This window comes from Physcomitrium patens, chromosome 1 (genome assembly GCF_059467195.1).
Source record: "Physcomitrium patens ecotype Gransden chromosome 1, ASM5946719v1, whole genome shotgun sequence".
Taxonomy (NCBI): Eukaryota; Viridiplantae; Streptophyta; class Bryopsida; order Funariales; family Funariaceae; genus Physcomitrium; species Physcomitrium patens.
In genome coordinates this window covers 12,959,027-13,031,115 of record NC_143410.1, presented here as the reverse complement: position 1 = coordinate 13,031,115, position 72,089 = coordinate 12,959,027, and the positions used below count along the sequence as shown (strand labels likewise).

General features: G+C 31.4%; 1 protein-coding gene across 3 annotated transcripts; it reads left to right on the top strand.

Moving 5' to 3' along the window:
• Nucleotides 1-50,643: 50,643 nt before the first annotated feature.
• On the top strand, nucleotides 50,644-55,416 carry LOC112286720 (uncharacterized). Of its 3 annotated transcripts, none has more exons than XM_090250441.1 (8): nucleotides 50,680-51,082; nucleotides 51,404-51,457; nucleotides 51,544-51,720; nucleotides 52,005-52,457; nucleotides 53,062-53,550; nucleotides 53,710-53,776; nucleotides 54,055-54,258; nucleotides 54,720-55,416. In XM_090250441.1, the coding sequence occupies exons 4-7, from the start codon at nucleotides 52,177-52,179 to the stop codon at nucleotides 54,247-54,249; spliced, it is 1,032 nt and encodes a 343-aa protein (XP_090106567.1). In that variant the 5' UTR covers nucleotides 50,680-51,082; nucleotides 51,404-51,457; nucleotides 51,544-51,720; nucleotides 52,005-52,176; the 3' UTR covers nucleotides 54,250-54,258; nucleotides 54,720-55,416. The 3 variants fall into 3 exon arrangements, with proteins under 3 accessions (XP_024384681.1, XP_090106567.1, XP_090106566.1); XM_090250440.1 differs by having other exon boundaries at nucleotides 50,688-51,082; nucleotides 51,317-51,457; XM_024528913.3 differs by lacking the exon at nucleotides 51,404-51,457 and having other exon boundaries at nucleotides 50,644-51,082.
• The last annotated feature ends 16,673 nt before the right edge of the window (nucleotides 55,417-72,089 follow it).

The following is a 72,089-nucleotide window of genomic DNA, read 5'->3' as shown; positions in this document are numbered from 1 at the left end:
TGAACAAGAGGGTCTGAAGACATACTTAACTGGACTTGCTTGAGAAAAGTTAAATCAACAGTCAATGTTGATTTTATTGCTTAAAGATGAAATTGCTCTAGCTTCAAGAGAACTATTCTTTGTTGCTCAAAAGCTGCATCTCTTTCTTTTGGTACAAGATAAGAACGTCTAGACAAGGCATCAGACAAACCTTATTATTTTTCTAGTCGATAAGTGATAATGAACTCGAATCTTGATAAAAACATGCTTCAATGAACTTGACGACAATTTAATATATGTATTGATATGAAATACTCGAGATTCTTGTGATCCGTATATACGGTGATTGGACTGGAAGCGCCTTCTAGATAATGATACCATTCTTGAAAAGAATCCACAATTATAAGAAGATCTTTATCATGGTTCTCATAATTGATTTCTGTCACTGAGAATTTTCTTGAATGAAAGGCTTCTAGATGAAGTTTGTCATCTGTTCCCATTTATGACAAAACTGCACCTAGAGCAAAGTCTGATGCATATGTTTCCATAAAGAATGCTTTGGAAAAATCAACACAATACAAGATTGGTTCAGAGACAAATGTTGTCTTCAAAGATTCAAAAGCAACTTCCGCTTCTTGATTCCATTGGAGTTTGTCTTTACAAGTCAAACGTGTAAGTGGAGCTGCAATTCGAAAAAAGTCTTTGATGAAGATCTGATAGTAGGCAAATCCCAAAAAGCATTGGATATCTCTTACCGTTTTTGGGATCTTTCAATCTATAATAGTTTGAACTTTCTTATGATCCATCATAAGTCCATCATTTGAAATGATGTAACCTAAGAAATCAACTTGAATAATGTAGAATATTCACTTTTCTATCTTGGCATAGAATCTCGCATCTCTTAATTTTTGTAACACACGACAAACATGAAGTTCAGATTCTTTTGGATTCTTAGAATAGATCAAGATATCGTCTAGATAACAAACTACAAAATCGTCCAAAAATTCTCAAAAAACATCATTCATTAGATGTTGAAAAGCTGCTGGTACATTTATAAGTCCAAAAGGCATGACGTTGTATTCAAAATATCCATACCTAGTTCAAAATGTAGTCTTCCATTCATCTCCTTCTTTAATGTTTACTAGATTGTATGCTCTGCGGAGATCTATTTTTGTATAGATCTTAGCTTGATTTAGCTGATCAAGAAGTCCAGATATTAAAAGTAGTGGATACCTATTCTTGATGGTAATTTTATTGAGTCCTCGATAATCAACACATATCTGCAATGATCCATCTTTTTTCTTCACAAATAGAATTGGAGCTCTTGCCTGTGATTTAGAATGGCGTATGAAATTCTTGGCTAGATTTTCTTCAATATACTCCTTGAGTTCAGTCAACTCATTTTGTGATAAACTGTAGATTGGTCCGAATGGTGGTTGTGCTCCTTCTTGAAGGTCAATTGAGCAATGATAGGGATGATGTTCCGGGAGTGTATCTACATTTTTTTTTTCAAATACATCTTAAATTTTTTGATATTGGCTTAGAATGCCACGTGAAGTCTTTACACCATTAGAAATGGATGTAGCATAAATAATATATGGTGATTCTTTCATAGCAGCATGCAAGAAAGATTTTGCATCTATAAATACAGGTTTAATTAAACTAGACTTATGACTCTCTACTTGATTAACTACACTATTAGTTATACTTTTAAAAAAAGTAAGAGTTTGAGAAATCCAATCTATTTGAGGGTTGTATTTTTCTAACCACAATAAATCTAAAATGATTGAATTAGAGGGAGATCTAATGATATTAAATACTACAAAGCTATTATGACCATTGATTATTACTTCTATAGGAAGGATTTCGTGAATAATATCTCCAGAAGACAATGAACGACCATCTATGACTTCTACATGAACAGGTTTAGTTTTTTTTACTAAAGATATGCTATATCTTTTAATAAATTCTTCATCTAAGAAACATGCTAAGGCTCCTAAATCTAACAAGGCAGAGATTTTGTAATGTTTCGGTTCAAAATAACATTTAATGTAAAATAAAGAGAGGGCTTTGAGGAGAGAATAAGACCTTTACTAGATGTTGTGCAAGGTTCCAATCGCACGGTCCCTATTATAGCTGGACAAACTCGGTTTTTGACATATTATCTTCTTTGATAGCCATACTCCTCATTTTATGGTTGTGTCGTTTCTTTGGACAATAATGAGCAGTATATTTTGGATCTCCACAATATAAACATAATCCTTCTTCATGATGACGAGTCTTTTCTTGCTCAGTAAGAGGTTTGAAATGTACTGCATCAATTTGCATATCCTCTACTTTCGAATGGATGTGTTGAAGAGATGTTGATGTTGCCATTGAATTATACTAATGTTGAGGTCCACTTGTATGGTTCTCAGATCGAAATTCAAAAAGGTGATTATCATACTTCATAACAAAGTCAATTGCTTGACTCAATGTTTAAGGATCAAGTAAGTTGAGCATTAATTTTTTTACTTCATATCGTAATCCGTAGAAAAATTGGCTAATAAGTGCAGCATCATCCCACTTCATATCAGTTATAAGTTGTCAAAATTGTGAAACATATAATGTTACTGATCGATTGCCTTATCATAAAATATGGATCTTATTAGTTGCAACACGAATTGCATCATGTTCTCCATACATGAATTGAAACTCTTCTAGAAAAGCATTCAGATTATCTAATATTTGATCTCGTCATTCAAGAAAAGATGAAAATCATGATAGTACTAAACATGAAAGAAGTGTATCAATAAATCTAACTTGTGATCCTAGAGTTGGATAGCTTTGGGATTGAAGTTCAATCACAAGTTGCTCTTGATTGATAAATCCTCGAAACTTAGATATGGTACCATCAAACTTCTCGGGTAGGGCAATTCTTGGTTCTTTAATATTGGAAGGATGTTCCACCATAGAAAAAGGGACATGATTTGGTGCAGATGTTGAAGCAGCTTAAATCATTTCTATATCTTCACTTCCTACCAATCTTGTTACTCTTTGTGGTAGTAAATTGAATTGATGCATCACAAGCATTAACTCCCTCAATTGTTCTTGCATTTGTGCTATTGTACTCTTCATTTCAACAAATTCTGTCATGATAACACTTAGAATAGAGAAGATGTCTAATATCACTCAAGACAAATAGAAACGAGGACTTGAAAACAAAAAAAATACTAAGAACAATATCAGTTTAGAAGAGGGTAATCCATATCTTCTAATATGCTTATATCTTATCAAGAAAAAGAGATAATCCATTCTTAATCAAGATTAGACAAAGCTTTGATATTGTAGGTGTACTCTTGTCAATCTGTCAAGGACAAGAACTTGATGAAAAAGTAATTCAGATAAATGAGCCTTTAGTCAAAAAAAGATAATAAAATATATATAAATAAATATGTATATTGAAAGAGAAACAGGAATAGCTATTGCCAAAAGACAAGAAAACTAAAGACCCTTGAAACTAGACTGGAAGCAAGAAAGGAATTGACAAGAGTGAAAAAGGCTTCACTCTTGTCCCTAAATATACTATCTAACCAGGGGCTACATAGCAACGTTCTTTAAGACCTCCAATAAGTATTGACTTTATAGGACACATGCCTTGACTTACAAGGCAAGTTTTTCTATGTGTGGGCCACATTGTTAGCTTGGTCTTCAAGCTAACAACATGTGTGGCACATGGCCAACTTATTGACCGCATTTCTAATCCCAAAAAGTCAATTAAAAACACCTATAAAGTCAAAGTAGTAAATGAAGCTTCTAGAAAGCTCCCATATCAAATACTATAGAATTAACATACTTTTATCTACTTTTACTTACTTCTTCTTATTTATATATGTATATACTGGCTTACATGAGTATTTTCGTGACAATTAGATTGAAAAAATAAATGATATAAGTATCTTTAGGAAGAAGTTAAGAGTAAATTCTGACAAAAGTTATCTAAAAAAATTAGATATTGATACTTGAAGAGGGCCAGTTATCAACCTGGATCAAAATCAGACCTTGAGACACAAAACTAAGCACCTATGGCAACTTGGGGGTTTTTTTGTAGATCAGAGAAAGAAGTTTGATAGCAAACTAGATAAGGTTTCTATGAGCATTGGTTTTGGATAATTTGAAGTTATTATGATTTTGTAAGAACTTTACAAAGTCAAGTTTGTTTTTGGATGATTTGGATTTTGTAGAACAAAATAGGGTTGATGTTTCTAGTGATTTAAGAGTTTTGTAATAGATCTACAAGTGAAATTTTGTAGGTTAATGGTCATAGTTGTACTTAATATGTGTTGTAAATTTTAGCTCGATCTAATGAGTGAATTGAGGGTTATTGAGGTTTAAGCGGGTCAAGGTCTCAAAAAGTAGAATTTTAGGTCTAGTGAGGGTTTTTAAGATTTCTTACAATCTATTAATTGAATTGAAGTGAGATCTATGTATGAGGATATTAGACTTATTTTTCTATATGTATGAGAATTTTGAAATCAATCAAATAGTGAAATAGAGAGATATTGGCTCTAAGAGATTGGCATTAAGGTCGGAGAAGGAGGCGAGGCAATATCCAAGCATGTTTTTGAAGCTATGATCTATTTGGTAATTTCGATCCTTTTTAAATTTTTTTGTGCTTCTTGTCTGACTGGTACAAAAATTGGAACAACTATGTATTTTAAAAGTCTCATATTATTCTTAATGTCCAGTAGATATCTAACTTCATCAGCTTCATATTAGTAATGCTTATCACAAAAAGTGGTTTTGATGCGCATTTAGCTCTCACGTTTTGGCCATTGTTTTCTTTATCTGTAGTTTATTTTGCACTTTCATTTGCCATGATGTTCTCTCTCTCAAATTCTTAATTGGAACTACTACTCTTGAATATAGAAGAAACACAAGAAATGGCAATCTCAAAAAAAAAAACAACCCAAAACGATACCATAGAATGATCACAATAATTCAATCACTCAGTATTTTAATTATATAATCAATAACTCATAAATCAATCTCTAATTTATTCCACAGACTCATTTCTCAGTATTCAAAAACTATCCATTACTTTTCAACAATAAAGAAACAAAGAAACAAAGAGGTAGCACCAACCTTACCCTAGCTCATGACTATCATAGTCTAGCCCTCAGACTAACTTCTACAACTCCTATATACTTACTCCCTATTCCTAGATTCTAACCGTAATCTTGTAATCAACCATTTTTAATAACTAAGTTAACCATCTGTCTTCCTGAATTGACTATTCTACGGACTATTAGTCTATTTTATAAATATCTTACAGAAATGAACTAATATCTATTCTACATCTATCTTTAAGCTTTACAAAAAAAATGAATTATAAATCTATTATCAAACTTTTCACATCTTTGAAATTCTAGCATGTCCTCTAAACTCTAATCTATAGGCATCCAAAATCTATTTTTATTACGTCTCAAAAATCCAAAATCTAAATACTACAAAATTTTTACATAAAGTTTACTAACATAATTACACACATTTTTAGAAATTTTGAGCCAAAATCTCATCAAATTGCTCAAGCTATAGCTCAAAACACAACCACTGGTGAATCGGGTCACTTACTACCCTTAGATTTGCAAGTGCTGATTTCAACCTCCAATATCTCCTTCATCCTTACTTGGAATCCATCAAATAATATGCCAAAATTGTAGCAAAAAAAGTGTCCTTTTCAACCCTAGTTGCTGATCCTTTGTTGCTTTATGTATGCGTGTGTTATATCCAAAAGCATGACAGTAGGTACAAAATCAACACCGTAACTTTGAGCTTCTATATCTCCTTCATAAAACTCCTATAACCAATAAAAATCCATTAAAATGGCTTTTATTATGTTGTCTAGTATATTATGTATTAAATATATAAATCCATTATTTTCACATAGTAGCCAAACTACAACACAATAGCATAAAGTATAAACTTCATTATTAATTTTTTTTATAGACATTCAATTACAACTTCCATAATTGATGTTTGAAATATGTAAGATTCTAACTATGAGAATATTGATAAGCTTGTGGAGATTTACAATAGTTGTAAATTTATTTTTATTTCTATTAAGAATATCATCCCTAATTTTTTCTTCTATAAACAATTCAAATAAGTTCATAAATCAAATTAAAAGAAAATAATTTGTAACCTCTAATATCAAATAGAAATTCCTATAAAGAAGGATAATTTTCTTTCTTTAAAAAAAATTAGTATTAAAAAAGATTCAAAATTAGTATTATTCAAGATTTAGTGAAGATTGTATTCTATCTTCTTTTATAATTCTTATATATTTATAGTATTAAGAAGATAAAGAATCAATTATTAAAAAATTCAATTTAAGAGATATCATTTGATGAATTACCACATAAGGCATTAAAATTGCCACAACCTTGAAGATGATGTAATAGAAATGAAGGCCATCATAAACAACATGTTTTACTTCAAATAGATGTTAAAATATAATATGTTTGATATTATAATCTTAGAAAAAAATCAATATTTGGTAATATTATTGGAGATAGAAACCACTCCTTATATTATTTTAAATATTTCATTTAAAGAAAGCTACAAAATCCTCTAAAATGATTTGATATTAAGGTGGTTTTTTTGCTATAGTATACAATACTATTGATAGTTGAGAGGACCTATGAACTATGAACTATCTTTAAAGAAAACAAGATATCATAAATATATGTATTTATTCTAATAATTATCTTTATGATTATGTAGAAATATGTAAATATAAATTAATTTTGTAATATCTTTTAGAGAAGCTTTTTCAAAGCTTCATAGAGGTGGTTTTGACTTTAGACATGTTTGTAGTTGATTGATAGGTTAAAAACTTGATCAACAAATTCAGCACATGCCACACATGTTGATAGCTTGTAGAATAAGCTAATTATATAGCACATATATAGATAAATTGTCTTGAAAGTTAAGATATATAGCTAGCAAAGTCAACACGTATTAGAAGTTTTAAAGAATATTGCCATATGATTCTTAGTTAGAGAGTATATATGAGGCAAGACTGTAGCCTTTTTTACTCTTATTGATGCCTTTTTAGTCTTGAATCTTATTTCAATACTTTGTGATCTTCTTATATTTAACAATAGCCATTCTAATTTAATATTATATCATCTTTAAGTGATTCTTTAGTCTTTTTGAGTGACATAAGAGTATATTGATATTTTAGTTTTATAAGATTCATGTTCTTGATAGTTTGGGAAGAGTATTAACTTATTATTTTTATCTTGTTTTAGAAGTAAATAGATTATCTTACTTTTATTTTTATATTTTGAAGGTTATGGACTATTTATTTTTAAATAAAAAATATTATTATCTAAAATTGATTTTTTCCTTAAAGAAAGTGAATTATCCCTCTTTATAGAAATTTTTATTTGATATTAGAGGTTACAAATTACCTTCTTCTATTTGAATTTTTTGAATTTTTTTGAATTGTCTATAAAAAAAAAATATTAGGAATACTACTCCCACCAAAAATAAAAATAGATTTGTAACTATTGCAAATCTTTACGAAGTTTTCAACTCTCTAAGAATAAAAATCTCACATATTTCTAATGTGAATTATAAAAGTACTATTCCTATACCTATGGAAGAAGTTTAGAATCTATATCAAAAAATTGTGTAGTTGAAAGAAGTATATAGATTAACCTCATAATCAAATCCAAGAAGTTTTGTTCTACAAGTATAATAAGAATAAGGATTAATATGCTTGAGAAGTTTAATGGAATAAAATAAAAAATTTAAAGATTTTTGCAATAAGTCAAGTTCCATTTAAGATTGCATCCTTTCTAATAACTTGATGGATTTACAGAAGTTGAGTTCATATATACACTTTTATCTCAAAGTACTCTTTTGTAGTTTGTGCTTTTGATAGAAAAGGATTTATAATTCTTTTATAATTTGAATTCAATCCTAGAAGTGTTTACGGCCATATTTAAAAAAAGTGATTGAGATAGAGTAGTAGAGGCCAAATTCTTATCTTTACAAGAAGGATCACGGTTACCCACTATATATGCTATTGAATTCTAAAACCTCACTAGCAATATAGATTGGAATGGCAAAGCTCTTATCAATCAATTTTAATATAGATTGAAGGACAACATCAGAGATTTATTATTGACAATGTTGAAAGTAAAATCTTTAGAATAATTTATTTCTCAAGCCATTACATGCAATAATTGATTATTTGAAAGATATCAAGAACAAAGATTTGACTCAAGGAGAAAAAATCAAGTAATCATGGTATTTTCTAAATTTTTATAAATTTATTCATCAAGGCCAAAATTAATACAAATTGATATGGTATGCTTTAAATCTCTTATTAAGCAAGAAAAGATTCATTGCTATTAAAAAGTTTTTTATCTATGTTGTAGAAAATCTAAGCATACTGCTCAATATTGATCAAAGAAGTAACACAATCATAAAATGAAGAGTATGGTTGCCAAAGAGGATGATGTGTCAAAAAATAAGTTTCTCCAACTATAATAGAAACCTTACAGTTAGAATCTTATATAACTTATAATAAAGATTCTATTCTCTCTTTAGATCTTTCATCTTATTTTTCAATAAAAGTCTATTTAGGACCAAAAAATTACAAAGTCTTAGTCTTGTTGGATTCATGAGCCTCTATTTGTTTTATAGACAAAGACTTTCTCAAAAAATAAGATATATTTTTAATTAAGAAAATCAAACTTATGCCTGTAAAAGTCATAAATAGTCATATGTTATCTTTTAGAGATGTTTCTTATGATATTTTTCTTTTAAATTTAAAAATTAAAGATCATAATAAGATAGTAATATTTAATATAAATCTTAAAATAAAAGTTCTATTGATCTTCAAGAAAGAATTCAACCACCATTTGGACCAATCTATAGCCTATCACAAAATAAGTTGGTTGCATTCAAGGAGTACATTGATGAGAACTTGACTAAAAATTTTATATGCCATTTTAAATCTTTAGCTAGAGCTTCTATCTTATTTGTGAAGAAAAAAGATAAATCTTTACAAATGTAACTAAACTATTGAGAATTCAACAAAGTCACCATCAAAAATAAATATCCTCTATCTTTGATTTCATAACTTTTTGATCAATTAAATCAAGAAAAATTCCATATAAAAATAGATATACAAGCATATAATTTGATATGCATTAAAAAGAAGATGAATAAAAAACTATGTTTTAAATCAGGTATAGGCATTTCAAATATAATGTCATACCTTTTGGATTTACAAATGCACTAGTTACTTTTTAACATCTAATGAATGATGTTTTTTAAGAGTTTTTTGATGATTTTGTCATTTTTTATTTGAACAATATTCTAATCTATTTTAAGGATACAAAAGATTGTGAAGTTCATGTTCATCATGTTTTACAAAAAATCAGGGATGTAAGATTATATGCTAAGTTAAAAAATACATATATTCTATGCTATTCAGGTTGATTTTTAGTTTATATCATTTCCAATGAAGGATTAATATTGGATCCTAAAAAAATCGAGACTATCATAAATTAGAAGGTTCCATAAATAATTAAAGTTGTGTAATATTTTTTAAGATTTATAAATTATTATTGAATCTTTATCAAGAACTTTTTTTAAGTTATAATTTCTCTTACATGTTTGACATGTAAAGACAAACTTCAATAGAATAAAGAAGCCAAAGCATCATTTGATGCTTCAAAGAAAGAATTTACTTTTGTTTCAATCTTATATTATTTTGATATATCTAAGGTATTTTTTATGGAAAAAAATGTATTAGACTTTGTCTTGAGTGCAATATTATCATAAATGAAAGAAATTCATAAACTCCATCTAATAGCTTTTTATTCTTAGAAATTTTTAATAGCAAAGATTAATTATAAAATCCACAAAAAAGAGCTTTTGAAATTATAGATTCATTTCAAGAATGGCATTATTATCTAGAAAGCACCTCAAGTCCAATCATTATATATATAAATTATAAGAACTTTAAGTACTTCATATTGCTATATATTTTAAATTATTTCTAAGTCCATTGAAGCATGTCTTTATCAAGATTTGATTTTAAAATCACTTACTGTCAAGAACATGAACTAGAAGAAGTTGCATAAACTATGAAAATTTGTGTTAAAAGAAAAGTGGAAAAAAAGTAATAAAGTAGTATATATTTTAAAAGAAGTTGATAAGACTAAAGAAGGCTTCACTCTTGCTTCTATATACACTATCTAACTAGGACCTATGTGGCGATGTTCTATAGAACCTCTAATATGTGTTGACTTTACAAGACACATGTCTTAGCTTACAAGGTAAGTTTTTACGTGCGGGCCATATAATTAGCTTATTCTTCAAGCTACCAATATGTGTGGCACATGACCAACTTGTTAACTACATTTCTAACCTAAAAAGTCCATTAAAGATACCTACAAAATTAAAAGAGTGTCTATGAAGCTTCTAAGAAGTTAATATAGAAGATATTATGGAATTAACCTGTATTTACTTATTTTTATCTAAATCATATAGATAATTATTGATTTACATATATATGTCCATGATATTATCCCCTTTTCTAAAGACAAGTTTCATGAAAAGTAGTCGTCATATGTTGAAGAAATGTCATGGACACAAAATACAGACTTGAAATCTAACAAGAAGTTCAAGAAGAAGTAGCAGAACTAGATCAAACAGATGAGTACAAGAACAACACCAGAAAGGTGAGCTAGAACTCCAAGAGATGTGTTGTCGAGACTGAAGAACTCTTCAGCCTCGATCCCTATATATACTCCTACTTAGGAAGCTTCTCGAGCTACTTCTATTAACTAGAAAGCTTCTAGAAAGTTCCAGAGGCTTCCTTTCTAGAAGCTTCTAGAAACTTCTCTTCTAGAAGGTTCCAGAGACTTCCTTTCTAGAAGCTTCTAGAAACTTTTCTCTAAAAGGTTCCAGAGGCTTCTCTTCTAGAAGGTTCCAAAGGCTTGTTTTCTAGAAGGTTCTAGAAACTTCTCTCTAGAAAGTTCTAAGGAATATGTCCCTAATATCACCCCCTCCTTTAGCTTCAAAGTCTCTGAGAAGCAATGTTGTTGATCAGTACCAATGCAAGAAAATGAAGATCTGTCGCATAACTTCTGCTATGAACTCCAACTGTTGTTCTTGAGGCAAGTGGTTCATCGACCCTTGAAGCCAATGGTAGTGGCCTACGCCTTCGACTTCTGACCAAGCATGAACTTCCGTGTCCTCATTGCGAAATTATCTTGCAAACACGCCTTCTAGCTGACCATCGTAAACAGGCTCGATCTCAAATACGATCACTAGTGATCGGTTACTCGGTATCCTCCGTCGTCGCCGTGGTACATGTAGTTCTTCATCTCGGGGTCGCCTTCGTGAGCTACTCGGTTGCGATACTCTGACTAGCATAGTATCTATCTCTTGGCTATCCATATCAAAAGACCAAACTACGATCTATCTTGGAGAAAATAACTACATCAACTACGAATTTTGTTGGTGCTCTCCCCTTTTCTTATATTGTTGGGAGAACAAGCTTCAGAAAGAAGCTATTGTCGAATTGATTTAGGTTTATCAAGATGTCGTTGATGAAACTCCTGTACCTTTTGTGGCGCATTCGCAAGATTTTCAGCTGGCTTCCACGTTCGCTCATTAATGTCATAGCCGCACCAATGAACAAGATATTCTAACTTTTCCCACCTTCGCCGTGAATCCAATACCTTTTCAACCCCGTATTCTTCATGGTTCTCGATTTCAATATTAGGTGGCGGACATTGCACTCTTCCAGGAAAAGATGACTCTCAATAAGGTTCCAACAGAGAAACATGAAAGACTGGATGTACCTTCATAGAAGCCGGTAACTCCAGCCGGTATGCCACTGGATTAATTTGCTTTTGGATGATAAATGGTCCCAATCTTCGATAGTCCAACTTATCACATGGTCGCTTGGTCTTGATATTTCGTCGAAGAAGTCAGGCTTTGTCTCCAACTTTGAAAGTAGGTGCTTGATTCCGAAATCTATCTGCAGACGTCTTATAGGATTCTTGAGCGGATTGTAATTGAAGCTTCAACATAGTTTGAAGCTCTGATAGTTGCTTCGCAGATCCTTCAGCTGCTGGATTGTTATTTGTTGACGGACTCAATAAATCAAGCTTCGGATGATACCCATAGTTGGAAAAGAATGGTGTTTGTTGAGTCGATGCATGGACGGTGTTGTTATATGCAAATTCGGCTAGTGGTAGATATGCAGTCCAATCGTCTTGCTGATAGTTGATGGTGCATCGTAAGTACTGCTCCAAGACTTGGTTCACCCGTTCCGTTTGGCCATCAGTTTGAGGATGAAAAGCTGAAGAAAGCTTGATATCCACCTTCAATATCCCAAAGAGAGATCTCCAAAACTTTGACACGAACTGGGTACCTCGATTTGATATGATATCATCTGGTAGTCCACGATATCGATACACATTATTGAGAAAGAGTCTTGCTGTGACTTCATTGGACGATGTCTTCTTACAAGGAACAAAGTGTGCCATCTTCGTAAGCCGATCTACCACGACAAAGATGTTGTCAAATGAGTTTGATGATGGCAAGTCCGTGATGAAGTCCATAGAAATTGAAGACCATGGTCGACGTGGAATTGGCAATGGCTGTAGAAGTCCATAAGGGCGATGCCGAGGATTCTTGGATCTTGAACAGATATCACAGGAGAGGACAAAATCTTTCACATCCTTCTACATTTGGGGCCACCAAAAATCTCGGGAAATAAGCTCCAAGGTCTTGTTGAATCCAAAATGTCCCGCAGCTAGAAAATCATGGCGAGATTGAAGAACTCGGAGTCGTGCTCGTCCTTTTGGAATGTACAATCGCTCTTCAAAGTATAAAAGATCTCCCTCCACCTTGAACTTGTTGTCATTGGTACGTTGCTTGATATCAATGGCTACTGAATCTTTAATGGTCATAGCACGTACCTGGTTTAGGAAGTCAGCATCAAATGATACAATAGTAGCACAAAGTTGAAATCTCTCTAGCTTCAATGACGTTGTACATTGTTGATCAAACGCTACTTCTCCAGCCTTTGGTGCAAGATACGATCTCCTTGATAAAGCATCGGATAGTCCTTGCTGCTTTCCAGGTCGATAAGTGATAATAAAATTGAATCTAGATAGCGACAAATTCCACCGAGCTTGACGCCGATTTAAAACTCGAGCCGACATGAAATACTCCAAATTCTTGTGATCCGTATATACGGTGTCGTGTTGTAACACGAGTATACAGTGAAAATAAAAAGAAAGGGGAATTTTATTAATATTCAGTTACCTCGAATATTGGGAGCATCGACCAACTCCAGTGCAAATAGTGAGTGGTCAGGTTCAGTCGCTCCGTTACAGTCAGCCGGGGCATACTGAAATGCTCCATTCGATTCCAATAACGGGAGTCAGCAAGAAGAGAAGGGCCAATTCACACGACAGGTTCGAAGAGCCAATTGGATCCAATTTCGAGAATCCAATCCGGGTCCTCTTATCCAATATGAGACCTGAATTGGCCGATCAACCCAATTATGGGAAATCCAGGTCTTACTACGGGTCTTAGCCAATCCGACGCGAGGACCAATTTGACCCAATTACGGGAACATCCAGGTTACTACTGGATTCTTATCCAATATGAGACCTGAATTGGTCGGGCGACTCAATGTGGTCCCGATTACGGGGTTTCGATTCTGTTTTGGACTATCCTGTTTTCTGTGCCGTTTCAAGGAACGTTGTTTTCGGTAAATGGATCTCTTAAAGGTAAAAACGGAGGAAAAAGCTCTGACGACGAGAGCCAATTTTGGATCCAAGCTTGACGGTGGGAGCCAATTCCGGAACTAAGACGGAAGATTGAAGAAATTCAGAGGATAAGGTTAGGGGGGATATAGTTTTGAAGGGGGGGTTTTTTTTTTGTCTGGGAATCGGGGGGAGCTAGTTTTCAAGCTTTTGCAAGGTTACTAGTTCGGTTTTCATTGGAAGTTTTTGGAGATCAAAGGAATTAAAGAGAGAGGAGCTTCATGCTTCGGGTCGAAAAAGGAAAGACAGAGAATTTGGATTTTTCTTCTTCGTAGAGTTTTGGGAAGACTGAGGCAATCGTTGCTGAAGTCAGTATTGTAATGGTGAATAGGGATTTTTAATGAAGTGGGTTTGAATACTCTTGACTGTTTTGTGAAATCGAGTTACGTCTGTGATTGAAGGATGAAAAGGGTGTCTATAGGATTGAGTATGCGGAGTGAATGAAATTTATTGGGTTAATCTAACAAGACAGTCAGTGGATACAAGATCGTAAGTACAAAGCGGTATTGAAGATTAACAGTTTGGGTTGTTCGGGATTCTCTGTAATGTCTAGAGACCTACCGGCTGGGACAAAAAGGACTTCGATAAGCAGTCGAAGAGCATCCGTATAGATTTACGGTACATTGTTGCAGTCGTTTATATTCCAGCAGTCAAAACAGATAGACTGCTTGACTATCGGCGAATCTCCATACTACCTTCTACAGCCAGACGCCCGGTGCATTCTCGAGTAGGAAAGCACATAATACGATGAAAGTTGTGAACCCGACGTGAAAGCTTGAGGTGGAAGGTATTGGATTTTGGTTGATTTTATCTTTATTTTTATGGAAAACGAAAATAAAAATTTTGAAGGATTTTTGGGAGGAGTTTCTGGTGGGGATTCTTCTAAAGGACAAGGTATGCACATGGATCCGTCTATTGCTAGTTTGTTTCAAGCCTTCTCATTGTCAATGCAGCAATAACAAAGCAATGATCGAAAGGAAGCTTTGGCAACCAAAGTATTGTAAGCAGTGGTCAATAAAATTGATCAATTTGATGGGAGGAATATTTCAAGGTATTTAAGATGTTATGTTCATAAAATGGAATTAAATCGAGTTTCTGAGAAGAAAATGGTTGCACTATTTGGACTTGCCACAATACCAGAGATAAGAGACCACATTACATCGATTACGGATCGTTATGAGAATTCATGGGAGGATTTTTCACATGCATTGAAAGATGAATATTTCTTGGAAGATGCTGATCGCGTTACTAAGAAGCTGTTTCTGGGATGGATTGAACGGCCCAATAAGAATTTACAAGCAACAGAGCTACTAAGGGAATTTGAGAGGCAATACTCTCAATTATCGAAGGTAGAAAAATTGATATTGGAGCCGAACAAAGTTGATCTATTTCTTCAAGCTGCTGATGGAGAATTGCAAGAGAAATTAGAACCCCTTCTTGAAGACAAAGAAGAAGATGATGGATTGACAACAAAGTGGAAGAACGTTGAAGATGCAGTGGGGTTGCTTACAAAAAAAGAAAGGAGGAAGGATAGGAGCAATATTCTGAAAACAGTACAAGCACCCAAAGCTCCAGTATGTACAACACCACCAACAATGCCTACAGTTCAACCTTCAACATCCTTGTCAAAGAAAGCAGATATGGATATGGAAGAAATTATACGAGGAATGCGAGATCTTCAAATCAAATTGGCAAGACTTGAAGAGAATACTTCTATAAACAATTCGAAGAATGTTTCAAAACAAGGATATGTACAAAGATGCATTTGGTGTAATGATGCTTCACACACTAGAAAAGTTTGCAATGAATTTAATAATATGATACGGCAGGGAATTATTTGCTGGAAAGATGGGAAGATAGCATTGAAAGATATGGAGGATCTTCTTCAAACCAATTTTTGGCAAGGGAGGAATGAGAGCATTGGTTCAAGATTACTTAAAGGAGCATGAAACAGTAGCACGAGAAAGTACAAGTTATGGTGCTAGAGTAGATGATGAAATTGGTGCAAATACGGAAACTAGTGAGTTTTGGGCTTCTACCGTTTTTACAATGCAAGAAGGGAAATTACCTCGAGAAGCGTTATTGAGAACTGCAGCTACAATACGAGGAAGAACAGGTTGGGAGGATCCTGTTGAGTCTTTTTTCAGTTCATGCATATATTACTAAGAGCCAACATGAAGTTTTGATGGAAGAAAAAAGACGAGGAAATTTTGATGATACTAGAGAAGGAAATTCTTTTAAGAGGCAAACTCGAGGAGACAAGGCTCGGGAGGCAGCTTCACAAGAATTACCTGTAAAGGATACCTTAGTATCATTGGGAGAAAAAACAAAGGAGACAAAAGATAAGGGCAAATCAATTGCTTATAAGCTACTTTCTGACATTGAAGCGGCAACAAATTTGAAAGGGGTGTTGGAAGAACGTATATTAAACGCTAAGGTGGAATTCACATTGAAAGAAGTCTTGGGAATTACAAAGAAGGAGTTTCATGATGTTATCATTGACAGCATTAAGCAAAAGAGGCAATTAATGGGTGAAACTGGAATGAGTCATGCTATTGATGCAAGAATATGTAGAGATGAAGAAGAGGTTGATATTGGTTACAAGCAACTAACAAATGAAAAGAATGGGTATAATCAGCAAGTACGTTTCGAAGATTCTAGTGACAAGGAAATGGAAACTTTGAGCCATTATACTCGAAAGCATTGGGCAAGGGCAACTATTGAGGTATTAGTGAAGGTAGGAGATATAGAAGAACCAATAGTTGCTTTGGTCGACCATGGTTCTGAAATAAATCTCATGTCTAAAGATCTTTATAAGAAGCAAAAATGGCCAATTGATATGGAACATGGATGGGCAATACGAGCAGCTAATAACACACAGGGCGAATTATATGGAGATTGTTCTGATGTCAAAATTCGGATTGGGGATGTTGCGACGGAGCAATATTTCTTCGTTCAAGATACAATGTCTTATCCGTTGATTTTAGGACAACCTTATATCACGGCAACACGGATGGAAACAAAAGTACTTGACGATGGTTCTGCTTATGCAAGGGTACGGAGCGAAGATGAGAGGAAAGCTGTACAATTTCTAACAGTACCTCCTAACCATGAACGGAATCGAGATAGGTTGAGGGAGAAACCATTGCCAAAGATTGTTGAAGGATTTAAGGATTTTGGGGAGGTACCACTGTAAAGCGAGATTATGGAGGTACAAAAGAGGAGGTACTCTCGCGAGATGAAGGTGCCTTTGATGCGAGTTTTATTGGTATATTGGAGAATGGAAATATTATGTATAAGAAAGTTGATGATTTTAAAAGAAAAGAAAGAAAAAGATTATATAATATTGAAGGACAATTACGCAAGATAGGTACATTGCAAGATGATGAGAGGATTTTGGGTGTTTATGAAGAAAATGGACTGGAAGATTCATTGGAATTGATTACATCTATTGGGTTAGGGGATAATGATAAGATTGTTGAGATTCATTCGAGAGAGGTTTATACCATGCTTGAATCTTTTCAAGCACCAGAAGTCACAGTAGAGACGAGATATAAAACGGCAGATAAGAAGGTAAAGCCTGTTGCCGGACCATTACCAGAGGATTCTAAAGAACAAATGGGAGAAGCATCAAAAGAAGCAAGTTTAAGAGATCCAATGAGTATTGGACATCAGTTTACTGAAGAGACTTTTGAAGAATTGAAGATTGGTTCTGATGGTTCTTTATTGCCGGAGGAAATTACTTGCTTCAAAAAGATGTTGGCTAAACAAGGTAGATCATTTGCCTTCGAATCTCATGAAATTGGGTGTGTGGATCCAAATATTATAACACCTATGGTTATCTTCACTGTACCGCATGTACCTTGGAATCTAAGACCGATTCCAGTACCAAGGGCACATTTACCTAAATTGGTGGAACTATTGAAAGAAAAGATAAAGATGAAAATATTAGAACCTTCATTTGCGCCGTATTCTAGTCGATGGTTTACGGTACCTAAGAAGAATGGATCACTACGGTTTATTCAAGATATGCAGCCGGTGAATGCTGTAACTGTTAGGAATGCAGGAATTGGACCTATTGTGGATGAATTTGCTGAGGCGTTTGCTGGAAGGGCGATCTATTTAATGGGTGATTTGTATTCAGGTTATGATCAATTTCAACTTGCCGAAGGAAGTAGAGATATGACAAAGATGAGGACACCGCTTGGATTGGTTAGAATGTGCACTCTTCCTCAAGGCGCGACCAACTCAGTTGTGCATATGATGAATGGGATGAATAAGGTATTGAGAGATTTTATTCCGGAAAAGACTATGCCTTTTCTGGATGATGTTCCTATAAAAGGGTGCAGAGAAGGAGACAAGGATGAAACTTTAGATACGAGGGGATGTCGCAGATATGTTGTTGATCATATACAAGATTGTGAAAAGATTTTAACTCGGCTTGGAGAAGTTCATCTTACATTATCGGGTATGAAGTCCGTATTTAGAGTACGAGAGGTTGTAATTATTGGACATTTATGTGGACCTTATGGAAGAAAACCAGATCCGACTAAAGTTGATGCAATTGGAAGGATGAAAGAGGATTGTGATTCTTTAACAGAGGTTCGCAGGTTTTTGGGTGCATGTATATTTTATCGAATCTGGATCCCTCATTTTGCTCACATAACGGATCCATTATATGAACTGTTACGCAAGGGTTACCGATTTAAATGGGAAGAAAGGCATATTCAGGCAATGCAAAGATTAAAGAATTTATTAATGTCACCTCCAATATTGAGGAAGGTTGATTATAAGTGCAATAGACCAGTGATTCTTATTGTGGACGCTAGTCCAATTGCCATTGGATGGGCTGTGGGTCAAGATGATTCAAATGGGAGTAGATTTGCAGTTGGATTTGGGGCTAAAGTTTTAAGTATTCGTCAGCGTGCATATTCGCAAGTCAAAAGAAAACTTTGGAGAGTCGTTTTGGCTATGAAAGCTGAAAAGGACTATTTGATTGGGGTAGTAGTAGTAATTGAAACAGATTGCTTGCCATTGCTTGGAATGATTATTAACTGTTCAACGCCAGATATTGCAATGTTGAGATGGATTGCTTATATTAAGTCACTAAATCCAGAATTTAAGCATATCACTGGGAAGGAAAATTTAGTAGCAGACATGCTATCTCGAGCAAGATATGAGAGGGAAGACGAAATGGTTGAAGACATTGATGATGTCGGATTGAAATTCTATTCAATATTAAATCTCAACAGAGAAGACAAGCTATTTCTTGAAGAATCTTATGAAGGAGAATTATTGGATATTGGTCATTATTTGAATACCTTGACTAAATAGGGGAATTGGCCTATAGAAAAATTCAAACAAATAAGAAAAAAAACATATGGATTTTTACTTCGAGATGGGTTCTTATGGAAGAGATCAAAGAAATGGTACTTACTTAGAGTATGCTACCATGGGAAGATGGATTGACAAGAGAAGAACTTCTGGCTATTAGGATTCGACAATTGGAGCAAAGAACGGAAGATGTCCAGATAGCATTGGGAAGGTTAAAAAGAGCAAGGTTATAAAACAAGGCGCGATTCGATAAGCAACATCGATTGAGACCAAAAGCAATCGAGGAAGGTGACTGGGTACTTGTTTATGATAATAGTCTGGATAATCAACATAGTACTTTGCGAAAATTCTCAAAACGTTGGTTTAGACCATATGTGGTAACAACCGTTCATGATAATGCGACTTACTCATTACGGGAGTTAGATGGTACAAAATTGAAAATACCAATTGCAGGGAAGCGAGTAAAAATATTTAAACGAAGACACGCAGAGATGAATATAGAAGACCTTAATGAAGGTATAGAGATTCCGCAGTAAGAAGATGAAAGTGATATGGATAATGAAGGTGACGAAGACGAACTGGACAAAGACGTAGGGGATATATTCTGAATCAAACAGCAATTGGGTAAATTGGTGCATACCGGAGGATGCACAGGTTCAGAGGGGGTGGATGTCGTGTTGTAACACGAGTATACAGTGAAAATAAAAAGAAAGGGGAATTTTATTAATATTCAGTTACCTCGAATATTGGGAGCATCGACCAACTCCAGTGCAAATAGTGAGTGGTCAGGTTCAGTCGCTCCGTTACAGTCAGCCGGGGCATGCTGAAATGCTCCATTCGATTCCAATAACGGGAGTCAGCAAGAAGAGAAGGGCCAATTCACACGACAGGTTCGAAGAGCCAATTGGATCCAATTTCGAGAATCCAATCCGGGTCCTCTTATCCAATATGAGACCTGAATTGGCCGATCAACCCAATTACGGGAAATCCAGGTCTTACTACGGGTCTTAGCCAATCCGACGCAAGGACCAATTTGACCCAATTACGGGAACATCCAGGTTACTACTGGATTCTTATCCAATATGAGACCTGAATTGGTCGGGCGACTCAATGTGGTCCCGATTACGGGGTTTCGATTCTGTTTTGGGCTATCCTGTTTTCTGTGCCGTTTCAAGGAACGTTGTTTTCGGTAAATGGATCTCTTAAAGGTAAAAATGGAGGAAAAAGCTCTGACGACGAGAGCCAATTTTGGATCCAAGCTTGACGGTGGGAGCCAATTCCGGATCTAAGATGGAAGATTGAAGAAATTCAGAGGATAAGGTTAGGGGGGATATAGTTTTGAAGGGGGGGTTTTTTTTTTGTCTGGGAATCGGGGGGAGCTAGTTTTCAAGCTTTTGCAAGGTTACTAGTTCGGTTTTCATTGGAAGTTTTTGGAGATCAAAGGGATTAAAGAGAGAGGAGCTTCATGCTTCGGATCGAGAAAGGAAAGACAGAGAATTTGGATTTTTCTTCTTCGTAGAGTTTTGGGAAGACTGAGGCAATCGTTGCTGAAGTCAGTATTGTAATGGTGAATAGGGATTTTTAATGAAGTGGGTTTGAATACTCTTGACTGTTTTGTGAAATCGAGTTACGTCTGTGATTGAAGGATGAAAAGGGTGTCTATAGGATTGAGTATGCGGAGTGAATGAAATTTATTGGGTTAATCTAACAAGACAGTCAGTGGATACAAGATCGTAAGTACAAAGCGGTATTGAAGATTAACAGTTTGGATTATTCGGGGTTCTCTGTAACGTCTAGAGACCTATCGGCTGGGACAAAAAGGACTTCAACAAGCAGTCGAAGAGCATCCGTATAGATTTACGGTACATTGTTGCAGTCGTTTATATTCCAGCAGTCAAAACAGATAGACTGCTTGACTATCGGCGAATCTCCATACTACCTTCTACAGCCAGACGCCCGATGCGTTCTCGAGCAGGAAAGCACGTAATATGACAACGGTCATTGGATGTGCAGCTCCTTCAAGAAAGTGACGCCATTCTTTGAAAGAATCCACTATAGCAAGAAGTTCCTTTTTGTGGATCTCATAATTGATTTCAGCAGCAGAGAACTTCCGAGAATAGAATGCAACTCGATGGAGTTTCTTGTCTTCACTCATTTGTGAAAGCACAACTCCCAAAGCAAAATCTGAAGCATCAGTCTCTAAATAGAAGGCCTTTGTAAAGTCTGGATGTACCAAAATTGGAGCTGTAGTAAATGCTGTCTTCAAGTCTTGAAATGCCTTCTCCGCCAAAGGTCCTCATTCTAACTTATCCTTGCATGTTAATCGAGTGAGAGGAGCAGCAACTTGAGAATAATTCTTGATGAAGATCCGATAGAAGTTAGCAAAACCAAGAAAGCATTGTACGTCTCTAACCGTCTTTGGAACCTCCCAAGATATGATTGCTTCTACTTTCTTGGGGTCCATCTTCAAACCTTCTGTAGTCGCAATGAACCCCAAAAACTCCATCTCCGTCTGGTGAAATAAACACTTTTCTAATTTGGCATATAGTCCTCGCTTGCGTAGTTTCTCCAAGACCAAACGAACATGCTTCTCATGCTCTTTCTTATTTTTAGAGAATATTAGAATATCGTCCAAGTAGATGACAACAAAATCGTCGAGGTGTTCTCAAAAGATGTCATTCATCATATGTTGGAAAACTGCTGGAGCATTGGTAAGACCAAAAGGCATGACATTATACTCGAAATGACAATACCTTGTACGGAATGTTGTCTTCCATTCATCTCCTTTCTTGATTCGTACGAGATTATAAGCTCCCCTTAGATCAATTTTTGTAAAGATCTTTGCACGTCCAAGTTGTTCTAAGAGACTAGAAATCAAGGGTAATGGATAACGATTTTTCTTTGTTACCTTGTTGACGCCTCGATAGTCCACACACATCCGTAATGATCCATCTTTCTTCTTCACAAATAAGATGGGTGCTCCAGCTGATGATTTTGAATGACGAATGAAGTTCTTGGCTAGATTCTCGTTGATGTACTTTCGCAACTCTGCCAACTCTATTTGTGATAGATTGTAGATTGGGCCAAAAGGTGGTTGTGCTCCTTCTTGCAAGTCTATGGCACAATCATATGGTCGGTGTTCCGGTAGTATGTCGGCGTTCTTCTTTTGAAACACGTCTTCAAAATCCTTATATTGCTCCGGTATACTTGCTGTTGAGATCTTCTCCTCGGTAGTTGGAGCCGCATAAATGACAAATGGAGTGCCTTCCTTAGATGATCTTATAAACGTTCTTGCTCCAATGAATAAGGATTTCTTTTTTCGAGGTTTTTTACTAGGTTTTTTCTTGGATGATTTTGTGGAAAAAGTCATCTTCCGCAACCTCCAATCTATCAATGGATTATGTTTTTCCAACCAAGAAAGACCAAGAATAATAGGATTTGATGGGGTTCTAATAATATTAAAAATAATATGACTACTATGGTCTTTAAACGTTACTTCTGTAGGTTTTGATTCATGGGTGATGCTACCAGATAATAAAGGTCGCCCATATATGACCTCAACATGAACAGGTTTTGATTTTTGTACTAAAGGGATCTTATGACGCTTTGCAAATTCTTCGTCTAAAAAACAAGCAGATGCTCCTGAGTCTAGTAGTGCTAAGATTCTCAGTTTTTGAGGGCCGATAAACAGAGGGATTGTAAAATAAAGTGCAGGTTGGGCAGAAAGAAAGGAGCCTGATTGTTGTTGGGATATTTCATTGTCCAGCCGCATGGTTCCTACTATGGCTGGGCATCCTCGTTTTCCTGAATGAATACTCTTTTAGTCTTGACTATGCCTCGATTTTGCTTTTTGGGGCAGTTTTCGACTTTGTGGCCTTCTCTACCGCAATATAAGCATAAATTTTCCTCCATACGTCGCTTTTTTTCTTCTATAGTAAGAGATTTGACACGTACCGCATCAATTTGTATGTCTTCGACCTCTGAATGCGAATTCACACTACTTGCCGACATAGTTGGAGCATGGCGAATTGTATGTTGTCTTAAGCGTTGGTCTTGGCGAAGTTGGAATAGGCGATTATCGCACTTCACAGCTTGGCTAATGGCTTCATTGAGCGTTCGTGGATCAGGAAGAGTTAACAGCAAATCCTTCACATCATCTCTTAAATCCCAATAGAATTGACTCATCAACGCTTCTTCATCCCAATTGATGTCGCATACTAATTGCCTGAAATCCGAAGCATAGACTGATGTAGAACGCATCCCCTGTCGTAGCGACCAGATCTTTGTTGTAGTCCATCGAACCTTATCGTGTTCACCAAATCCTTCCGCAAATGCTTCCAAAAAGGTTTTGAAGTTATTTAATATGGATGATTGTTTCTCAAACAAAGGAGCAAACGATGATAGGGCTTGTCCCGTAAGCAAGGTTCCAACAAGCCCAACACGTGACTCCTCCGTTGGATATCGTTCGGGCTGTAAAACTATTATCAACCTGATTTGATTGACAAATCCTCGAAACTTAGAACGTGTTCCATCAAACTTATCTGGAAGGCTAACTCGAGGCTCCTTATATTGTAGAACTAGTGGTTCTTGTCGAACCTGAGGTAAAGTTGTTTCTCCAAGTGCAGAAGTTTGAGGCTGGTGTAGTTTAGATTGTGCTATCACAGATACTCCATCATTATGAAGCCTTGCCACCACTCCTTCAATCTCTGCAATTCTTTGTGATAACGTAGCGAGGGCATTCATAATAGCATCTAACTTAGACTCCGAACTTTCTGTCATACTAATGTCTTGACCTGCGACCATTCTAAAAGAAGGACAAAAATGACTCTACAAGAGGCAATATTGGTTTATAGGAGGGTAATCCACAACCTATAAAATGCCTTAAGAATTTCAAGAAGAGGGGTAATCCACTCTCTCCAAGAAGAATAAGACTCCAATATTGTAACAGAAGAAGTATCAGTTTAGAGGAGGGTAATCCGCAACCTCTAAAATGCTAGTATACCTTCAAGTAGAGGGATAACCCACATTCTACTAAGAAAGAACTAGCTTTGATATCTCAAGTTAGTGCAGTCTTGACAAACTGTCACGGACACAAAATACAGACTTGAAATCTAACAAGAAGTTCAAGAAGAAGTGGCAGAACTAGATTAAACAGATGAGTACAAGGACAACACCAGAAAGGTGAGCTAGAACTCCTAGAAATGTGTTGTCGAGACTGAAGAACTCTTCAGCCTCGATCCCTATATATACTCCTACTTAGGAAGCTTCTCGAGCTACTTCTATTAACTAGAAAGCTTCTAGAAAGTTCCAGAGGCTTCCTTTCTAGAAGCTTCTAGAAACTTCTCTTCTAGAAGGTTCCAGAGACTTCCTTTCTAGAAGCTTCTAGAAACTTCTCTCTAAAAGGTTCCAGAGGCTCCTCTTCTAGAAGGTTCCAGAGGCTTGTTTTCTAGAAGGTTCTAGAAACTTCTCTCTAGAAAGTTCTGAGGAATATGTCCCTAACAAGAAATCCAAGATACAATGAATCATATTTGCGACATACTCGAATCTTTGTTGTCTTCAAAGATAGTTGATAGGCCCTCTTAGCCATTAATAGTATTCCATACTATGATAAGAAAATTACCTTGTTATTTGGTCATTGATGAGGCCTTTGTAACTTCCTTCAAATAAAATATTTGGAACACCGTTAGGAGTTGTTCTTATATCTAATAAAATCACCAAACATTGAGATTTTCTTCTAAGGTTGTGATATGAAACATGTTGTCGTATGGCGTGATTTGCTATTTGGAAATACACTACATATCTAGCTATAGAGAGTGTAGCTTAAACCTTTATATGAGTCTTGGCTTAACCTCCCAAAACTCCTTTATTTTGCATAAAACTCAAAATATAACAAAATCCCTTCAACACATATTTTTTCCGCAAAAGATTTTTTTTTTTTGAACTTTAGAAATTCATAACTCTTGATCTAACCATTTAGTTTGTCTACAATTTATAAGTTAGGTATAATTCACTCTTAAGTTTTATCAAAAAAAAAACCAACTACAAATTTACTCCCAATCTTTTGGCATCTAAGAAACCCTATCAGATGCTCTAAACCCTAATTTACAAGCATCCGAGCACTATTTTCTTAATATCTCAAGAATCCAATACTCAAATGTCATAAAAATTATACACAAAGTTTACTAATATGAAATTACACATTTTCTGAAATTTTGAGCCAAAACCTTGTCATATTGCTCAAGATATAGCTCAAGACACAAACACTAGTAAATCGGGTCACTTACTACCTTTAGATTGCATGTGCTGACTTCAAATCCAATAACTCATTCACTTCAACTTGGAATATAGTAAAAAGTATGTGAAAAGTGTAGCCGCAAAAGTGCTCTCTCGAGTCGTGGTTGCCGATCCTCAATTGCTATCCGTATGCATTCGTTATGCCAAAAAGAGTGACAGTAGCTCCCAAATCAACACCTTAACTTTGAGCGCCTATATCTCCTTCATATAAACTCCAAACCATACAAAACTTGTATCAAAACCATAGCCAAAAACCTAAACTTGCTGACCCTAGCCTTCAAAGCTCGAATGCCTCCAAAAACTTAACCCTAATCCCTAATATGACCTCGGGCAGCCTCCTCAAAGCCCATTGGTCATGATTTTTGATCAATAGGAATGGAGATTTTCATCATCCATCTCCATTCTTCTATATTGGTGTCCTAATTACTCTTTTTGTCACCAAAATCCTTCTTCAATCCTTTTTCTTATAAGATATATATAATTTATGCTCTAAACACCAAATAAAAGAAGCAAAATAAGTTTTCAAAAGTCACCAATGTCTAACAAAGGTGACTCTAAATATTTAGAAGTTAATATCAACCAAAACCAAACTTAAAAGCTACTATCAAAAAGAAATTAAAGTTATAAAAATTCTATAGTAATCTTTTTAAACAACCTCTTTTCAAGGTAATAATCAAATTATATTCTTCAATCAACTAAAATCTAATAACCTGGCTCTCACCATTTTACTTAATAAATTATATATTAAGTACATAGTTACATTATTTTCATATAGTAGCCGAACCACAACACGACAACATATTTCATAATCTATTCAAGGAAAGACATGTCATTCTTTAGGATCTTCATGTCAATTTTGTCATCTTGAAGGTTGTGACAATTGCAATGTCTCATTTGATAAGTCTACTATTATACTAAAATTTCTTATAGTAAGTAAAAAAATAATTAAAATATATATTATATTTATAAGTATTGATGTAGATTAGAGTGGTTAATAAGTAAATTTAAAGAGATTTGATATAAAAAAATTTGTTTGGAGGTTTACCTATTTTGATTATAGTATTTATATTATATAAGATTTAGATATTTAGTATAAGGTTTAAGAAGAGATTAGAGCCTAAAGATGAAGATCTAAATTAATAGGAAGCTAATTGGGAGGGATAAAAGTAAGGCATGGTCGGATGAAGGCAAGGGATGGAGAACTTCATCCCTATTGGTCAAAGGCCATATCCAATGGGCTTCAAGGAGCCTGTATGAGGTCTTATTAGAGATTAGGGTTTTTTTTCAGAAGTCATTCGAGCTATGGAGGCTAGGATCAGCAAGTTTAGGTTTTTGGATATGGATTGGATGCAAATTTTGTGTGATTTGGAGTTTTTATGAAGGAATTATTGGTGCTCAAAATTAAGGTGTCAATTTTGTATCTATTGTCACTCTTTGGGGCATAACATATGCTTACGAAGAGCAGCAAAGGATTGGCAACTAAGATTGAAAAGAACACTTCTTTAATTATACTTTTCTTATACTTTTTGATAAATTTGAAGTTTGAATGAAGTTGTTATAGAGAGTTGAAGTGAGTGCATCCAAATCAAAGGTAGTAAGTAAATGATTTTATTCATAGTAATGGTTGGAACCATATCTTGAATTTTTGGACGAATTTTTGGCTCAAACCTTTTAGAAAAGATAGATTATTATATTAAAAAGCTATATATTTAAAAAAAATTGTATTTAAATGTTTATTTTTGTGAGATATGAAGAAAATTCTATGTAAGTATATAAAAACTAGGGTTTGAAGCTACTATTAGGATTTTGGTGATATCTTAAGATTCGCAATGAATTTGTAGTTAAAATTTGTTGTGGTAGTTGTTAGATGTACATCTATACTTCATATAAATTTTGAGTGTGTTTGAATAGTCCGATTAGAAGATATGAGTTGTTAAAATTTGAGAGTAATACCTCAGAAGGATATATAAGGATTTAGAATTTTTTTATATCATATTTTGGATGTTTTTGGAAACCTAAGACTTATATATTTGGTATAATTGCTTCTAAAAGTGTTATATATATATAGATAAAAACTTATTCTTTCTTCTTACAAGACTTGATTGAGTAATTAGTGGCAGCTAGGAGTCTTGTGCTTTCTTGGGGCAAATTTTCTCTATTTTGACACCGCAAATGAAAGCTCTTAAGTTGAATCTATTAATTGTTGGTTCTCCATCTCTTTAGCATCACAAATACATAAAATCTATAAAGAAGGATAGAAAGTAGAATGTAATCTTTTCTGGATCTTTTTCTTTTAAAATAAAGTTTTACTATTCTTCAACTTCATTTAGATGGATGTCATTGATGAAAAGCCTCCACTGTCTTTGCTGCATTTGCAAGATTCTTTACTAGCTCCTATGTACATTCACTAATATCATATCTTTGCCAATGGATAAGATGTTTTAATTTATTTAGGCATCACCTTAAGTTTAGGACTTCTTCCATTTTAAATTCTTCATTATTGTCCACTTCTAAAGGAGGATGTAGAGCTTGTCTTCTTCTTGGTATGTTCATAGTCTTGTATGGTTCAAGAAGAGACATGTTATTGTGTTATGGTTTGGATACCATGTGAAAATAATAGATTTATATATTTAATATAATATATATTAGACAACACGGTAAAAGCCATGTTAATGGATTTTTATTGGTTATAGGATGTAGATAGATTATTACTTCAAAAAGAGGTTGTTTAAAAAGGCTTCTATTAAAATTTATATAACTTTATTTTCTTTTGATAGTGATTTTGAAGTTGATCTTATTAGTAGTAACTTTTAAATATTTAGAATCACCTTTGTTAGATATTGGTGGTCCTTAAAGTCTTATTTTATTTCTTTTATATGATATTTAGGACATATATTGTATAAATCTTATGAAAAAAAGAATTGAAAAGGAATTTTGGTATGAAAAAAGAGAGTTTAGGACATCTATATGGATGAATGGAGATAGATGATAAAAATTTCCATTCCTATTGGCTAAAAAACATGTCCAATGGACTTCAAGGAGGCTGTTTGAGGCCTTATTAGAGATTAGGATTATACTTTTGAACAATTTGAGCTTTCAAAAGCTAAGGTTGATAAGTTCAAATTTTTGGCTATGATTTTGGTGCAAATTTTGAGTAAATTGGAGTTTTATGAAGGAGATATAGGCGCTCAAAGTTATGGTGTTGATTTTATACCTACTATCATACTTTTGGATATAACACATATATATATAAAGCAACAAAGAATCGACAACTAGGATTAAAAAGAACACTTTTTTTGCTACAATTTTAGCATATTATTTGATGGATTCTAAGTAGGGATGAAGAAGATATTAGAGGTTGAAATCAGTACTTATAAATCTAATGATAGTAAGTGATCTGATTCACTAGTGGATTTTTGGATTTGCTTCAAACCATAATGTAAATTTGACAAAAACTGAACAGTTGGATCAAGAAATATGAATTTCTAAAGTTTGGAAAATAGAAAACTTTTGTGGGAAAAATATATTTTGAAAGAATTTTATTATTAATTGAGTATTTTATACAAAGTAAAGGGATGTTTTGAAAGTCAAGTCTTTATATATATGTTTAAGATGGATATATGGACCTATGGTTAAATTTTGATATAAAGATGAATTTTTGAAAGGAGATTATGGATTTTCTTTAGAATTATTAAAAATTTAACTTACCAACAAATGGTTAGTTATGATTTGGTATAACCAAGAATATTAGGAAACTCCTAGATATTTTAAAAAGCCTTATGTATAAACCTTCTTAAATATAAAAGGTTTTATTAGTATAATATCTTTTTGATATTATAGTAATTATTTATCTTCTACTTTAAAGGTTAAATAACTTATTAGAGCTTGGCCAATAAGTTAAATATAAACTCTCTATAACTAGGTACCAAGTATATTCTCAAATAAAAAACCATATAATATACCAACATAGAAGACATGATGGATTTTTATTGCCTCTAGTAGATGTAATTGATAAGCAATTGGATTGATTTGTCCACAAATAGGAAAAGTTCCAAGCTTGTGGTAGTCCAACTTATCACATAGATGAGTAGTCTTGATATCATGATGAAGCAATCATATCTTGTTACTTACATTGAATTGTAGTTGTTCCTTTTGATAGGCATCTGCATTGATCTTTTGTCATTTTTAAGCTTTCTGTAATTGCACCTTCATTGTTGTATATAGCTTTAACAAATGATTTTTCAAACCTTCTACCACATGATTATCAACTTTTGAAAAGTCAAAAGTATCAAGCCATAGATAGTCACCATAATTGAGAAAGAAAGGTGTTTGTTGCATATAAGAATACATTATATTATTATAAGTAAACTTTATCAATGGTAAGAAGGTTCTCCAATCATCTTCTTAATAATTGATGGTATACCTTAAATATTGCTCCAAAACTTGATATATGCACTTTGTTTGTCCATTAATTTGAAGATAAAAGGCTAAAAAAAACTTTATATCGAGCTTTAAAATCTTAAAATGAGTTTTTCAAAATCTTGATACAAATTGAGTCCTCCTATCCAATATAATATCTTTCCACAATCCATGATATCGATAGATATTATTAAAGAAAAGCTTGGAAGTTTCTTCAACTATGATAGATTTTGTATATGGTACAAAATGTGTCATTTTGATAAAATGATCTACTATCATTAATATAGAATCATAAAATCTTGAGACTAGAAGATTCGTAATAAAATCCATAGAAATAGAAGACTATGGTTGTTTTGGAATAGGTAATGATTGAAGAAGTCTATAAAGTTGATGCCAAGGAGTTTTTCACCTTGAACAAATGTCATACAATTGAACAAAGTCTTTTACAGCCTTTCACATTTGCGGCCACCAAAAATCCTTAGATATTAATTCTATAGTCTTGTTGCATCCAAATGTCCTACTATTAAAAAGTCGTGACATGCTTGAAGAACATGTAATCATGTTTTTCTTTCTGATACATATAGGCATCTTTCAAAATAAAGTAGGTTGTTCTTAAACTCAAACTTAGAAGTATTATGAGACTTAAAAGAAGTATTCTTGATATCAAAAAAAAAAGATTAGAGGACATACTTGACTAAATTTTTTTGAAAAAAGTTGGATCAAGTGTCAATGTTGATTTCATTGTTCAAAAATGAAATTATTTTGATTTTAATAAAATTATCCTTTGATGATCAAAAGTTGCATCTCTTTCTTTAGGTACAAAATAAGAATGTTTGAAAAGGGCATCAAACAAAATTTGTTATTCTCTTAGCCAATAAGTGATATTGAACTCAAATCTTCAGAAAGACATGCGTCAATGAGCCTGGCAATGATTCAAAATACAAGCTAACATGAAGTACTTGAGGTTCTTATGATCTCTATACATGGTAATTAGATTGAAAGTGCCTTCTAGATAATGATATTATTTTTAGAAAGAATCTATAATTGTAAGAAATTCTTTGTTGTGGATTTGATAGTTAAACTCGGCTACTAAAACTTTTTTGGAATGAAAAGCTATTAGATGAAGTTTATCATCTATTCCTATTTTTGATAATATAGCACCCAAAGCAAAGTCCAATGTATCTATTTTCATAAAAAATGCCTTAGAGAAGTAAATGCAATACAAGATTGGTACAAAAACAAAGACCATCTTTAAAGCTTCAAATTCTACTTCCGCTTCTTGATTTCATTGAAGTTTGTTTTTACAAGTCAAATGTGTAAGTGGAGTTATAGTTTTAAAAAAGTATTTGATGAAGATTTGATAGTAGTTGGCAAATCTCAAAAAATATTGGATATCTCGAACCATTTTTGGGATCTTCCAATCCATAATAGTTTGAACTTTCTTAGGATTCATCATAAGTCCATCATTTGTAATGATATAACCTAAGAAGTCAACTTAAGTAGTGTGGAATATACACTTTTCTATCTTAGTATAGAGTCCCGTATCTCTTAATTTTTGTAACACACAACAAATATGAAGTTTATGTTCTTCTATATTCTTAAAATAGATCAAGATGTTGTTTAGATAATAGACAATAAAATTGTCTAAAAATTCTTGAAAAACATCATTCATAAAATATTGAAAAGCTGTTGGTACATTTATAAGTCCAAAAGGCATGATATTATATTCAAAATGTTTATACTTGGTTCAAAATTCAGTCTTCCATTTATCTCCTTTTTTGATGCATATGACATTGTATGCTCTTCATAGATCTATTTTTGTGTAGATCTTAGCTTGATTCAACTTAGCAAAAAGTCCAGACATTAAAGGTAGTGGATACCTATTCTTGATGGTGATCTTGTTGACTCTTTAATAATCAATACACATCCACAATGATCCATCTTTTTTCTTCACAAATAGAATTGGAGCTCCTGCTAGAGATTTGAAATGGCGTATGAAGTTCTTAGCTAGATTCTCTTCAATATACTCCTTGAATTTGGCTAACTCATTTTATGATAAATTATAGATTGGTCCAAATAGCGGTTGTGCTCTTTCTTGAAGATCAATTGAGCAGTTATAGAGATAATATTTTCAAAGAGTATCTACATTTTTTTTCTCAAATATATCTTAAAAATTCTAATATTGGCTTGAAATACCACTTGAAGTCTTTGCACCATTAGAAATGGTTATAGCATAAATGACAAACGGTGATCATTTTTTTACAACATGCAAAAAAGCTCTTGCACTTACAAACATAGGTTTAATTGTACTAGACTTGTGATTTTTTACTTGATTAATTACTCTTTTAATTATACTTTTAGAAAAGTCAAAAGTATGAAAAAATCCAATCTATTCAAAGGTTATATTTTTCTAACCACAATAAATCTAAAATAATTAGATTAAAGAAAGATCTAATGATATTAAATACCACAAGGCTATTATGACCATTAGTTATTACTTCTATAGGGAGAATTTTGTGAGTAATATCTCCAAAATACAACGGAAAACCATCTATGACTTCTATGTGAATAAGTATAGTTTTCCTTAATAAAGATATGTTATGTCTTTTAGTAAATTTTTCATCTAAGAAATATACTAAGGCTCCTAAATCTAACAAGGCTTACACTTTGTAATTTATAGGTCCTAAAATAATGTTTAATGTAAAACAAGAAGAGGGTTCTAAGGAGAGAATAGGTCGTTTATTAGATATTATATAAGGTTCCAGTTGCACGGTCCCTATTATAGCTAGATAAACTCATTTTTTGATATATTGTCTTCTTTGACATTCATATTTTTTATTTTATAATTGCGTTATTTTTTTGGACAATGTTGAGTAGTATGCTTAGGTTTTCCATAATATAAGCACAATCCTTTTTGATGGTGATGAGTCTTTTTTTACTCAAAAAGAGGTTTAAAATATAATGTATTAATTTCCATATCCTCTATTTTTAAATGTATGTATTAAGGAGGCATTGGTATTGCCATTGAATTATAGTAACATTGAGGCTCTTTTGTCTGATTCTCAAATTGAAATTCAAAAAGTTGATTGTCACACTTCATAGCAAAGTCAATTACTTGACTTAATATTTGAAGATTAGGTAAGTTGAGCATCAATTTCTTTACTCCATATTATAATTTATAGAAAAATTTCCTAATAAGTGTAGTATCATCTCACTTGATATCAATTACAAGTTGTTATAATTATAAAGCATATAATATTATGGATCAATTGTCTTATCATAAAATATGGATCTTATTAGTTGCAATACAAGTAATATCATGTTTTCTATACATGGATCAAAACTCTACTAAAAAAGCCTTAATAATATCCAATATTGGATCTCATTGTTCAAGAAAAGATGAAAACCACAATAATATTGAACCTAAGAGAAGTATATCAATGAATCTAATTTTTGATCATGGAGTTGGATAGCTTTGGGATTGAAGTTCAATCACAAATTGTACTTGATTGATAAATCCTTGAAACTTCGATCTTATGCCATCAAACTTCTCAAGCTAGAAAACTCTTGATTTTCTAGTACCGGAAGGATGTTCTACTGTAGGAGAAGAAACATGATTGGATGTAAATGATGAAGCAATTCCAATCATATCCATATCATCACTTCTTACCATTCTTATTGTTCTTTAAAGTGGTAAACTGAGTTGATACATCATAAGCATTAACTCTCTATATTATTTTTGTATTTGTACCATTACATTCTTTATTTTAATAAGCTCTCCCATGATAATACTTAAAAAATAAATATCTAATATTACTAAAGATAAGCAGAAGTTGAAACTTGAGAATAAAGAAGATACTAAGAATAATATTAGTTTAGAAGAGGATAATCTATAACTTCTAATATGCTTATATCTTATAAAAAAAAGAGGTAATCTACTTTTAATTAAGAAAAGACAAAGCTCTAATATTATAAGTGTATTCTTCTCAATCTATCAAAGACATGAACTAGAAGAAGATCCATAAACTTGAAAAATCTATATTAAAAGAAAAGTGACAAAATAGCAATAAAGTAGTATATATATTAAAAAAAAACTGAAATGGCTATTTTTAAAAGACAAGGAAACTAAAGACTATTAAATCTAGACTAGAAGCAAGAAAAGAGTTGACAAGAGTGAAGAGGGCTTTACTATTGCTTCTTTATATACTATCTATTTAGGGATTATTTGGCTATATTCTATAGGACCTCTAATATGTGTTGACTTTGTAAGACTTGTATTTTAGCTTATAAGGTAAGTTTTTCACGTATAGGCCACATAATTAGCTTGTTCTTCAAGCTACCAATATATGTGGCACATGGCCAACTTATTGACCACATTTCTAATCTAAAAAGTCAATTAAAGACACCTATAAAATCAAAGCAATATTTATGAAGCTTCTAAGAAGCTTATATAGAAGATATTATGGAATTAATCTACTTTTACCTATTTTTATCTTAATCATATAAGTAATTATTGGTTTACATGTATATGTAAGTGACACTTATAGACTTGAAAAATAACAAGGTTTATTAGGTGTTTTTTAGATATTCCTATCTTGCAACAAAAGAATGAAATGCATTATTTAATCAACAAAGAATGATTTTCTTGAAGTCAAAGTATTTTCATCTTTAAGCAATAAAATCAACATTAATTGTTGATTCAATCTTTATTAAGTAAATTTAATCAAGTATATCTAATGATTTTCTTATTTATGATATCAAGAATAATTCTTCTAAGTCTTATGATACTTCTAAGTATGAATTCAAGAATAATTTATTTTATTTCAAGGAAAACTTATATATTCCAAAAGGTGAGGTATGATTATATGTTTTTCAAGCTTGTCATGACTTTCCAAGAGCTAGAAATTTTGGATACAACAAGACTTTGGAGATAAAATTGTGAGATTTTTAATGGCTTCAAATATGGAAGGCAGTCAAAGATTATATACAATCATGAGTTATTTTTTTAAGATCAAAAATTCCTTGCCATTGATCTTATGGACTTTTTGAACCATTACTTATTTCAAAACAAACATGGTCCTTCGTTTCTATGGATTTTATCATAGATTTTTTAGTTTCAAATTTATATGATTTTATATTAATAATAATAGATCATTTTACCAAGATGGCATATTTTGTACAATGTATAAAATCTATCATAGATAAAGAAATGGCTAAGCTTTTTTTTGACAACATCTATTGCTAATATAGATATTATATTAGATGAGAGGACTCAATTTGTAATAAGATTTTAAAAAATCCTATTCTAGATTTTAAAGATGGATATAAAGCTCTTTTTGGCTTTTTATCTTCAAATTGATGGACAAATAAAATGGATGAATGTAGTTTAGAAGCAATATTTAAGTTTTATTATTAACTACCATCAAGATCATTAGACAACTGTTTTGTCATTTGTAAATTTTATATACAATAATTTGGTATATTCTTCTATTCAACAAATAACTTTCTTTGTCAATTATAGTTATTATTCACAACTTGATATTTTTGACTTTTAAAAAGTTAATAATCTTATAGCAAAAGATTTAATAAATTTTTTGTTGAAGCTACATACAACAATAAAGGTGTAATTAAAGAGAGCTTAAGAATAAAAAAAAGATTAATATAGATGCCTATTACAAGGAATAATCACAATTCAATATAAAAAAGAAGGTATAATTACTTTGTCACAATATCAAGACTATTTATTTTCGTAACATGTTGGAATATATTAGGCTTAAACCTTTTCTTATTTGTAAACAAGCCAATCATGTTGCTTATCAATTACATCTACCAATATCATATGGCATGATTTTCTATTTGTGAATACATCGGATACTTAGTTGTAGAGAGTTTAAATTTAACTTATTAGACAAGTTCCAGTAAGTGATATATTCTTATTATAGATAAAAAATAAATATAATAATATTAAAAGCTATTCTACTAATAGAATCTTTTTATATTTAAAAAGCTTTATACATAAGACTTTCTAAAGCATCTAAAAATATCCTAGCATCTTTTATTATACCAAGTCATAATTAAATTATTTGCCGGTAAGCTTGATTTCTTATAAGCTCAAAGAAAATCCATAATCTCTTTACAAAAATCTATCTTTATATCTTAATTTTTCCATAGTTTCTTATTTCTATCTTTAATATGTATATAAAATCTTAATTTTCAAAAATTTGTTTATTGTGTATAAAATACCTAAATTATAACAAAACTCTTTTAAAATATTTTTCTCCTGCAAAAGATTTTTTTCTCCAAATTTTAGAAATTCATATTTCTTCATTCAACTGTTCAATTTTTTTCAAATTTTTAGATAATATAGACTTTATCATTAAGTTTTACTACAAAAAAATGAATTGTAAATCTACTCCCAATCATTTGGTATCTTAGAAATCCTAGTAGGTTTTTTAAATCCTAATTTATAAGCAGCCAAATATTATTTTTCTCATATCTCAAAAATCAAAAATCTAAATATTACAAAATTTGTATATAAAATTTACTAACATGATAATACATATTTTTAAAAAAATTTAGCCAAAATCTTATCAAATTTTTCAAGATATAGCTCAAAACACAATCACTAGTTAATTGGATCACTTACTACCCTTAAATTATAAGTAATGACTTAAACTTCTTATATCTCCTTTATTTTAGCTTATTGTTATCAATAAGTTGATCATATATTGCACATTTTGGTAACTTATGGAACAAATTAGCCATGTAGTGTACATATGGAAAACTTGTCTTGCAAGTTAGATGTATGTCTTATAAGTTGGATACATACTAGAAGTCCTATAGAACATTGTCATGTATCTCTTAATTAGATAGTATATATGGAAGCAAGAATAAAGCCTTCTTCACTCTTATCGATGCCTTTCTTGTTTTTAGTCTTATTTCAAGAGTCTTTAATCTTTTTGTCTTTAATAATAATCATTTTAATTTTTATATTATATTATATTTAAATAAATATATATTCTTTTTAAATAATATAAGAATATATTGACAATTTGGTTTTTTATGATTAATGTCTTTGATACTATTTTTTTCTATTTGATATTATAGATAATAAAAAAATAAAATTAAAATTAAAATTTTAAATAAAATTTATATAATATTTTAGATAAGTTTTTTATTTTATATAATTTATAAATAAAATTAATATAATAGATTTGATTCAATATAATTTAATTTTTGAATATTTTACTTTTATTATTTATAATTTTAAAATAATTCTATTTAAAATAGTGGTTGTAATATTTATTTTAAAATATTTTTATTGTTAATTATTTAATAATTATTATAGAAGATATAATTTATTATAAATATATTTATTAATTTAAATAAATATTACTAAAAATATATATACGTAATTAATATATTTATTATTAATATTATAACAAAAAATCATTCTACGTATAACTTTGTGATATTTTATTAGATTTTTATTTATATATTCATATAATATTATTAATTTTGACTATATTAAATTATATATTAATCCCAATAAAGATTTTATTTTTTTGTTCAACTTTCTAATTATATGTAATGTTATTGTAACATCTTTTTATTTTTTTCTTAAATATATCTTAAATGATTTGATACAAAAAAAAATTGAGGTACAAAATAAATTTTTTATTTTATTTTATTTTGTTGCAACCAAATTTATTATCTCAAATAGCATAATTGCATTTAGATTTATATAAACTTATTAAATCTTATGAATAGATATAAAAATAGATTTTTTAACTTTTAAAAAAAAACTTAAAATTATATATTTATAAATAAAATTTTAGAAATTCACACAAGATAGGTAAGATAATATTGTATATAAATAGAAGAATTTTTATGAAGATTCAAAAGATTATTAAGAATACAATCCAAAAAAAAATAGTAACTAAGATTTTATAAAAAAATTTGCAATAAATTTATGAAAGAATTCAAATAAGAATGGTTTTAAAATTTTATAAAGATATTAAATTTTTAAATTAAATATAATAATAAATTTTAAAATTTACTTATTTAAAATTAGGATAAAAATTTACCTAAATAAATTTAAAATAATTTATTTTATAAAATAATATTTCAAAAACAACAAGTTAATAAATATTAAAATAAATTCATTATTATATTATAATTAATATTAGATATGATTGATAGGTGGTTAATATAAGTAATTTACATATAACCACAATTCAAACAATAATAAAATAAAATAAATATTAAATAAAACTAATACACATGCATGTGCAATAAATATTATAATATTTTATCCTAATTACTATTTGATATTTAGATCACAATCTTGTTTAAGTTTTCTATTTTTTTACCATCCTTTTGAACATGATGAGCAATAGAGACTTAACACTTCTCAAATCCAAACTAATTATTCTTCAACTAAGTATTCATAGTAATAAAAACAAAGTCAATGCAATTCAAAATACACCCAACCAAATTTTCATATAACTATTTAAACATTTCTAATCTTATGTCACAGCACTTAACATTTCTAAAGCTGAAAAATCTCTGAGTTTGAAGAAAGCAATCAAGTACATAAACTTCAAGCAGATAAACCCACACAATTGATCCATCGGTGAGACCCTAAAATCAGCAGATTGTCAAGCAGACCGCAAAGGACAAGCAGAACTGCAGATATTGTTGTTTTGTTGTTTTGTTGTAATAAAACAACAAAAAATGATGTATTTCACACCACCATGAAGCAACGTTGTGCCTGATGCTCGCTTACTATGCTGCTGCTCTTTTCCTCCTCCTCCTCCTCGTCGTAAGGATGCATGGGTCTGCAAAACTGGGTTATTGAATTCAGCAGTGAGGGGTTGGCAGTGAATACACATCTCTTTGCGTATGAAAACCATGTAGATGGTATGCAGAAGACTGAGACGCTGGATTTAGATAAACTTGTCCTTCAGACTGGAGAAACAGGGCTGCTGCTGCTGCTGATTTAAGATTGGACTGGTGTTAACGACATTGGAGCTGTCGTGAGCCGTTGCAACCTTTAAGCAAGCAAGCCAGGCATGCACGGTTCATCAGAAAGTTGCGTTTCCCAGTGGCCGTTTGAAGGTATTCATTTCCTGGAGGGGTTCTTTTCAAAGAATCATTCTCCCTCTCCTTGGTTCTTATTCCGAATGGTTATCTGAAGACTGCTGTCAAGGCATTGCTGGCTCGACTAGCGTTGTGCAAGTTCCTGGTGACATTATCTTCACTGCTGGTTTTAGTAGAGCCCACAGACGATCTTGGCATGCCGCGTAGGGAAATGTTGGAGGTCAATCGGTCGTGAACCCACACAGTTGGGTACTCTTGTTTATTGAGCATCTAAAAGAGTTTGACTGTTGGTTTCTTTATCTCGAGCAACTGAAGTTGGGTCACAGAATGACTTGGATTGTAACATGCTGAAAGCCTTCTGTTTGTTCCATTGAGCCGGAATCTTTAAGAGAGTATGGTGAGACGGTTATAGCAGTATGTCATAGCCCTTACTTTCTGCGTTAAATTGAGAACCAAGTTGTCGAATTCAACAACCCATAGCTGAACTACGACGTTGGAGACTAGAATTGTAAGCACTCAGGGGACATGTCTGATGATTGTAACAGGTGAATACTAGCAAGAAAGGCGCAAAGTCCGATGGAACTTTTGATGAACTTTGAGGAATATGATTTCTTTTCTCTTTGCTTTATTTTTGTTTTGTTTTGTTTTATTTTCAAAATTTTCTTATTAGGTGATTCTTTCCACAGTTGAAAATACAACCATTCTGACTTCTCCCACTATTTTTCTTCATTTTCACGCCGGGGAACTAATTCTTCTGCGAGACAAAAACAGAAACTGAGACCCATTCTTTCTCCATCTCTTCCTAGGTTAAAGCTGCTTATAATCACTGATAAATCAAACACTGTCCCATGTCCATAGCAGGGACGCGGTCAACGATGGCTGCAAATTGACGTTGAATTATTGCTCCATACTGCTCTGCAAAAGGATCTTTAGACAATTGTGCAGGTGCCCTGGTACTAGGGAACATTCACAAGAGCTGTGTACACCCTCCAGATGATGGGTGTCTGCCTCTGCTTGTGTATGTGTATATATATATATATATATAATCATGCTCCTATTCTGACTCCAGCCCTTTCACTTGTCCTTTGAGCATGTTTTTATGCTTTCCCATGTTTACTAAATTTGTCTGTCAATCTTTCATTGTTGATAGGGGAAATTTGCAATCAAAACACTAATTTAGTTGGGATTTGAACTTATGGAAACAAATTTGTAAAGAACTATATATTGACTTTGAAGTAAAATTATAGAAAAAATTAACATGTTCCTTTAAGAGTTTGCTGAGGCACTCAAATATAGTGTGTTTCAAAATAAAATTATAATTTTTTTTTATTCACCATTTTTAAAGCAGTTTCTACATAATTTATTAAGTTTTGTTATTCTTTTCATTGATGCAAAGTTCTTCTGTACTAGAAATGTGTTTCATGGGAAAACTGCAATTAATTCTTGTTTTGCTTACACTGTTACATCTGTTGAATACATCATACAGACATGAAAACAAAACTCATGGTTCTAGGTAACAGTAATTTTTATTATCTAATAATAAAGTAAGAAAATATTGCATCAAAAAACATAAAAATATATTTTAAAACTATGTAATATAATATATTTTTTTAAAAGAGAAATTAGTGTACAATGCTTAAAATTATTTTTTACTGTGAAAAATATTTAAGAATCAGTCTGTTGATTTATTATTTTTAGAATTAAACTCTAGTTTTTATAGTTTATACTTTAATAAAGTAATATACACTTCTATATTCAAAATCTCTTAAAATCATATTTTCAACTTGAAATCCCATTCTTATTTATGCCTTGCCATACTAATTACTTGTCTTTCTAATATTAGTTTGTAATTTAAAATATATTATATTTGTTAGTTGGAGCATACCTTAAAAATCTAATTCAAGGCTCAAGTGATAATTTTTAACCATGTATTTGTTTTTCTTGACTAAGCAAGAGGTACAAATAAACATGGCAGTTATGAAATTATCATAGATTGTAGTTGTTACTAAGCTTGGAAGTCTCTAGGTATTATCCATCTAAGACATATTGAACAAGTTGGATGAAGCAAGAATTGCAAGCATCCTCAAGTTGATGACTTCTCTTACATGAAGAATATGGTGCAACATTAATAATCGTCAGAGTCTTTTGGCAAATGCCAATGCCATGATGGACTAATAGACAAAGTTGACTATTAGTAAAGATGACATCTTGTACAACCAAAAGAGCAACAAGTTGAAGAAGAAGTTTGTGATATGTACATAATCAACATCAATATTATTCTGACTATATCTAATCATAGAAAAGAGGTTGAAGAATAGAGACAAGTCATTCTTCAATGTATTTATATTTGATGGAGCCACATTTAAGACTATTAATTGTGAGCTAGCTATATTGGAGTTTATATAAATAATGGTGGTAGAGAAGCTGATAGAGAAGATGATATTTGAGCAAGTTATAAATATTGGATAGCTTAGAAACAAGGTCCTAGGCTAAGAACATGGAGAAAAAGAAGGAGTTGTGATGAAAAACAAGGAATAAAGAATGGAGAGACAAGAAATAAAAGAAGAAAATGAGGATGGAAATGAACGATGTGAAACATAAAACAAGGAAAGAAAATAGAGATGAAGAACAAGAAATGAAGAACATAGATGGAGAGATTTAAGACAAAGAACATCAAACAAGAGAAGAAAACAATGATATGGGACTAAAAACAAGAATAGAGATGGACAAAATTAATCATAAAATGGCAATAAAGGTATAGTTTTTACAATGTTGGAGTGTAGCTCTATGTCACAGTGTCGTATTGTAATTACTTATAGTATATAAAAATTAATTAAGACATATAATATGTTTGTAAGTCTTAATATAGATTAGAGTGGTTATTAAATAAATCTAAAGAGAATTAATATAAAGAAATTTATTTATAGATTTATCTATTTTTATTATAGTATTTATATTATGTAAGATTTAGATATTTAATATAAAGCTTAAGAGAAGGTTGGAGTTTAAAGATGAAAGTCAAAACTATTATGAGGCTTATTGGAAAAGATGAAAGCAAGGTATGGTTGGATGAAGGCAAGGGGTGAAGACCTTCATCCCTATTGGTTGAATGTCACGCCCAATGGGCTTCAAGGAGGCTACCTAAGGCCTTATTAGGGATTAGGGTTTCACTTTCGGATACATTCGAGCTTTGGAGGCTAGGATCAACAAATTCAGGGTTTAGGATATAATTTGAATGAAGAGTTTGTGTGATTTCAATTTTTTGTGAAAGAGATATAGGTGTTCAAAGTTGAGGTGTTAAATTAGTACATATTGTCACTCTTTGAAGCATAACATATGTGTAAAGAAATCAATAAAAGATCGGCGATTAGAATTGCAGAGAAAACTTTCTTAGCTACACTTTACATATAATGTTTGATAAATTTCAAATCCAAATGAAGGGGTTATAGAGCATTGAAGACAGCACATGTAATTCAAAGGCAATAAGTAAGTCATTTTGTTGATAGTAATGGTTGGAGCCATATCTTGAGTTTTTGGATGAATTTTTGGCTCAAAATTTTTTTAAGTGTGATTTATTAAGTTAAAAAGCTATAAATCAAAGTTTTATGGCATTTGAGTACTTATTTTGTGAGATATGAAGAAAATAGCACGTGGATGTCTATAAGCTAGGGTTTAAAGCTACTATAAGAATTTTGGTGATATCTCAAGATCTGTAATGAATTTGTGGTTGAATTTTTTTGTGGTAGTTTTTGAAAGTATATTAATACTTCATGTAAAATTTAGGATTATTTGGACGGTCCGATCGTGAGATATGAGCTGTTCAAGTTTAGGAAACATTTCTCATAAGGATATATAAGGTTTTAAGATACTTTATCATACATTTGGATGTTTTCTTGGCACTTGGGCTTATGTATTGATGTAATTGTCCAGAAAGGAAATATTTTATATATATAAACTTGGTATTTTTATATCTTAGACTTGATTGAGTATTTAGTGGCAACCAGAAATCCAACGCTTTCTTGAAAAAAACTCTCTCTACTTCGACAACGGACATATATATTTATTCTAATATTTATCTATATAATTAAATAAAAGTAGAAAAAAGTATATTTATTTTATAATTTTTTTTAAAAAAGCTTTGCAAAAGCTTCATCAATACTTTTTTGACTTTATATATATTTGTAATTGATTAATATATTAGAAACTTGGTCAATAATTTAACTACATGTTGATAGCTTGTAAAATAAGCTAAGTATGTGGTATACATATAAAAAACTTGTCTTGCAAGTTAAGATATGTGTCTTGCAAAATCAACATAGTTTAGAGGTCATGTAGGACATTGCCACATAGTTCCTAATTAACAGTATATATGAAGGCAAGAATACTCAATGAAGTCTTTTTCTACTATCCTTAAATGTGTAAATATAGTTTTATTTCTCAAAATCTAAACTAATCAAGAACATCACAAATTTTTAAAATCTTCCAAAAATTGAATATTAACTTGATTGATATAAAACTAATATCCAAAAATCTCTTTGCAAGTTTGCTCTCAAATTCCACTAATTTACCTTCTTATTATTTATACTTATTTTTCTACTACATCTTTTTATTAGGTTCTTCTTTTATAACATTTATATTTTTATTTTTTATCATATAGTCATATTATTATATGACAATAGTTAATAAGCATATATGCTATTAAATTCCAAAATCTTACTTGTGACATAGATTCAAATGACAAAGCTCTTATCAATCAATTTTGATATGAGTTGAATGACAATGTTAAAAATTTATTATTGATAATGCCAAAAGCAAAATCTTTGAGATAATTTATTGCTTAAGCTATTGCATACTATAATTGATTATTTGAAAGGTGTCAAGAACAAAGATGTGGTTTAAGAAAAACAAGCCAAGTAATGATGGTAGCTCCAAAGTTTTCAAAAACTTATTCATCAAGTCTAGAACCAATGCAAATTGATATGGTACATTTTAAACCTCTTACTAAACAAGAAAAGACTTATGGTTGTCAAAAAGGTTTATACCTATATTTTGGAGAATCCAAGCATATTATTTAATATTATCCAAAGAAAAAATACAATCTCAAAATAAATAGCATGGTTGCCAAAGATGACAATGTATCAAAAAATGAGTCTCTTTAGCTACAATAGAGAATGTGTAACTTAAATCTTATGTAACTCTTAATAAAGATCTTATTTTTTCATCACATCTCTCACCTTGTTTTATAATAGAAGTTTATTTAGGATCAAAAAAATTACAAAGTCTTAGCCTTATTGGATTTAGGAGCATCAGCCTATTTTATAGACAAAGATTTTATCAAAAAATAAGATATATCTTTAGTTAAGAAAATCAAACTTATGCATGTAGAAGTAATAAATAATTGTTCATTATCTTTTTAAGATGTTACACATGAAACTGCTCTTATAGAAATAATAATTATTGATCATAATAGTTTAGTAATATTTAATGTGATAAGATTTCTTTTTAATCTAATTATTTTAGGACTATTCTCATTAAAAAGGTATAATCTTCAAATAGACTAGATTTCTTGCAATCTTGATTTTTTTTCTTTTTTTTGTAGTTTAGTTCAAGATTTTTTTATATAAGTAGAAATTCATAAGACTAATACATCCAAACAATATTGGTAGGTGCAAGAACTTTTATGTATGTTGCAAAAGAAGTGTCAATTTTTATTACATATACTATACCTATTATTGATTCAAAAATTCAAGTAACATTTGAAGTTAATATCAAGATTATCAAGACATTTTTGAAAAAAAAAAATACAAATATTTTTCCAAAGTATTGTCTTTATGATTATTTCATCAATCTTAAAAAAAGAGCTTAACTACCATATGACCAATCTATAGCCTATTACTAAATGAATTGATTGCATTCAAAGAATACATTGATGAAAGATTGGCTAAAAACTTTATATACCATTCTAAATCTCCAACTGGGTTGTTATTTTATTTATGAAGAAAATAGACGGATCTTTGCAGATGTGTGTAGATTATCAAAGATTCAACAAGATTACCATCAAGAATAGATATCCTCTATTCTTAATTTCAAGACTTCTTGATAACTTGAATCGAATAAAGATCTATACAAAAATAAAACTATGAGAAACATACAATCTAGTACACATTTACTCAAGTATTTTATATCAATACATGTTTTGATGTTGTTGCCGAGCTAGTTAGTACATATTTTTTTCAAGATTTGATTTTAAAATTACTTATCAATCCAAAAAATAGTAAGGTTTATTACATGCTTTTTTTAGATGTTGTTATCTTGTACCAAAAAAGAAAATGTAACTTTTAATCAACAAAAAATAATTCTCTTGAAGCCAAAATATTTTTATTTTTCAGTAATAAAATTAACATTGATTGTTGATTCAACCTTTTTCAAGCAAATTAAATCAAGTATGTCCTTTGATCTTGTTATTTATGATATCAAGAATAATTCTTTTAAATCTCATAATACTTCCAAGTTTGAATTCAAAAATAATTTACTTTATTTCAAGGAATGATTATATATTTCAAAAGGCAAAGCACAATTACATATTTTTTAAGCTTATCATGGCTTTCTAAAAATTAGATATTTTGAATACAAAAAGACTTTAGAACTAATATGAAGAGATTTTTGGTGGCTTCAAATGTAAATGGTAGTTAAAAACTTTATACAATCATGTGATATTTTTTAAAGTTAAAAACTCTATGTCATCAATTTTATAGACTTTTCTAACCATTACCTATTCTAAAACAACCATGGTCTTTTATTTCTATAGAATTTATCACAAATCTTTCAATTTCAAATTTATATGATTTTATATTTGTAATAGTAGTTCATTTTATTAAGATGGCATATTTTGTATCATATACAAAATCTATTATAAGTGAAGAAACAACTAAATTTTTTTTTGACAATATCTTTTGCTATCATAAATTGCTCAAAGATATTATATTGGATAGATAGACTCAATTTGTATCAAGATTCTAAAGATAGATATTAAACTTTCTTTGGCTTTCTATCTTCAAATTGATTGGCAAAAAAATAGATGAATCAAGTTTTCAAGCAATATTTGAGGTGTATCATCAAATATCATTAAGATAATTAAACAATTCTTTGATATTGATAAATTTTACATTGTCATATTATGTATTGTCATACTTAAGAATATAATTGGCATATGGCTGTAGAAGGTAGAATTGTATTTTATAAGTATCCAAGAATCTTAATATGTTTCATCCTTATAAGAGGAATGCAATTTGAATTTTAATTCAAAAATGCTAGAATTCTATACAAAGTACTCAAAAAAAATCTTTTTAGTAATCTCAACCATACATAAACTCTAATTGCCTTGTTACTTTCATTATTAGGCAATTTTGAATTTTCATTGCAAATCTTAATCCTAATCAACAAGCTTTAGCAAGTTGTAGCTTCTAATTTAATCATCTACTTAGATCAAATTTTTTTATATAAATGCCACTATAAGTCTTCTATGAATTTAAAAAGAATTCATTCCAATTCAACTTACAAATCATGAAAAAATGCCCAAAAACCTTATTGATGTTACCTGGCAACCAACTTGAAAGTTGATACAAATATTCCAATAGTGATTTCTCCTTCTTTAATTATTAAATTCAACTCAAAATTAGTATATAGCTTCATCTTCAAGTCTTCTAAAATTATATCAAATTTCACCTTAATCCAACTAATAGAACTTTAGATATCATAGAAACTCTACTCAATTCTAAACTACCAACTTTTGATATCTTCTTGTATCAAAATCCAGATATCTCTCAATTGCACCATTAGATTTTTACAAATTTCTATACAAACTTAGCTCATCTAATTAACCAAGCTTTATCAAATTTTGAACTATAGATATGATACCAATTTTACGAACTAGCTAAGAGTGGTAGTTCTAATTATATTGGATAAGTCCCAAGTTGTCAATACAATCTCTGACTTTGAACAACAATTGCTAAGTCCAAAAAAAATCTACAAAAAGAAGCCTTATGTCTTTAGAACAAGCTTTAAGCTAGCTCTTGAATCCTAATCTTTAATCTTCAAATAAAACCCTATTTTTTTCTAAGTCATTTTTTTAGTGGCTTGAGATCTAATTTTGACCCTGTCTCACAAACGATCAATCCCCAGGTATCAATCCAACCTATCTTAGGGATTTTTTAGCCTAATCCTACCTTCAAATAATCTTAGTATCAACCATGCTATTTTTTTTAATCTGATTTCATCAATTTATGGTCTTTTTAAGGTAATAAAAGAGTCTCTATTGTCTAGAAGATAAAATTACTAACCAATCTTTAACATACTAACTATTAAGATAAAAAAATAAACTAAAAGGCTTTTATAAAAGCCATATTTAAATATCTTGAATTAATATTGAACCAAGATAATTAGATATTATTTAGAAATTTATTTTTGATTATATTTATACCATATAGTCATATTACACCATGATAATATCTAATAATTTGATATATTCTCCTATTTAACAAACACATTTTTTATCAATTATGATTATTATCTATAACTTGATACTTTTGATTTTTAAAAGTTGATAACCTTACAATAGAAGTTTTGGCAATTTTTTTATAAAAACTACATACAACAATGAAGGCATAGTTAAAAGAAGCTCAAAAACAACAAAAGATCAATGCAAATATCTATTGGAATAAACAACCTTAATTCAAAGTGGATGATAAGATATGGCTATTTCGTCACAATATCAAGATTACTCATCTTTGTAATAAGTTGGACTATTGTAGGCTTGGATCTTTTTTTATTTGTAAATAAATTAATCACGTTATTTATCAATTATATCTATTAGAGTCAATGAAGATCCATCCCATATTCCATGTATCTCTTCTTAAGCCATATAACACAATAAATATCTTAAAAAGAAGACAAATGCCACCTCTTCTTATAGAAGTGGATATTAATCAAGAGTTTGAGGTAGAAAAAGTCTTAGATTCAAGACAATGCCAAAATAGATTAGAATATCTTGTTCATTAGCATTGATATGATATTAGTGAATATACATGGGAGCCAACAAAAAATCTTGTAGATGCAACAAAGAGGATTGAAGATTTTCATCGAAAAAATCCATTAAATCTAAGATGAAAAATAATAAATCTTTATTATAAAAGAAACAAGATCCAAAGAAAATAATATTTTATCTTTTACTCTTGTTTGTAACTTCTCTATATTTCTAATACTGAGTAAAATAGAGAACTAACAACTAACAGATTCAACTTAAAAGCTATGACTTGCAAACTTAGCAGGCAAGATATTGTAATTGTTATAACCTTGAAGACAATGTAATTGAGATGAAGAGCCTCAAGAACGACATATCCTTCCTCAAGTAGATAGGAGATACAACATGTTTAATATCACAACCTTAGAAGAGACTCTCAATGTTTGATAATTTTATTAGAGGTAGAAATAATCTTTGATGGTGTTCCAAATATTTTATTTAAAAAAATTACAAAGGCCTTAACAATAATCAAATAACAAGGTAGTCTATTTATTCTAATATGGAACACTATTGATAGTTAAGAGGACCTATCGACCATCTTTGAAGAGAACAAAGATCAAAGTATGTTGGAAAATTAATTTGTCGCATCTTAGATTTCCTCAACATATGATGACTATTCTTTATAGATTTCATCCCTAAAAAGGGAGAATAATATCACAAACATATGTGTTTATTCTTATATTTACCTATATAATCAAATAAAAGTGAATAAAAATAAATTTATTTTATAATGTTTTCTAGAAAAGATTCCTAAAAGCTTCATAGATATTGTTTTAATTTTACATGTGTTTGTAGTTGATTGGTAGGTTAGAAACTTGATCAACAAGTTAACCACATGTTGATAGCTTGTAAAATAAATTAATCATGTGGCACACATATAGAAAACTTGCCTTATAAGTTAAAATATGTGTCTTATAAAGTCAATATTTTTTAGAGGTCCTATAAGACATCACCACGTAGCTCCTAATTAAGAGTATATATGAAGGCAAGAGTGAAGCCTTCTTCACTCTTATCAATATGTTTTTGGTCCTTAGTCTTATTTTAAGGCTTTTTAGTCTTCTTGTCTTTGGTAATAGCCATTATAGTTTAATATTATATCATCTTTGAGTGATTATCTAATTTTTTCAAGTGACACAAGAGTATCTTGATCTTTCAATTCTTTAAGATTTATGTCCTTGACATTCTATCAATTTTTTTAAAAAAAACCTAATAACTTATATACTAATAAGTCTAGAAGTAATTGTCATTGAAAAAATGTCAAATATTATACATATGTGTTATAAATAATATATATATATATATATATATACATCAATAAAGACTAATTTAATTATTTTTTATTTAATTGGCATAAAGTAATGCAAATTATACTAAATATTCTATTGTGATGTGAATAAGTATAACTTAATAGTATGACATTATATGATTAAACAATGATGCTAAAAAATAATTGGTTTGTGGATTTATTTTCTATGGTTGCAAATATATTATTTTCATGTAATAACATAATAAATGTAAATTGATTTGATGTAAGTGGGATTGTCAACTTTTAAATGATTTTTAGAACTAATACAAAACTATGAATCTTAAAATAAAATTAAAGCTATTGCAATCCATGGTAACACAAATGTTCAGCTCATATGAGAAATCATGAAACAAATTATTCTTAAAAAAGTAAAAAATATCACACTAGTAAAGATAAGAAAATGATAAAGAAAGTATGGTAATGAATAAACAAATTAAAGAGTAAGAGTAGTACAATTCCATACAAAACTCCACCAATTCAGTGACGATGAGAAGTGAGGATGATAATATTAAGGATCATCATCATCAGACATTATCCCACATCAAACTCTCTTTTATAATAAAAGACACGCTGCTAGACTTTGCAGGGTGGGCTTTTGGGGAACAAAACCAATAATATGGCAGATTTGGGAACGGGGAATGTGAGGAGGAGGAGGAGGAGAACCTACCTACCTACCTACCTACACTGACTGATTTGGTGACTGACTAGACTGACTAATAGACTGACTAGACTGACTAATAGACTGACTAACCGACCCATCATAGGGAACGAGGTGGTTACGAGGCCAGGCAGGAGGAGGAGGAGGCGATGAATGAATGAACGAATGGGGTTGGGGTTGGGGTTGAATCGGGGTTCCCTACTAATAATGCATGCAATGTCCATGGTAATCATGTGGTTATTACTATGAGCCCATTATTTACCCCTTTAGCCCCGATAGTTACTCCCCCTGGTTCCGGAATCAGATAACTTCGTTGCTGACATATCCATCCGTGGGGACGGAGGGAAGGAGACGGGAAGTGAAGGAGTAGGGAACAAGTGGGGAGCGGTAAGGGGAACGGGACAACGACTACGAGGAGGAGGAGGGATGTAGGGTGGGGCAGAAGCGAGAGGGGGAGAGAGAGCCCTGGATGGATGTGGATGATGTATGGATGCGGATGGATGGATGGCTGGCTGGGCAAGTGGAGTGTGGACGTGTGACGAAGCGCTTGCGATGAGCGAGAGTCTCGAGTCCCGTGTCAGGCAGCCCAGTTGAGGGAGGCAAGGGAGGGAAGGGGAGGGCCGAAGTCCCCTGACTGACTGACTTCGCACCCTTCCCCGCCCTGCTTGTCTGCTCGTCACCTCCCTGATATTGCGATGCTTTTGCTTTTATGTCCCGCCTTTCCATATGCCTGCCTGCCTGCCTCTATCTATCCATCCCCCTCCCCACTTACTTTTCCTTTTCTCACTTTTTTTGTTTTTACTCTTTTTTGTTTTTAATTTTAATGTTTGATTTTCTAATGTTTCACTGTTTCTCAGTTGCCCGTTTGTCATGTGCAGGGCTGCTCTGCTTTGTGCCCGTCCTTCTTTCCTTCCTTCCTTGCGTACTATCTTCGCTTGCCGTGTCGTGCTTCTCGCTTGACTCGACTCTCCAATCGCCCTCGCACCTCTGTCCACGCAATTTCGGGCCACCTTGTGTTTCTAGCTGCCGTTTGGTTTAAAGACACAGCTATGCTAGTAATCGCCGCACCTTCCTCTCTCATTTCTATATATATATATATATATATTTTTTCTATTTGTATCTTCCTTCTGGTTATGTTTATTTCGGCTTAGAACGATTGTTTGGAGTCTATTGTCAGCGATTTGTGGCAGCATGTGTTTGCTTGCTATTTCTTGCGGCTTCATTGCTATGGAAACTTGCGAATATCTGCAGTACTTTTTTTTTTTTAAATCATCCAGTATGTTGTGCAGAATTAGAGGTTGCTGAATTTTGAGAAGAGGACGGTCGTGTGGTTTACTTGTCGCGGTGATGCTGTGGCATTATGTGGTCTGGTGCAGTTAGAGGGTGCACAGTGCGAATTGCTTGATCTTCCCGGGGTAGAAATTTAAAAGGTATTTAGTTTAACATTCTGTTTGGAATCTAGTTGGTGAACATTATTGGTTAAGAATCGTTAACATTGACCACCTTGCTCTGGCAGGAAACAGAAGTACTATTCGGTTCTTGATCTTCAATCATACGCCAAAGATCCTGAGCCCTAGAAGAGTTGGGACGCAATTCTTGCTCCTGCAGTTTGACGAAGATTTTTGGAACAAAACAGGCCTTGTCTACAAATCCTGTCGATGGTGGGAAACAAAATAAAGAAATCTCTCGCATGGTACGTTCCCTACTGTTGTTTCAGGGTTGGCTCCTAGAATGATTAACCTCTTGGCAACATTCTAGGTCTAAGCGGGGGTCAAAGGAGCTGAATTAGAAATCCGCTGAGTTCTATTACTACGATTTGTGTAGGTTATTCTGCGGGCTTATGTATTTTGAATTTTAATTGAATTCGTGTGGGAAGATATAGAATGATGCTTTTACGCACGGTGATGAGCGATGGTAAGTAATGCTATTGATTGCTCCCGATGCAAATGGTCGTAACTATTTTTCCCTGCATTTCAGTTGACTTCCAAGGAAACTTTTCACCTAAACCTCAACGCATCGGAAGTAGAGCACAGATGTTATTTTTGTAAAAATATATCTACAGAGCCTGGAATCGATTTCACTCGAAGGAGTATCGAAGGCCTGTACTTTTTTACAAACTAAGATTTGTTTTAAATCACAAGCCATAGGGATGACTGAGCATTCCCAAGGACCGGCTGGTGGTCTTGGTAACGGCAATCGAAATTGGTCTGTTAGCAAGCATGAACCGCTCGAAGAGGACAAAGTTATGGACGGAAGTTTCTCTTCCAACCCGCTTGATTCGTCTACTGTCTCTGACACTGATACTTCTAAGGACTCCGAGCTGGCTAGCGAAAAACATGTAGGAAGTATGGCACTTATCCCTCAAGTGACGCAGACTGACAATCATTTAGAAGATGTGTCGATCGTCCCTCATACGAATCAGAAGCTCAGGTAAACTCAGAATCGATTCAAGTGCAAATCTATATTTTCCTTTATCTCGATATGATTATGTTTTGATGTGCACGCTGCTTATGGACTTTGTGACTTTCACATCGTAATGTGAATTTTTTATTTATCCTTGATCCTGCTGATATAGTTAGTTCTTTGAGTTTTTGTATAAGTGGAGACTTGCATATTGTAATTTATCTATTCATCACGATCAGGGCATGCTACTTTCACATTTGAAGTCGGTTGTACTAAAGCCAGGCAATAGTTGTTATGATGACTTACGACAGATTCACGCCTCCCTTATTATGAGTGTATCTCAAAAAGATTCTAATCTCCTTAGAGTCTTTATTGCTTTTGTTTAGCGTCTCAGATTTTGTTTGGATTTTGCAATGGACGAACACGTTCACGTATTCACATTTATTTTGTTCACAATCACTCGTCATCAAACTATCTTAGACATCTAATGGTACATCTCTTTGTGTACATAGTCCCTAATTGCTACTAATTGCTATTTTTGTCCATGGATTGTTTCTGAGAAAACAGCTACTGATGTTACTGAAATTCTGGTTGTTCTAATTATTCATACAAGTCCTTTCCTGCTTTGCAGCATCGAAGCCTTGAGGGAAAGGTTAAAGGATAAATTAAAAGAGAAATTGAAGCCAAAATTGAGGCGTAACTTGAAGCATCGACAGGGATCACCTTTACCAGTTATTCAATGGGATTTTAATCAAAAGGTTGCCTTGCCAAATCGAAATGAGGAAGCTATACATGTAGAAAATCAAGCTTATAAAAAAATAATTGCAAGTGATGTAGCACCTTTGAAGGTGCTACCAGCAGCTGTCAAGACTGAATCAGAGCAAGGCGTATTAACTGTTCCCTCTTCCCTCTTTTCTTTAGGAAAGGAAACAACTGGACAACTAATTGTACCAAATGGATTGAAAGAACGGAAAAAGGTCGGAAAGAAAACCTCGCAGCTGTCGCGTGTTAACCGCTTTGCAGATAGTATCTTGCAATTTGTTGGAGATAAATCTGTACCCGAGAAGCTTATCCGAGGTGCCTTGGGGAATAATCCTGATATCAGCAAAGCCATCAGATTGTGAGTATCCACTTTCATTCAAATATGTTCATGTTACGATATCACTTTGTAATTTCTATTGCGAGTGTAATTTCTTTCATGATTTTGCAGTTCTATAATGAGTGTTAAATCATCAAAGTATTCTTAACAGATTCTTATCTGATGGCTTCGAACGTGCAGGCTATTGTCAGAGAAGAGGCTCAAGCGACTTGGGGATGGTGGGAAAGGCTGTGCTTACGTTTACGTGGTATATACACCTATTTCTTCATACACTTTATTCTGAATGTGAAGTGACCGATCGTCCATTATAGGCACCTTTTAAGTTATGCAGTGCCTAGATGGTATGGTTGATTCATGTGAGAAGAGTTTCCATGACTTTGTAGAGCAATTAAGGTAATTTTTACTGGATTGTAGATGTTCGTATGATTTTTTGATTTCAACTTTGAAATTAAATCATGCTTGAAAAGTACACACATCCTCCTTTTGTATATGAACAACTCAATTTTGATGTGGTCTGATATGCAGAGAACTGACCTGGCTGAGTCAAAACCAAATGCAAAAGAGCTTGATGAAGTGAAGTTGAGCGCACAAGCCATGATTATTGAGCGGGAGTTTGTTCGTGAGTTAGAAAGGACGTTCCCAGCAACCAATAAATTAGATCCTTATGCTTGGGATAGATGTGGAAGGATTCAAGGGGATCATCTCCAATGTGATGTGTGATTTTTTGAGGTGAGATTTGTGAAATCTGAGTGCTTAATGTTATCGTGTTAGAAGCTTACGCTGCATTTCTGTTCGTCAGGTTTATTGACCTTCTTTTCTTTTCTTTTCTTTTTCTGTTTTTTCTATTTTTTTCCTCTATTTTTTCTCGTCACTTTTCGAATTTAGCTGTTGAATATACTGGAAGTAAACCTTGTTCGTAGTAACTTTTGCATGTCAGTAATTTCATCGAGGCTTAAGCTGAGTCAAAATATTCATGTCTTCACTTCTTAGAGATTTCAAAAAACAGGTAAACAGATCAATAGTTGCGGGATATAATCTGTTGATATTGTTGCAGAATCATATTATTGTTAACTGAGTTTATTCGCTTCTTCAACACTTAAGAATTTGCATTGTCGTTGTACTCTTTTGCTCTACGCGTTTAGATGCGATAACCAACTGCAGCTAAAGTTTGTCATGATTCTGATGTGAAGGGTTCTCCGGCACATCTTTGGCAGCGCACAATTGATGAGGGTGCAAGTGTGGATATATCTTCCAGCATCACACATGTTTCTCGATCTCAAATTCAGAGTCGGCAGAGAGCACCTTCATGCTGCAGTTGTTGATGAGTCGCTATCCGTGGTATCTTGGTCAATGTGTTGTTTTACGAAGCCTGTACCTGAGGCCTTCCTTATTAGCGGGATTTTGCGGGAACAATTCGCTTACATTGTCAGAGACCTGTGCAACAATTTGCACATAACTTCAGTGCACAGAAATTTTCTCAAAAGCGTGGATGCATGATGGAGAGTTGTAAAAGCATTCAATTGGATTCAACCACATCGGCAAAGCTCATGGATGGTAGTTGTAGAATCCCCACTCCTGATTTTGTTCGTAGGTGAGGTATTGCGTTCGTTCAATCTTTAGGATATGGAACGAAGTTACCATTCTTTGAACTTAACATTCTCTTAGTTCAGCCATCAACTCCGATGTCTGTGGGGATCTGTTCCAATGCTCCAGATCTTACTATCTTGTAGGACTAGGAATGAAGCCTTGGGGAAACTATTACAATTATCACGAATTTCCTCAAAAAATCTTTTCGGTCAATAGTAGAACAAGATCAAAGATGGAAACAACTTGTATGAATGCCGAAGAATCTGCGTACTTAATTTGCACACTTCAGAAGTTATTCGAGATTGCAATTCTAACAGGTCATGTTTGAGCTTGCCTCTTGCAGAACCTGAAATCTGGGAGTGTGGGTTCGTGCAAAGACTGCAAGAGCTTGGGTCGTTAGTAGTGAAAAGCACTAGAACCTTTCGGTGTAATGTTTGGTTACCCTGATTATATCATCGGTATTCTGTAATGTATGAACGAGTCATTGGAGTGACCAAACTTCTACTCGAGTTTTTGGATGGGCTTAAACTGTCTTGACTGTCATTCATTTCGCACTTTGCGAATGTTGGTCCGTCGAGTTCTTTTCTCGGACCGTCCTTCAAACTACAAGGAGACTGTCAGTGCCTCCATTTCATGTAATCGCTGACGTTGCTTCTTGTTTTGGCAGAGAAATGCCTTCATACACACTCCAGTGGGTGCTATGGGCTAAACCTCGTGACGCTTCTTTGTGTCATGTCAGGTCTTAACTCTATTCCTTATCTGTCTATGGTTTTCCACTTTTATCGTTTTTTATGATTTCATTTCACAACTATTTCTTACCTATGGGACTATTTTTTTAACGACCTTTTCCGACCTCGTCATCTTCTATGCATTTTTCGTGTAATTTTATTGTTGTAACACCCGCTGTCATGACCTAGAGATTTTGTGAATGTTAGCATCTCCATTCGTGACAGATAATCCTATGTAATATTTTAGTACCCATGTCCAGTATTCTAATTTTCATTTAGCTCTCTTGATTCGGTGATCCTTCAAAATCATTGATTCACTTCTTGTACCTAATTAGTTTGATGTGGCGCATGCTGCGCACCCAGGATCAAGTATTTGTTGACATAGGCTGCAGTTTACTTGAAGTAAAAGCGTCCTCTTCAACCCTTTGTCAGCCGCTAGATTTTATTTAATTCTAAGCTTTCCAAACCCAGTATTCGAGTCCAACGATAATTGAATTAGAGAACAAGGCTTTATCGCAGGTCTACGGAGTACCTTTGTACAAATGATACTTTTACTAAGGTATGCTTGAGCTAGTGTCTTAGTTGGCGTAAAAGAGGCTGGTTACAATGGAAAACCCAACAACCATTTCTAGCTGAAACGAAATCAAGTTAATTGAATATGAGAACAGAACGCGCAGATTGTAAAGATATATTTGCCACAGTTCTCTACTTATCTCAGTGAAACCGTAAGCTTTACATTCATAGAAGTGTTCATGTGTCGACTTGAAAAAGTACTCGTAAATGCCTACCTAAATTTAATAGTATCATCCAAGTGAGTCTAGACATGCCTATGGGTTCTAAGTAGTGATTCGTCTTGTAGTGTCTCAGCAAATCTATGTTCTACCTGTGAATGTATCTTAGCACCCTACGAAGTTTCCAGAGATTCCAGGTATTTTGTACTTGATTTTTATGGAGAGTCCGACTTACTGTTTCCGATCTTAGTTCAGTCGTTAAGGGTGTCTGGGTTGGGCTCGGTCAGCTGACATGTTTGGATGGACTTAGTTTCGTTCTTACACCTGTTTTTTAATTTTTTTAATTTTTTTTCATAATCAAAACATCAAGATTTTCAGGACGACTCCAAGAAACTGCAGCAGAGGTCCTATCTATAACCTATTTCATGCCTACCTAAAATCGTCATGACTAATTTTACCTCGTAGTATATCTATTTTTTCCAAGTTTTTCTCTTTTTCATCGTGCTGAACAGCACCCAGGTTGCTGAAGTTATTTCCAAATGTCTGTAAAGCCATCAATCGATGAAAATATGCCCTTTGGGTTTTTATCTGTTTAGATTGCAGTGTGGAGTTGTCCCAGCCTGCCGACTGGACTGCCAGTGGCTATGTGCTGACATTCAAGTTCCTGGAGTCAGATGGTTGTATGCCCAAATCAAGTTATGAAGATGCATGAAAATCACTTCAAGGTTCTAGGTTCAAGATTCCTATGAATTTGAATGCATAGTTTTTTACTCGTTGAACTTGTGGTTGTCAACCTTGTTGTTTTGGCTTTGTTTGCTAGTAAGAATTCACTAGGGGTCTTCTGCCGTCAAAGGTGGACTTACATTTCAAATCCATCACTTCTGGAATGTAAAAAGTGAACTTCAACAGTGCATAAAAGCTATATTTGTACCAGTAAAAGCTTTGATTACAGCTGGTTTGAGATTTTTTTTGTAGAACTTGAAGGCCTCAAAAAAATAAAAATAAAAATAAAGAAGTTGTATATATGTTGAAGACCATCCAATATCCTCGTTGTCAAAATATAAAAAATAAAAAAATAAAAAAATAAAAAATCATTGTATTGAATACTTGATTCCACATCTCTTTTCTACTAAATTTTATGGAAGAAATTGGAATTTTTGATGTAGAATAGTGCTCTGTACAGATGGAGGTGAGCATGTGCTCTGTAGCAATGGTAGGCCAATGAACATTTTCTATTTTTCTTCTGTCTTCCTTTTATTTCTGTATTTTTATATACACTTTTATTTTTATTTTTTGAGCTGTGGTTGTACAACATTAAAAAAGGACTGCACAGGGTGGTAAAATGTACAAATTTTTAATACACAGAGCTTTTTGATTGTGCTGATCCTGTGGAGGTCCAGACCAGAGTGGTAAAAGCTTTGTTTTGTGCAACTCTTGGAAGAATGTAACAGTGAAATGTAAGCAATAACATCACAAAGATAAAACTTCAATGTTATAACCACATAGAGACATTGTTTTCAAAAAGTGAATTATTAATTTTGAACAATGCCCACATGTGAAGATTGTTGCTGACAATGTAGCAGTTTTAAACTCTCTTAAAGTTTTTGATGAAGTACATGGGTCTTTACAAATTACAGCACCTAGTTATTACATTTAGTTTCCATAATCTTTACAAAGATCCTTTAAATATAGAAACTACTCCCACCTCAAAATTGATGAAATTTTCTATACAGTTTGGCAAGATCGTCATGTGAAGCATATAAAAGATGATTGATGCCTAACTCCCCTGAGAAAATAGTGAATAAATAAATAAATAAATAAAAAGCTTGTAGGTTGGGTGATGGCATGTAGCAATTGAAGCTGCCATTAGATTACCAAAAGCACAAGTGTTTTGACCCAAAAAGACAAACTCCTAGATGCTTAAGTATCAAATACATATGTTTTTGTATATATATATGTATATATATATATCTGTTAGTTCAACACCACATATTGATGGTGTGATTCAAATCTATGATTGCAATTAGGTTAGAGGATCTTCATGCACAAAGGATCAAAGAATCACCATGATTGGCATTATTCATGCTCTATGCTGATCAAATGGGGTTTGGCCTGTAGCATGCATTCCCCTCAAAACTTGAAGCATATATATATATATATATATATATGGCTTATTATAACAATAATAATAACAGCAATTGTTGTTGTTGCTGTTATAACTATTGTTATAATTATTTTTGAAGTAAAGGGGACTTGGAGAGTGAGGAGGAGGGCTCACAATGATGTGGTCACTTGGATGTGGGATCATGTGCTACCATTGACCCCAATTCCAGCTGAGTGAGTGAGTGAGTGGGTTTGGAGCCTTTGTGGGTTCCTGTAGAATGATCTACATCCTGTTGGTGGCTTTGCATTGTAAATTGATCACTGTTTGCACCGCATTACACCACCATGCAAACCAATATCAATTTTCACCTCAACAGCTGATGAATCTAAATTGAAAACTTTAAAGTGTATGTATGTATGTATTGTAAAATAAAAGTATTGGAGAATATGAGTCATAAGTAGTTGTTTCTTGGTTTTGTCTCTTACTTTATTCCAATTCTTTGTTCCATTACTTTATTTTATGACATGATTCCTTTGATGATCATAGGATATTACAAAGGTTTTAGGTCTGGTGGTTGATTTCACAAGTACATTGGACTGCTATTATATAAACACTTTTTGAATAGGCATTTTTATGTGTGTGTGAGGATGTTTTGTGCATAATGTCATGTAATGAATATTAATCACTTCCATATATTTTTGAAAGAAAAGAATAGAAAAGAAAAATAAAAAAAAGAAAGAAAGTCAATCAAATTCCATCAGATATTGCATTAAAGAATGTTTTTCGAATTTTATAAATCATATTTTAATATTTTTAATAAAAATTTGGTTAAAAAACTTACTCAACGTGTGAAATTATGCAACAAGTATCACAAACTGATTTATTTATTTATTTAATTTAAATTATGCAATATAAAATCTTTCAACATAATTATCCATGTTTATTGATATCCATTGTTGAGGGTGCACATATCATGAAATTCATAGTTATACCTAAAATAAATATAGTAAGATAAAAGAATGAGTTTTAGGTTTACTATTTAAATGTAGATTGTTCATAGGTTCCATCTAAATTTCTAATGCAGCACATAATATGCAATGAAAAATAATAATAATAATAATAATAATAAAAACATGTGTGTATGTGTGTATGAATATAATTTTAGAAATTTTATTTTAATACACATTATATTTTAAATCCATTTTCTTTTTGAAGACTTATTTTATATCTTTCAATTATTCTGTTGAATTAGTTTGTTTTTTAACACATCTACAACGATGTTTGTGTATTGAAAAGTAAACTACACATAACAAACTAGTTGATTCTACTTATTCTTTATAAATAAATAAATAATGTTGAAAAAAATCAAGACACATGACTAGCTCTAAAACAAAACAAAATAAAGCTTATCTCAATGGTTATAAACAGATTAACTCCAATGAATATTTAGACATTTTGAAAACAGGATGAAACCAAAGTGATTTTATTGTCACAAATATGGAATTTACATATCTTTAATTACTAAGCTATAAGAAAATTTTCAAAAAGTATAATAATGACTACGTGAACAATTGAAGAAAATTTATCATAAATCAATGAGGTCATGTTATCATAATTGAAATAAATTATCAATATTTTATGCATAAATCTGAATTTTAATTATCACATACTTATGAAAAAATTGTATTGTATAAATCAAGACGATTTTTCCATACTTAACATCTTCTTTAGCATGTACATATTCTATAGATAAAAATCATAGTTATCACCATCAAGTACATATTGAAATTAATTTTATAATCACCTAATTTTAATAAATAAAAATAAAATTAAAAAAAATCTATACGTGTGTCAGTTAAAAATATTTTAAAAAATCCAAACTCTCTAGTTTTTTAAAAACATTTTTGCTGATTTGTTTTATGAATTATGTCTAGATGAAATTTTTATAAAGATAATCCACATTTTGATATCAAATGACTTATTTTAACACATATATATATATGTATATATATATATAAGCACTAAATATAATCAGGACACAATACGCTATAAGCTCAAGCCAAGACAATTAATTTAAAATCTTACAAAGGAAAGAATAATAGTGTCTGTTTTATTTCATTTGTTATATTCATAATTCTGTGTGGACTTCACCTTTCAGTAGTAATTTTTATTGTTCATATAGATTTCAGACACCAAAGAATAAAAATAATAGAAACTCACTAACAAAGAAAAAGCTGAAAAAAATCAAGCAATTATGGAAAGAGTGACCCAGCAGTTCCTGCCTATTTATAAAAAAGATTTAAGGTATGCAGACATGGAGCACAAAAGATTCTTGGAGAAATCATAAGATCCACAAAAGCCCATGTGTCTGAAAACTATATTAATAAAATAAAATTCAATTCAATTCAAAAAACATATAAATATACAATAAATTATGAGGGCTCTTTGGACAGCTCAAGCACCCAAGAGAGAGATGATACCTTGGCCCTATTCCATACAAAAATAGTTTCTGAAATTCCTTGCATATTAAAAAGATGACTTTGCACATTGTCATGATGTGTGGCATGTTGGTCCCAACCTTTGACTTTCTTGTGACTTAACCTTTTTGACTCTTGTGGTCCAATGATCCCAAGTCTTATCCCTCCCTCCCCCTTTGCTTCTCTTACACAACACTTCTCCAACTACAACTTCACCATCCCGCTACAAATTGTGTGTTTGTTGCTACCTGCTCTAACATCCAAATATGACAAGTTCAATCTATTAGCTGCAGTTATTAAATTTTTCTTCTATGGTGAGTATTTATTTATTTCTTCTTCTTCTTCTTCTTCTATTCCCTTTCATTTTTCCATTGATACTGAAGACCATGGTTGCTTTGAGATTGGTAATGGCTGTAGAAGTCCATAAGGATGATGTCAAGAATTCTTAGATTTTGAATAGATGTCACATGAGAGGACAAAGTCCTTTACAATCTTTCACATTTGACAAGCACTGATTCTCATGTTGCTATTCAAAAGGAGATAAATAAATGCATACAAGTAAATCCAATTTTCTTGACCTGTAGTTTAATGTGAATGAATTCACAAAAAAGTAATTTCCTAAAATTTAACATGTTTAACAAAAATATGCTTATTTGTAAACATTAAACTCAGAACATGCAAACAAAGGTACCTGGTTTTAGATTTTATAAGATTTGGCATCATTTTTTTAAAGATAGAAATATGATCATTTATATGTACATATTTTAGACTGCTAACATAGTTGGAAGTAGATGTAAAAGGCATAATATCTTTCATTCTGACCCATCATTTTTTCTATTTTATTCATTTTTTAAAATTTTGCATATATATATATATATATATATATAATGCAATGGGAGAAATTCTTTCATGAGTGAACATTAACTAGAAACTTGTTCTTAAAATTCAATTGTCTTGAAGAAAATGCTCAGTTTTAAAATCACATAATAATTGGTATTAGACATGTGCAAGTGTTGTTATTTTCTGCTCGAATTATAACCATTTAACCATTGTTAATTTTTTTAAAACATCCATGCCTGGGAATGTTTACAAAAAAATGTTCTATATTTGTAGTTAGCGAACCTGATATATTTTCTCTATCTTCTTGTTATCATGAATATTTCTTTCAGTTAATTTGTAAAAGCACATTATTATATTTCTTTTATACAGGCTTTGACAGGAAATTTTATTTGTCCATTTATTATAATCAACCTGAAATGAATGTGTTACGATGATTCAAATTTTATTAAAATATCCATAAAACATATTTAGTTTAGATTAAGATATTTATTCATATAAATGAATGATACAGCACTATTATTATCAATTTATTTATTTTATTTATTATTATTATTTTTTTCCCCTCAAACTGCCTACCTTGTATAAAGGGTTATTGTATTGTTTTAGTATGGAGGAGGTTTTTTGAAAGTTCAAAGCGTCTATTTTCAAAAAAACAATTACCTTTTTTTTTTATAAGTGCAAATGATAGGTTTAATGATCTTATTAAATTCATAATAACTTGATGTACTCATGTAAAATAGTAATTAAGTTGCCTATTAATTTTAAACTCATAACTATTTTCTCATTATATCATCTCAATTTATCCTCTTTTTGTCGATTCTAACACTTTTATTTGTTTATTTGTTTATTTCTGATATTTAATAATTCATCCAAATTTGCAATAGAAAAATCTAAAAAATGAAATAATGTATATTTTTTATTATGAATTTAAAAAAGCCACCTCAAGTTTTACAAGTTATTTATATTTTGAAGCAATTTTTTCATCTGATATATATTAAAAATCATCTGAAAAAGCATTAATTTTTGACACAATCACATTTTGGGTTCAAATCGACAGCAAAAATTTAATAAACAGCATCATAAAAAAACTCAAAACAATATGTTAAAAAATATATAATTTCCAAACTCAATATGTTGGTAAACAAAACATGGTCGAAACTGAACATTCTCATCATTCAAAACAGAAATTATCTACTTCAATAATTCATTTATATAAATTGATAACTGCATATAGAAAAATATATTGATTGATGAATTAGTGGTAAAATTAAGTAAAAATAAAACATGCAAAGTAGACATGTGTAACAGTAAAACAAATTTATGTTCATGAAACTAATTTTTTCTTGAAATTTCTCAAATAAAAAGATCTTGGATAATGTGAATGTTTGGTAATGAATTATGGTCTAAGGAGTTTATATTTTTAAAATATTTATATTTATTTCTCTATGTTTCCTTGTCACTTGGAAGTTCATCAAGATACTTCATGTTTTGCAAAGAAATATTTTTGTACACTTAATGAGTTAATTTAAATACTAAAAATGAAAAAAAAAACTCAAAAAAGTAACACCCATCATCAAAATTTTATAAAAACTCTTGAATAATAATACTAATACTAATACTAATTTATATAATTATTACATAATATGTATAATATGTGCTTGAGTATACAAACATATGATTTTTGTAGTTTGGCTAAGTATCAATAAACCTAAATAATTCATTTTTATTCTTGTATGATTTATGTTTTTGTTCCATTACTTTACAATTTTTAAAAATTACATACATAAAAAGAAAAGCAAAAAGAAAAGTATCACACAATTTCACATAGTAATAGACTTTTTGTTTGCCTCCTAACTTTTGGGCATGACCACATTTTGAATTACAAAGGCCAATTGGAAATCAAGTGCATCTACTCCCATTTTCAAAAACATGCCCATGCATCATCAAAGAATCCAAGTCCCCCTTTTTCAATGTTTTGTAATCTTTCTCTTAGCACAATTAACTAAAAAGCAAATAAAAAATCTCATGGGAAGTAAGTGTACAAACATGCACCATGGTGGTGGGGTATTGGGGGAGGGGGGGGGGGCACTTTTACTTGAGAGATCATGCTCTTGCTATGGATGCCTTTGCAAGGTGGTCAATGGGCCTTAGCTATAGCCCCCCCCCAAACTAATCCCAATACCACTATGGATGGACAGAAAAGTGGATGCGAGGATGTACGAGAATCGTCGGAATGAATGGATGATGCCGGATGGCAGTTAGAGGGAGGGAGGCTCAAAGATGCTCGTACTGCTCTCCCCCCCCCCCCCGTACTACGAAACTACTACAGCCTACGACCAGCGGTAAGGAAGGCTTCAAAATAAAAGATACCACGGGGATGGAAAGAGCAGAAAAGGAGAAGCGAAGGAGGGAAGGAAGGAAGGAGGAAGGTCTGGGCATTGGGCAGCACGTCAGCCTAGGTCAATTCTCATTGGACCGGACCCCCCCCCCCGGTCACGCATTCAATACCGTCCAGCTGGCAATACGCCTCACGATCTCCACGTCAGCACTTGTTGTCCACCATCCTCCACCGCCCCGCCCCTTCCCCCTTCCTTTTTCTTTTTGGTCTCTTCGTGAGCTCTGTAGTTGTATGACTTCATTCATCCAAAACTCCCTCGTCCATCCATGTTCATTCATTCGTTCGTCTTTGTATACGGACTCCATCCGTTTGCCTTCTACGACAAGCTTGTGAGGGGGGGGGGGGGCTCTTCGTGCTTTGCTTTGTACCCTTTCTAAGAACAAATGGCTTTAACTATTCTTTTTTTTTTTTTCCTTATTTTCATTTTCTTCTGGGCTCAATGATTTCATTTACTATGGATTGATAGATTATTTTTTGTGTCTTTTTGGCGTTTTGTGTGTCGAGTTGGGGAGTTGTGGGGTGTGTGGGTGTGAAAAGGGATAAACAATTCATGGCACATTGAGAAGCAAAAGAGATCGAAAAGAGCTACAATGTGATAAATCCATTGCTATTGCTTCACCATGGTGCACTTTGTGGGTTCTTCCTTCATCATTCTCATTGTATCCTTCAAGAATTGCACTCTTTATTTGCTCATTTATTTCTTTATTAATGTGTTTTCTTTGCATTATCTCATTAAGAATTTGTAAGGAATCTTTTTTTTTTTACCATGTGCAGAATCTACCCTATTTTTTTAAAATAATAATAATATGAAAAAATGTGAATATAATATTAAAAATATATTATTTTAATATACACGTGTTTTATTATGAACATTTATTTATTTTTCAACTTTATACACATGTTATACAAATTTTTCCCAGAAATTGTAAAACTGTAAAAGAAAGCAATTTTTTAAAGATGTAGATTCAAAATTTAATGAAACATACAACACTTGTGATATCAATGCCTCTCTAAATATGGTTTATGAATTGCATATACACTTTTTTTGGGTTTTGTTCTATCTGAATGATATTTTGTAATTCCATGTTCATATATTTACATTTAGGACAGTCAACATTATTTAATTCAAATGAAATTGAATGTGAATCTATGCCATGAAATATTTTAGTTTGTCTTTTTGATTAAAAAGAATGACTGTGAATTGATAAATATTTTCACTAAGTATCATTTAACAATGTTTTACAATTTTTTCTATTTCAACTGCAAAAAAATAACTTTGCTGATATAAATAATTATAAACGTTTTTATACAAACATACATTTGCATGTGTGTGTAAAATTAGCATTCAAATATTTTTTTTAATTTTTAAAATTATTATTATCCAAAAACTTATATATCTATATATATATATATATATATATATATATATATATATATATATTTGAGATTATAAAATGAATCCACCTTACTCCTAAGATTTAAACTTTGTATCTACTTTTCTAATTGAGAAATTAAAAAAAAACTTGATAATCAAATTGAAAATACTAGAGATATATCCAAGGTCCTTATTAAAGACAAGGAGTTTGGTGTCATTGAAATTAGCATTGGCATTAGTAATTAGAAGAATATGAGAAGTTAGATAGAAATAAAAGTAAGTAAATTTCATAATATCTTATAGAGAAGCTTTTTAGAAGCTTTGTAGATAAGGATTTGATTTTATAAGTATTTGTAAGTAATTATTAGGTTATAATGTTGGCTAAGAAATTGTGCACATTTTACAAATGTTAACTACTTGTTTTAGAAGTTGACTCCATATTATACATGTTGGCCACTTGTGGTACAAGTTAGCTATGTGGTGTACAAGAAAAAAATTTACTTTACAAGTTAGACATATATTAGATGACCTATATAATAATTCTTATTTTTTTTATCTATCTTTGATTGATTGATTTATTTTAATTGATTAATTAATTAATTATTTAAGTATCAAAAAAAATATATTGCTTCTATAGAGTTTTGTTATGATTTGTATTGTTGATAATTTAAAAAGAATATTAATTTTTTATTCTTTTTTTATTCTAAAAGTTATTGGATTATTATATTTTTAATTTTTATATTTAAAATATCATACATTATTTACTTTTAAAAAATAAATATGAGATAAATAAAAAAAATATTGGTTTAAAATTACCTTAAAAGTTAAAATATAAGTATAGATTTTATATTTAAAAATTATAAATACAATATTATGTAGAAATTATGGATGCTATATTTGATAGAAGTCATAATAGATTTATAACTATTACAAATTTATATAAAATTTTCAATAATCTTAGAATATAAATTTTACTTATTACAAAATTTAACTATAGAACTACTAATTTTATATCTATAGAAAAATTCAATAATAAGATTTAATGTCTACATCAAGAAGTTGTATAATTAAAAGTAGCAAGAAGTTCAACTTTATAAATGAATCCAAAAAGCCTTGCTACTATAAATATAAAAGATGTAAAGTTTAGTATGCTTAAGAAGTTTAATGGAATAAGATGTTATAGACATACATATTCACCTGAATAAGGAGTACTAGATAAAAAATAATTGTAAATAAATTTGATATTATCTTATGATGAAGCTTCTTAGAAGTTTTATAGATGTATATTTGACTTTATACATGTTTATAGTTGATTGGTAGGTTAGAAACTTATTCAATAAGTTAGCCATGTATTACACGTATAGATACCTTATGATAGAAAGTAACTATGTCATGTGCATATAAGAAAATTGCCTAATAAGTTAAAATATATGTCTTATGAATTAAATACGAATTAAAAATTCTATAGAATGTTGCTATGTAGCTTCTAGTTAGATAGTATATATAGAGACAAGAGTGAAGCCTTTTTCACTCGTGTGAATATTTTTCTAGTCTTTAGTCTTATTTCAAGACTTTTTAGTCTTCTTATCTTTAGCAATAGATATTCTAATTTAATATTATACTATTGTTGAATTTTTTTTAAAGTTTTTTAAGTGATCCAAGAGTATATAAATCTTTTAGTTGTTTAAGATTTATATCCTTTGATAATTTGAAAAAAGTACCAATTCATTATTTTTATCTTGTTTTAAAAGTGAATGAATTATTTCACTTCTATTATTATATTTTGAAGGTTATAAACTATACAACTTTAAATTAATATTTAATTTTCTAACAATAATTTTTTTCCTTTAAAGATAGAAGATTATCTTTCTTTGTAGAAATTTTTATTTGATATTAGAGGTTGTAGATTATCTTCTTCTAATTTAACTTATAGATTTGTTTGAATTATCAATGAAAAGAAATATTATAGATACTATTTTCAATAGAAGTGAAAATAAATTTGCAACTATTGTAGATCTTTACAAACTTGTTAATACTCTTAAGGTTAAAATTTCATGTATTTTCAACCTGAATCATAGAGGTATTATTTTTATGCTCATAAAAGAAGTTAATAATGAAGTTTAATGACTATGTCAAAAAATTGTATAATTTAGAGAAGCAAGTAGATTAAGTTTACAATAAAATTCAAGAAGCCTTACTACTATAAGTGTGAAGGAGATAAAGATAAGTATATTGGAGAAGTTTAATGAAATAAGATCAAAGTTTTGAGAGTTTTTATAGTAAGTAAATTTCTATCTAAGATTGTATCCTTTCAAATATCTTGATGGATTTATATAGTTTAGAATTCATACATGTGTTTTTATTTGAGAGTGCTCTTTTTTGATTTGTATCTTTAATGGAAAATAATTTACAACTACTTTATGATTTGAATTCATATTTGAAAGTATTTAGGGCCACATTTTGACAAAGTAATCAAGAAAAGATAGTTGTAATATGATATGGATAAGATATTCATATTGTTGATGGATAGTAATAGGTAGTTGGAGCTATGTTTTGAAAGTTTTTAGAAGTTTTTAGAATTGGAGCTGGGTTGATGGTCTATGTAGGATCAACCATGAACCATTATAGAAAGAACTTAGGGTGCTTATTTAAGTTAGGCTCATCATTAAAAATATTTTAGAAAGTTCCAAGTTAGTTGAAAAAAATATAAATAAGATTGGTTAGAACCATTTAGGTACTCAATCAAGTATAACTTTTCTTTTTTATTTTAATAAAGTTTGGTTTTGCATTTTCTATTCAATTTTGTATTATTCTCTTTAGCTCTATTTTATCTTTTATACTCTTTAGATTTGTTTAATTTTATTTTGGTCTATACTGTTCTACTTTATAACAAGATTTGTATTACTATAGATTGAAAGGGTCATACATCTTAGAAATAGTCTAATCCCATTTCAATAGTAAAAACAAAACTTGTAACTTTATTACAAAGATCACGTTTAGCGACCATATATGCTACTAAATTCTAATCCATGTGGATTAAAATGATAAAGTCTTTATCAATCAATATTGATATGGATTGAAAGAAAATATCAAGGATTTATTATAGATAATACAAAGAACAAACTCATTAGAGTAATTTATTACTTAAGCCATTACATACAATAATTGACTCTTTGAAAGATGCTAAAAACAAAGATTTGATTGGAAATATATAAATTAAGTCATAGAGATATGTTTTAAGCTTTTAGAAACTTATTCATACATGCCAAAGTCTATACAAATTGATACAATATGTTTTAAATTTCTTATTGAGCAAAAAAAAACTCAACATCATAAAAAAAGATTATGCTTATATTATAGAGAATCTAAGCACATTATTCAATATTGTCCAAAAAAACAATGTAATTACAAAATAAAGAGCATCGTTGCCAAAGAAGACAATGTATAAAAAAACAAGTTTCTCCAACTATAATACAAATTGTGCCATTGAAATCTTGTACAATATCTAATAAAAGTTATATTCTTTTTTCAGATCTTTTATTTTATTTTATAATAGAAGTTTTTTTAGGATAAAAAAAATCATAAAATCTTTGTTTTGTTAGATTGAAGAGCTTTAATTTTTTTTATAGACAATTATTTTTGTCAAAAAATAAGAATTATTCTTAGTCAAGAAAATCAAATCCATACATGTAGAAGTCATAGATAGTCATTTATTATTCTGTAGAGATATTATCGATGAAATGGTTCTTTTAGATGTAGCAACTAAAAATCATAATAGCTAAAATATATTTAATGTTATTAGATCTTTTTTTAATCCAATTATTTTAGAATCATTGTGATTAAAGAAATATAATCCTAAAATAGATTAAATTTTTTGTATCCTTGATTTTTTCTACAATTTATATTAAGATTTTTTTAATCAAATAAAAATCTATAAATCAAATACAATCAAATTTTTATTGATTGGTATCAAAGCTTTCATGCATGCTACAAAAAAAATGTCAACTTTTGTTATATACACCACACTTATTTTTTTATAAAAAAAACTTGTACCAAGATTATCAAGATATTTTTGAGAAGAAAAATACATATATATTTTTAGAACATCATTTCTATGATTGTTCCATCAAACTTGAAGAAAAATCTTAACCACCATTTGGACCAATTAATAGCTTATCACAAAATGAGTTGGCTGCATACAAAGAATACATTGATAAGAATTTAGCTAAAAACTTCAAATGCTATTTCAAATTTCTAATAAGGGCTCCTAGCTTATTTGTGAAGAAAAAAGATGGATTTCTAAGAATGTATATAATTTCGTATTATGTATTGACTTGTTTGGAAATATACTAGGCACCTAACTATAGAAGGTGAAATTGTGTCTTACAAATATTCAAGAAATCTTAATAAGTTTCACCCATATAAGAAGAATATAATTTAAAATTTTAATTGAGAAGTGCTTAAAGTCAATACAAAGTACTCAAAAATACTCTTCTTAGTAACTTCAACCATATATAAATCCTAATTGTCTTATTACTTTCATAATTAGGTAATTTTGATTTATCCTTGTAAGCCCTAATCCTAATTGGTGAGCTTTGGTAAGCTATAAATTCTAATTTGATCATCTATTTGTTACAAAATTTTACATATAAATGCCACTATAAGCCCTCTATATATTTTTTTAAAAAATCAATCCAATTCTACCTAAAAATTATAAAAAAAAGTCCAAAAACCACATTAATGTCACTTAGTTGCAAACTTAAAGGTTGATGCAATTATTCTAGTAGTAATTTTTTATATAAATATTAAATTTAATTCAAAATTAATGTATAGCTATCATGGATATATACATTTATTTCAATAATAACTTATATGATTGGATAGAAGTACATAAATATAGATTAATTTCATAAAGTCTTTTAGAAAAGCTTTTTAGACACAGTTTTGACTTTACATATATTTATAGGTTAGAAACTTGGCCAATAAGTTAACCATGTATTGATAGCTTGTGGAGCAAGTTAGTTTTGTGTAGTAGCTTGTAGAACAAGCTAACTATGTGGTGCATACATAGATAATTTGCCTTGCAAGTTAAGACATGTGGCTAGTAAAGTCAATACATGTTGGGGGTTCTATAGAATATCACCATGTAACTTTTAGTTATAGAGTATTTATGGAGGCAAGAATAAAGCTTTCTTCACTTTGAGTTGACTTTGCTAGCCATAATATTAAAATGTGCACCTTATACGATAATTGGTGAAGCTTTATATAAACAAGGCAAGGATAAAGTTTTGCGATGCTGTATTTATCAGAATGAAGTACGTACTATATTGGAAGGTTACCACTTGGACAGCTGTGGTGGACATTTTGCGAGGGACAGCATGGCTCGTAAAGCTTTACAAGTTGGTTATTGGTAGCCAACAATGTTTGCAGATGCCCACCAATTCGTCCATTATTATGACCCATGTCAGAGAATGGGTCGACCTACTGGAACTTTAGCAATGCCATTGGTACCAATTCTGGCTCAAGTGCCTTTTGAAAAATGGAGAATTGATTTTGTACGACCAATTACACCAGTCTTGAGAAATGGACAAAAACAATATATACTGCTTGCAACGGATTACGTAACAAAATGGGCTGAAGCCGTAACTACAAAAACTAATAGTGCAAGTACAGTAGCAACCTTTTTGTATGAAAATATTATTACACGGTTCGATTGTCCACGTGAATTGGATAGTGATCGAGGAACTCATTTTATAAATAGTACAATCAAAGCACTTACGACTAAATACGAGATAAAACATCATAAGACTACATCGTATCATCCTAGAGCCAATGGACAAACCAAAAAGACTAATGGAATTTTATGTAAAATCTTAACAAAAATAATTTCAGGAGTGGAAACAGATTGGGACACTAAGTTGTTGACAACTTTATGAGCATACCATACTACGTATAAAGTTACTACTAATGCTATCCCTTTCCAATTGATTTATGGCCAAGATGTAATATTACCTATTGAATTGGAAGTCCAAAGTTTACGATTTGATATAAATACTAGATTGAAAGATAAGAATTCATTACGGCACCGTTTAGAAGAATTAGAAAAATTAGATGAAACTAGAGTCAATGCATTAAGGATCATGGAAACTACACAAAAATGAAGGAAGACTTATTATGATAGTATGTTTAGACAAAAGGCTTTTATGCCAAATGATTTGGTACTTCTTTATGATAGTCAATTTAAAAATTTCTCAGGAAAATTTCAAGTTTGATGGCATAGGACATATCGAGTTATTGATGGATTTCCAAATGATTTCGTG

Excerpts from the sequence above, each read along its gene's own strand:
- LOC112286720 (XM_024528913.3), top strand. The coding sequence starts at position 52,177 with ATGACTGAGCATTCCCAAGGACCGGCTGGTGGTCTTGGTAACGGCAAT. Across the intron at positions 53,551-53,709 it reads ATCAGCAAAGCCATCAGATT|GCTATTGTCAGAGAAGAGGC; the intron begins GTGAGTATCCAC and ends TCGAACGTGCAG. Across the intron at positions 53,777-54,054 it reads GCTGTGCTTACGTTTACGTG|AGAACTGACCTGGCTGAGTC; the intron begins GTATATACACCT and ends TCTGATATGCAG.